General features: G+C 47.7%; 2 protein-coding genes across 4 annotated transcripts; one reads left to right on the top strand and one right to left on the bottom strand.

Annotated features, from left to right (window-relative positions):
* Positions 1-15,445: 15,445 nt before the first annotated feature.
* On the top strand, positions 15,446-25,087 carry PROK1 (prokineticin 1). Its single transcript, XM_037885241.2, has 3 exons — positions 15,446-15,517; positions 18,578-18,703; positions 23,950-25,087. The coding sequence occupies exons 1-3, from the start codon at positions 15,446-15,448 to the stop codon at positions 24,067-24,069; spliced, it is 318 nt and encodes a 105-aa protein (XP_037741169.1). The 3' UTR covers positions 24,070-25,087.
* Positions 25,088-36,134: 11,047 nt separating this feature from the next.
* On the bottom strand, positions 36,135-59,773 carry LOC102931246 (adhesion G protein-coupled receptor E1). Of its 3 annotated transcripts, XM_027826007.3 has the most exons (17): positions 59,701-59,772; positions 58,211-58,243; positions 57,501-57,530; positions 55,143-55,310; positions 54,828-54,904; positions 54,191-54,298; positions 52,634-52,811; positions 52,101-52,220; positions 50,069-50,265; positions 47,889-48,059; positions 44,047-44,244; positions 42,654-42,889; positions 42,334-42,400; positions 41,313-41,404; positions 39,932-40,100; positions 39,261-39,462; positions 36,135-38,588 (listed from the first exon to the last, which is right to left on the bottom strand). In XM_027826007.3, exons 1-16 carry the CDS (start codon positions 59,729-59,731, stop codon positions 39,274-39,276), a joined length of 2,064 nt encoding a protein of 687 aa, XP_027681808.1. In that variant the 5' UTR covers positions 59,732-59,772; the 3' UTR covers positions 36,135-38,588; positions 39,261-39,273. The 3 variants fall into 3 exon arrangements, with proteins under 3 accessions (XP_027681808.1, XP_027681809.1, XP_043389656.1); XM_027826008.3 differs by lacking the exon at positions 39,261-39,462 and having other exon boundaries at positions 59,701-59,773; XM_043533721.1 differs by lacking the exons at positions 57,501-57,530; positions 58,211-58,243; positions 59,701-59,772 and adding an exon at positions 55,558-55,910.
* Positions 59,774-71,064: the final 11,291 nt, after the last annotated feature.

Raw genomic sequence — 71,064 nt, 5'->3', positions numbered from 1 at the left:
CAGCTGGAGAACAAGGAGGAGAGGCACTTGACGTGTGCTCTGAATCATCATTGTTCATCCCGTGGCACCAGCCTCTCCTTGATTTAAGAAGTCACAACTGGAGACCCAAACCTCTGTTCTTGTTTCTCAGCTATCAGTGATGTGTAGTCCAGGTAAATGTCAATAGCTGGAGCACCTGGGCTTGCAATGCAGGTTAATCTTGTTGTTGAAATAATAGCGTGGTGATGTAGGTTCAATTCCTTGCTCTGCCACAAACTCCCTGTGTGACCTTGTGCAAGTCACTGAATCAATCTGTGCTTCAGCTCCCCCTTTGTGAAATGCCATATCCCATAACAATGTCAAGCTCATATATCCTACTCTTTCGCCACAGAACTGAAAGCACTTTATAAGTCTCATTATCCCTATTTTACAGCTGGGAAAACTGAGACACAGAAAGAGTAAGTGAGTTGCCCAAAGGTCACACAGCTGGCCGGTGGCAGAGCTAGGAGTAGAACACAGGCTTCCTGACTCCCAGGCCAGCATGTGAAATATTGGACCACACAAGACACTGTCCATTTTCTCTATTTAAATCGTATGCTCTCCAGGTCGGGGCTCGTCTCCTAGTGTGTCTATACAGCGCCTAGCACAATAGGGCCTGGATTTCAGTTGGGGTCTCTGGTTGCAGCTACAACGTGCATCATAAAATTGTAATAACGGGCCATATCCTTAGCTGGTGTAAACAGGCAGAGATCCACAGAAGTCAATGAAGCTGTACCAATTTACACCAGCAGAGGATCTGGCCCCATAAGAGAACCTAAAGAAAGTGGACACTTGTGGGGATGTATATCAACGGGGTAGAGAGACCAGGACAGGGTATGGCTGGTTTCACAGCATTTCCTATTTCCATCTGCATCTCCTGATGCTGTGACAACTTGCAGACAACTCTCTGGAAGAAGTAGAGGGGAGTCTGTGCCCTCAGATGAAAAGGTGAACGAAACCGCCATGCCCAGTAAAGGCTAATAATCTCTAATGAAAGAACATGAGAGCAGCAGCGGCTGTGAAAATTGGCCTTAAATGGTGGCAAGTTATTTTGATTTGTGAGTTCCTCTGCACAGGTGACTTATCTCTGCAAGAAGCCCAACCTGGAGACGCTGCTCCCTCATTTATTGCATTGTTAAGTGGGGCCATCTTTCTCATTTGTTTATGCAGCAAGCCCAGAGGTGCTGGGGCTATGAACCGCCAAGCCTAGAGGCACCGGGGCTTAGCCCTGGCAAGCCCTGGCACAAATGAAGCACTGCCCCCAGCTCAAAGGCAGGAGTGGAGACTCCTTGCGGGTCTCTCTACACCTCGGAGGTTGCATGGAGCCTGGCAGGTGGGAGTGATGGGACGTCGTCACCCCAGTTGGAAAGCTTGTAGTAAAACCAGCCTCTTCAGTCCTCCCTTGGAGCAGCTGCAGGAAGATCAGGAGCGCGGGGAGGGGGACTCTCCCCACATGGGATAATGCTAACGTCTTTCCTCCCCAGCCTCGTCTGTGCTGGCTGAAGCCTTAGGTCTTCTGGGAAGCTGAGCGTAAGGTAGAGCAGACCTGAGGCTGCGTGATTTACGCTGAAGGACTTGAGCGGTCCCTTGAACAGCTCTAGAATGAAGAAAAAGTCTACAAGCTACCTCAACTGCCCCATCTCCATCCTGGGGCCGAACAGGGGACCTGAAAAGGAGGCCCATTGTTCTCAGCAAGCAGGGAAGGGGGTCTGTCTTGGGGTGACCATGATTAGTAATAGTATTTATTATCTGTGGTGCAGTAGCACCGAGCAGCCCCACCCATGGATCAGGGCCCCATTATGCAAGGCGCTGTACGAACAAAACAAAAAGTCAGTCCCTGCCCCAAAAAGCCTACAATCTAAGTGAGTCCTAAGCATCTCAGATCCAACTATTTCCTGGAGCTTCGAGTTCTGAGGATTTTAGCCCATCATGAAATATGCACTCTGACAATTGCTAAGCATGAAATGTTTTACCTCTACGAGGGATCAGGCTCCCCTCTGCCCACCAGCAACCTCTCAAAAAGCCTTACTGTAAGAAAGTAAGAGTCTGATTTATGGAGAGTACTAGGGAGAGCCTCAGAGATACAAAATAAGGCGTTTGCTGCAGTCATTTCAATAGATCTTGGCTTGTCGGAGGAGAAAATTAAAATGTTATTGATAGGGGAAGTTAAGGAATTTTTTAAAATGGTTTTGAGAAATGCCACCCGTCAGCAGAGCTGGTGCAGCTTTCGCGCTGCTTTCCAACAGCGGACGTCGCAGAACTGACTCACTTTGTCTCATGCCGTCTCTAGGGCAAGAGATGCCTGCAAAAGGCTTGGAAAGTCCTGAGCCAGAGGAAGGGGAGTCAGGACTCCTGGGTTCTGTTTCCAGCTCTGGCACTGATTTGCTTAGGTGATCTTGGGCAAGTCACTTAAACCTCTCTGGGTGGGTCTGTGTAGTGGCTGGGAGACGTGATGCCGCGCTCGGGTAGAGGAACACGCTCGAGATAGCACCGCGAAATGGCAGCGTGGCCGCCACAGCCTAAGCTACAGCTTGGGCTAGCCAGCTGAGTACAACCCCCTGGGTACGTACCGGACGGCTAGCCGGAACTGCGGCCTGGGCTACCATGGCCATGTTGCTATTTTTAGGCACTAGCTGGAGCAGAGCTAGCCCGTGTAGGTCTACTGGCCCTGGGAATTACACCTCCCGCCAGCTATGCGGACTTACCCTTTGTGACTCAATTCCTTATGATTAAACTTACCTCCCTCTTTGGGGCTTTCCGGTTTAAGTGCTGAGGGACCAGAGCCTCAGCTGGTGTCAACAGTGTAGGTCCATTGACTTCAGTGACGCTGCCAATATGTCCTTGATTTTCATGGCGCAATGCTGCTTTGAACCAGCTGAGAGTAAGGACTTTAATGTGACAGATGCTCATTACATCACCAGAAGGCACTCGGATACCCCGGTAATGGATGCTGCCTAAGAAATGGAATAGACTGGAACTGAATGTGGGTAAAGCACTTTGAGATCCTCAGAAAGAAGGCTCTGTGGCAATCTTCCCCTTGACTTCATTGGGAGTCAAACCAAGTGCTTAACCAATGCAAAAGAGGAGGAGGAGGAGCAGGGGAGATGCACATTTGTGTCTAATTTAATCATGTTTCCTTTCACATTGTCCACGTTTACTGTTTCAATCCAACAGCCTCCCAGGTTCCAGTGTTGCCACTTCTCATTTTATTGCAAGTCTCACAATGTTTGATTGTTTTTCTTTAAATCACCAGCTCCTGGAGCCCTGTGATTACATGAGAATCTCAGCTTCCCATTTGGGGTTGTTAGGTTTTTTTAAATGAATGTTCCTCGCTCTTCTTGTTGCGGAGGAAAAAGCTGGAAAAACATGATTCCTAAAGGCCCCAAACACAAGAAGGCAAATAAAAAGAACCCAATGTTACTTTTAAAGACTCTCATGATTTTTTGTGTGGGAGGGGGGTGGGTCTTGACTCATGAGTTTTGAATGTTTAGGGTTGGCAAGCCCTCTTCTTCTCTCTAACAGTTGTCGCTAGCTGGACCCAAGTGAGTATTTATACCAATGGAAAAGAGAGGGCCTGAACCTAATCTTACTGACACGGATTTGAAATGACCCATATCCATGGACCTCAGTGGGGTTACTCCTGATTTACACCAGGGGGAGCACAAGAAGCAGCAGGTCTGGGCTCTCCTTCACTCTGAGCATCCCTCCCCACCAGCTGAGAAAAGGCAATGCCTGACAGTCAGCCTTCGGGGGAATGTCACCCCAGCTGGTCTCATATTTAGATGATGATGTGTTGAAATAGGTCACTGCATGAGCCAGGGAAAACATGAATGTGACACTCAATGTAGAAGTGACAATCAGTGCAGCATGAGAGAGAGCCATGCTGCAAAGGGGAAGGGGCTGGGTGGGAAGAGGGTAACACCGTAGAGCATGACCCAAAGTCCATGGGATTTCCCTGCCGCTCTAGAGGCACCTGGGAGGCCATGTTTCCATGAGCGCACAAGACTGGCTTCTCCAGTGATATGTTGCCTTGGAAGCTTCCTGGCTTCAAAGCTGCTGAGTTTTCTGAGCAACTTGTCCCCTCATGTAGGTTTTCCATAGGAGGCTGCACCTAGATCTGCTCTAGGAATTAGTTTGGGCGAAGTTCAACGGCCTGTGTTATATGGGTCAGCCTAGAGAGTCACCAAGGTCCTTTCTGGCCTTGGAATCTAGGACCAGAAAATAGCTGAAGGAAACAAGAAGAACAAAAAAAAGACTGAAAAACCTCAATTGCATGATTCGGTTCAGGGCCCAGGTCTTCTCTGCCCCACAGGAATCCTTGAGGGGAGAAATCGGAGCGATTGATTCCAGGTCATTCCCTGGGCCAGGCCATTACTGCCTTGTTTTCTTTGTGGTTGGAAGTAATCAGTTGGGGTCCACATGAGTTAGACCTTCTTGAAGCACTAGGACGAGTTAGAACAGCTGCCGCTTCAAAGGAAGGACTGAACTCCAGTGCAGAAAACTGCTAGGGTATTTTTAGACCACAGACTAATTAAATATATAGACAATTCAGCATCTCGCTGATAGTCTCACAGAAAGGAGTTCTGCTCCCAGTGGAAAAATCCAGCCGAAACATAGAGAGTGAGCTGCAGTGATATTCGGTTTCACTTGCTTTGTCCATCCATCTGACTCTTAATTCCAGCAGCCTCGGCCAAGTTCCTCCATCAGTATCAACTGAATTATCCTGGGGAAGACTTGGGCTCAATAATTCAGATTCACTGGTCCACTCCACCTGCTTTGTGCTACTCCAACCAGGCCAAGCAGCCATAAACCTGGCTGAACTGGACAGTTAAACTGGGATTACAGCAGTTTTGCAGCCAGAGCATACTGGTGAATCTGGCCCCATCATTTTAATCTCCGTCGCAGAAAATAGCCTGACACATCAGGGCTAATTGTCAGCTTTTTGGGGCAAGAGGGCTGTCTTTCCAGCACCTAGCACAATGGGACCTGCGTGGGCATCTAGGCCCTATTGCAATACGAACAATAAATATTAATGACAATGGGAGGCGGGTCCAAGTGAGGAGTGCAGGCAAGGGGTTAAAAGGAGAAAGATGCTGTTGCATTAGAAAGGCCTTTACACAGTGAGGAGAGAGTGGAGTGGAGCGGAGATTGCAAAGGATTGTGGGTCCTCGGCTAGATTCCTGTCTCACACTGCTGTAAATTAGGAGTCATTCTGTTGAACTCCGTAGGGTTGTTCTGGATTTACACCAATGTAAATGAGACCGGAATTTGCAGATGATACAAAACTACTCAAGACAGTTAAATCCAAAGCAGACTGCGAAGAGCTACAAAGGGATCTCACAAAACTGGGTGACTGGGCAACAAAATGGCAGATGAAATTCAGTGTTGATAAATGCAAAGCAATGCACATTGGAAAACATAATCCCAAGTATACCTATAAAATGATGGGGTCTAAATTAGCTGTTACCATTCAAGAAAGAGATCTCGGCGTCATTGTGGGTAGTTCTCTGAAAACATCCACTCAGTGTGCAGCGGCTGTCAAAAAAGCGACCAGAATGTTGGGAATCGTCAAGAAAGGGATAGATAATAAGACAGAAAATATCATGTTGCCTCTATATAAATCCATGGTATGCCCACATCTTTAATATTGTATGCAGATGTGGTCACCCCATCTCAAAAAAGATATATTAGATTTGGAAAAGGATCAGAAAAGGGCAACAAAAATTATTGGGGGTGTGGAACAGCTTCCAAATGAGGAGAGATTAATAAGACTGGGACTTTTCATCTTGGAAAAGAGATGACTAAGGGGCAATGTTCCCTCTAATTTTTGACAGGACGTGTGTGCAAAAAATTTCTTCTGTGCAAATTGTTGTGATTCTGTGAAAATTTTTTGTGCGCGCAATGTTTTGCCGTGTGTGCGGGGCTTAGGATCTGTGTGCGCATGCACACAGGCACAGCTTAGAGGGAACGGTGCATATGATAGAGGTCTATAAAATCATGACTGGTGTGGAGAAAATAAATAAGAAGTGTTATTTACTCCCTTTCATAACACGAGAGCTAGGGGTCACCAAATGAAATTACTAGGTAGCAGGTTTAAAGCAAATAAAAGGGAGTGTTTCGTCACACAATGCACAGTCAACCTGTGGAACTCCTTGCCAGAGGATGTTGTGGAGGCCAAGACCATAACAGAGTTCAAAAAAAGAACTAGATAAGTTCATGGAGGATAGGTCCATCAATGGCTATTAGCCAGGATGGGCAGGGATGGTGTCCCTCACCCCTGTTTGATGATTGCCTGTTCTGTTCATTCCCTCTGAAGCAGCTGGCATTGGCTACTGTTGGAAGAGAGGATACTGGGCTAGATGGACCCTTGGTCTGACCCACTATGGCCGTTCTCATGAATTTGCCCCTTCTGTCTTAATCATTGAGTTAATTAAGTAACACCAGGCCTAATAATGCAGCAGAGCAACAGAAAGCTTTAAAGGTACGCAGAGTTCCTGTGTGAATGGGATTCTATACACATGGGTGCTCGCTTTCAGGTGTGAGCCTGTTAAGCCTACGGTCAATATATCCCGCATCCACCGAACGGACACAGGCTGTTCAAGCCCCGGATGGTCATTTTCTAGATGTTTGTGCAGCACCCCGTGGTTCCAGCCAGACTGGCCTCTAGATCCTACCTCAATATAAATATTTAATAATTGAGGGCTTTAAAAACCTCTTGAGGTTGCGATTCCCACTTAGCAATGGAGAAGGAGGTGTCCAGCAAACAGTTCATGTTGATGGGGTGCTACCGTCAACCCCTGTTTTGCATCGTCGACCTTCCTTTTCTCCATTCCCCGCCCCCACCCCCGTGCTCCGATTCCCAGCTTAGCTCTGCACAGCACAATGGCAGGAACTCTCTCTGAACTGCATGGCGTCTCCTGTTCTACTTAGGGCCTGATCCAAAGCCTATTGGAGTTCATGGAAAGGCTCCCAAGGACTTCAGCGAGCTTTAGAACCGGACATTAGAGCTCTGGCCGTTTCGACCTTTCACAGAAACCCTCCTGCTGCTCTTTATAGGTACACGACCCTGAATGTGTTAACATGTCTCCTGTGCTCGCCCGTTTTAGCTGCTATCGCTCAGCAAAAGCAAAAACAATTCCTGAGTAGCTCTGGAGGAACAGAGCGCGAGATGGAAGGACGGGCCAATCAACTAGAGATGGAGAGCGGCTCAGGGGAAGCCCATTTGGTTGCGAAGCAATTGCAGGGATGTCCCCGCACCAGAATGTTAGATAAACACTGAGTGGTGAGCAGTCGTCTCCTCTGCTTCATGTTTTAGGAGGCCTGGAGTTAGCTGCGAGGTGACGATCCCAACACCAAAGCCTTTGGAGATGCTCTCTCAACAGGGCAGGTAAGAGCCCCACCCACAGGTCAGCTGGTCTCGACATGGAACGTGGGGAGAAAGCCACGGGGAACCCCATTAGCAGAGCGGAAGGATGATCTCGTGGCTAGGAAGGACAGACGGTCCAGTGGATAGAGCACTGGTCTGGGATGTGGGAGATCTGGGTCCGGTTTGTTTCGTCTCAGACTCTCTGTGGGTACGTCTACACCAAGGCAGGGAGGTGTAATTCCCAGCTTGGGGTAGTAAACATGAGCTATCCCAGGAACATTAGCAGTGTGGCCGCAGAGGCATGGGCTAGCCACCCAAGTACAATGTGTCTGAGATAGCAGGTAAGGAGGTGGGTCCTGATGAATTCTCTCCTCTTCCCCTGCCCAAGAATCAGCACCCCGCAATGGGCTTGGCAGATAGCTTATGCTGCCACCCCAGCTGTGGTTTGCCCCGCTCTTGAGAGGCATCCCTGGGGGAGCTGTTGGCTGGAGGAACCCCTGTGCTGTCCAAGGGCTTGCAGGGCAATGCAGAGAATAGGGAACTAGGCGTATAGACTTGTCTCCAGGTGAATTCTGCTGCCTGGCAGGCAGATCCTCAGCTCATATAAATCAGCGTAACTCCCTTGAAGCCACTAGAGAGATATTGACAGGTACCAGCTGAGGATCTCAGCCTCAGAGCCAGGATTTTACCCAGGGGGCAGGCGTGGAAGCGTTTTGCTGTCTGTAAAGTGCCAGGCAAATTTACAGCTCTCTATAATAATAATAATAATAATAATAATATTGGGCTTGCTCAGGGACCGGACAAGCTTGCTGACTCCACTAGTGGCCAGAGGCAGGCGAGCTCATGGGTGAGTAAATGTCACCATAAAGCAAATGCTATGGAACCGAATAGAGACAGGCTGGTAGCTGATTAATAGCCAGCCGCAGCCCCACAAGCCCCTGGGGAGCGATGCAGATGCCTATCGGGTTTAATCGCACAGCTAGTCTGAGGTTAATGCACCAACGGCCACAAGCCACTCTTTCTAGCAAACTGGAACCATGGCCTCCCCCCGTTAACTTGCTAGGCAGGAGCCTCGTCGACAGCCAGTTCATTTGTGGGTTATCGAAGTGACTGCTGAGTTATTGTGTGGGATGGGGCTGTGATTAATATGGGCAGGCCCCTACGTGTGTGCTAAGCAGTAAGGCTGGGATTTTCAAAGCACACTGTGAGAGCCAGGCACCCAACTCCCACTGATTTTTCAGGGAGAACTGGGTGCCTAATTCTCTTAGGCACTTTTGAAACTAGCAGACTCAGGGCCTACAGTGGGTGCTAAAAATCTGGAAGGAAAGGACCAGTGTGTATGTGTTGCGGGGGTGGGGGTGAGGACCAACTGTACCCTGAGTTTGCAAAAAGAGATACATTCTCCACAGTGCAGAGGGGCCAGAAAGGGGCCTCAGCATCACTTACGTCCTATTTTGGAAGCTTAACTGGAGTTTAGCTGATGCCTGGGCTTTGCGCTTTGGCCTTCTGCACAGGGGGTAATTCTGCCTAGTGGAAGCAAAGAGCAGGCTTATGTCACATGCTCAGTGGTAAGTGATCCCTCTGCCCAGCCTGCTAGAGCCTCTCTTGTACCTGTCTGTTTGAATCAAACAGGACCGGACCCAATCATTCTCTACATGAGGAAAGGAACACAGCTGATGCATAAATAGACTTTCCCCTAGGTGCAGCAATTCCATGTATAGCAGCAGACCTCTGTAAGACTTAGGGGGAGATTCACTCAGGGGCCAGCACACTTAAGTCCCACCTCATGCCAGTTTTGAAGCCTGGCATTGGTCCACAGCCCAGGAATTAATTCCACCCTAGATCTCCAGTGCTCCACAGCCCCCTCTGTTTATACCATTTTGCTCTTCCAATTTCCCCATTTGCTTTTTGAAAGGGACACTGTCAACATAAAAATCCTCTATATTAAAAATCCCCTTTCTGCATTACTTGGATTAATTCAAAACAGGAGAGATGCACTTTTTTCTTTCTGCTGTTCATGTACTTTATTTGTAATTCACGCAGCTTAGATGGTGATTTAGATTAAAGCCGGTCAGTTTCGCTTTAGAATCACAGAAGCAGAGGGTTAGAAGGTACTACAAGGGTCACCTAGTCTAGGATTTGGCTCTGGGTGCCTTCGGGAAGCACATCCACTCCCCTTTTCCTGCCCAGGTGCTCAGGGTGCTGAAACAAAGGTACCTTCTTCCTAAAGCCCTGGGCTAAGAGAGCAAAGAGCGTGAGGGAGGCACTGACACAGAACAAAGGAGAAGGAGAAGGAAATAACGGACCAGTGATGATGATCATGCTAAATAAACACGCATGGAGAAGAACTTGTCCATGTGAGGAGGGAGGGACTGAAATTGGGGATTGGTCCTGCTTTGAGCAGAGGGTTGGACCAGATGACCTGCTGAGGGCCCTTCCAACCCTGATCTTCTATGATTCTATGAGATGGCCATCATGGGAGAGCAAGGTCCACAGCCTTGGGGGTCACTGCGGCAGTGGGCTGATGATCCACCAACCTAAGATGCTCCCTAACGGGCAGGTGGCATCAATGCAAGGCTTAGGGAGGAGGTATCAGTGCGGAGTCTGCTCACTCCTGCCCGTGTGAAGCAGGAGTAATTCCAGTGAGGTCTGTAAAGAGCAGCAAAAAAGGAAGGAATTTGCAGGGCACAATGCTAACAAAGGATGGGTTCGCTCAGACCCCTGGACAATGCTACATTTTCCTGAGCACCATCTACAGTTAACTAACTGCTTACCGGTCTACGGACCTAGCACTCTCATAACAAAAGGACTGGATTGGCTCCAATACAAAAACCAACACGAGTAAGGTCAGAATCAGGTACCTTAAATATAGCAAGGAGGACCAATCCTCTTAGGGATTTATATCCATAGGGCCAATTTACTGACTCATATCTGGTGTGTCAGGGTATACCACGGTAATGCAATAGTCAGTGCCTTAGCCAGGATACAGCTTAGTTCTGCTTTGCCTGGACTGGACCAAACTGTATGCTATAAACCATGTTCCAACCCTGTCAAGCCCATGAGCCAGATTGTGCTCTCTGTGTAGGTCTGCCCGTGTGGATATACTCGAGCTACTTGTGTGGACGTACTGGCTGTTGCTTCAATATAAACCCAGTGTTACCCCAATGGAGAACTTGACCCATAGATTACAAGTAGCCTTTCAAGGTCACCCACCCCAGGGTTCTACATCAAGCAGGATCGGCCTTTCCCCTACCCATTGTGCTCGACTCCCCTCATTAGGCAAATTGTCCTGCTCTGTGATGATCATCCTTCCCCTTAACGTTGTCCCCTCCCCTGCCAATATCCCAGCTGAATATTACTGCTGTTAATTGAAGCCCATCTCTCCTTCTCATTGCATTAGTGTCTGGTGTCATTTTCCCCCTCTTACATATTACCATGGATACTGTGGAGCACCAACAGCTGCTCATTAATTAAAGCTGTAACTTTGAGTTTCCATCCTGCCTTCTAGAGCTTTTCCCTCATGGTCCCCAAACAATCCTTGTGAGTCTTCTCTGGCCCAGCTCACCAGAGCCTGGGGGACCAGGGGCAAAGGATGAACCCCACCATTGTGAGAGGAACATTACAGAGAAATGAGATGAGCAGCCCCAAATAGCTCAGAGACCCCAGAATGTGCATGGGATAGGAACTGGGCACATTGCTTTTTAAAAAGCCTACATTTGCGGGCTAAGTCTGTTGGTATTAGTTGTATTCCAGTAGCCCCTAGAGTCCTCAATGGAGATCGGGGCTAGATTTGGGGATGGGGAAGGTTTTCCAATCCTACAAGAGCTGGAGATTTCAAAATCCACTCCCACCCCAAGTCGGGACAAAACCTAAAGTCATTTGACCAAAAATGTCAAATCTTGAAATATTTTGTGAACTGATCATCAGAAACTAAACTGCATTCGGGCCATATGAAAGGTGTTTCAGTAATTTAAAAAAGATGTGTTTTGATTTTGACTTTTTAAAAACTTTATTTTTTCAAAGTCTGAATTAACTAAAATTTCTAAATGAACAGTCACTTCAGACTGTACAATGAAACTCTTCATTTAGAAAATGTTTTGAAGTTGAGAGAGTCGTCCAAACTGACCGTACCCAGTGAACAGTTTTGGTTTTGATGAATCAGCACCTGCCGTGGGAGGGGGCAACCAAACATGGTCAGAAAATTCCCAAGTAGCTGTAATCAGGGCCTCACTGTGCTAGGCACTTTACATACACCTACTTAGAGTCCCTTTCCCCAAAAAGCTTACAATCGGGGACCATTTGTTCTGTGTTTGTACAGCACCTTGCACAATGGGTTCCATGGCTCCTGGGTGCTATGGTAATAAAAACCATTAATACAATTAAGGAAATACAGACTCAAGTATTGTCATTCCCATTTTAGAGATGAATAACTGAGGCTCAGAGAGGTGAAATGATATGCCCAGGGTCACAGGAATTCAGTGGCAAAACCAGAAATTTAACCCAGATCCCCTGCAGCTCAGGCCAGTGCCTTAACCACAGAGGCACCCTTCCTCTCAGAGAAGACTGTCACCCACTGAAGCCTGCCCCAGTGTTTCCTAGAGCAAGCAAACACATGTCCCCCATCTCAATTGGGAGGACTTCTGTCTATAGCAGGCACAGAGAAACAAGGCACTTGAGGGCTCGTTAACAAGCGGTGATCCATTTTAGGAGACAATTTAATGCTGCAAGAGTGAGCTGCGCAGAGAATTAGCTAGCACAGATGTCACCCAAGCCGCCTTTGCTAACGCAAATGGAGGTAATTCTTGATATCCTTACGGGACCGAAACATCCTGCAGCGATGCTGGCCTGCCTCTGACCCTGCTAATGCGTCAGGCTACGAGATGAGCTATGGAAATGTTCTAACATCCAGGGGACAAATATGCCCATCTGAGCCTTGACCGGCACTTCGGAACGTTTCCCCTCTTCTCAGGAGGAGACCCCTCTCCTGCAAGTTATTCTGCTCATCGGGGTTAATAGGGCTCCATGCATTGCAGGGATCTTCCTACCCAGCAGAACGCCTTGCAGGATTGGAACCACAGTTTGTCAATTGTTCAGTCCACCAGGTTTTTGGACTGTTCCTTCAGAACCTTTTATTGGCTGCTTTAACCTTTTCTCGGAGAAAATGATGCAAAAAAGGAAAAAAAAACACTTGGACAAAAGTGGGACGAGAGGTGATGGGGAGGGGATAGCATGCAGCATCTGGGAATGGGGAGAATGGTAGAAGGGAAGCCAGGAAAATGAAAGGGGAAGAGAACGGTTTGCCATGCCCGCAGAGCAAGGCTCAGGTGTAGCAGTTCTTGCTCATGCCGTTATGTGGGTTTTATAAGGGTTAAGGAATAAAAACGCAGCTACTAATAGGCTTAGGATGCCACTTGGAGGGATTCGATTTTTACTGGTAAATGTGGCTCAGGTATCGATTTCACTGTATGCACAAATATTTCTATCCATGCGAACTGAAATTTACAGTTAGACAAAGAAAGAGAGAAAGGGCTGAGAACGGATTCAAGTTTCATTTAGGGTTGTTTACTTGGTGTATTTTGACCAGTGATGACGACCGCATGCGTGCTAAGGGTTAAAAAGCTGTAACTTTTCGAATCACAATGTCTACGGTCATTAAATAATTGTCCGCCCCCCTCTTATTGCCTGACACCCCCATAATTTCCTGCTACTGTGAACACTTAAACTGAGAAAATTTGGGAGGGGAGGAATGCTTAAAAATTAACATTATCTGTTGAAATTATAAACCCCCCCACCAGAAATAGAATTCTGCCAAGCCTACTTATGAAGACAACCTGGGGATAGGACCCGATACAGACAAACGTGGTCTTCTCCAGGCTCCTGCTCCAAAGCCCACTGAAGTCACTAGGAAGACTCACTGACTCCAGTGAACATTGAACCCAGGCCTCCATCTGGCTTCTAGGTTCCTCTCATAAGGACAGAAAAGCCCTTGCAGACAGGGATTTTCAAAAGGGAACCTAAGGGAGTTAGGTGCCTAACTCCCAATGGGATTCAGGCACCTTGGAAAACCCCCAAACGTCAGCCTCAGTCATACTTACCTCTTAACTAAAGCTTTTGTAGCTGTCAACCTCAAAGCATTGAGCAAAGGAAGGGCAGTATAATTATCCCGGTCTTCTTATTGTTTTCATCACAGTGGTGCCTAGAGGCCAAATCTGAGATCAGGGCCCTTTCGTGCTGGATGCTGCACTACACATCACAGTCTGTGATACACAGAGTCAGGCTATGTGTAGAGAACCCTGTAGGGCCCCCCTAGCACGGGTATAAAGAACAGTGTAGACAGGGAGGCACTGCTTAGGTGAGGACAGACCCCTCAACACTGGGAGCATCTGCCCTGCCCAGCTCTCTACACACTCAGGAAGTGCCACCCATGTCTACGCTGTTATTTAAATGGTGTAGCTCCCGCTGCCTCCCCCCGCCTAAGTCTTTCACGGCCGCGTGTTGCTACACAGCACAGTGTGGACGCAGGCTGCTTTACACTGCTGTGTGTTGCCATACACTCCCGCCGTGCTGCCACGACCTGAGAGACAGAGCCGCAGCCCAAAGAACTTACAGTCTAAGTAGACAAGACAGGCAAAGGGGGTAGAGGTAGAGCTGTCAAATTCTCTCCAGGGGGTTCCCTAGGGAGGTGGGGGAATCTCCTTCTTTAGAGGTTTTTAAGGTCAGGCTTGACAAAGCCCTGGCTGGGATGATTTAGTTGGGGATTGGTCCTGCTTTGAGCAGGGGGTTGGACTAGATGACCTCCTGAGGGCCCTTCCAACCCTGATATGCTATGAAAATGCCGGGTTGTTGAAAGCGAAGCTTTCCATTGCAATGCGTCAATTTCAATATCACTTCATTTCCCGCGGGCAGGCGGTGGGGAGAAAAGTGAAAGTGTTTAGAGAAGGATGAAACATTCTGTTTACCACCTCAGAATGGGATGTTTTGATTTTTTTTTTTTTAAAATGACTTTACATTTTGAAGTTATATTATTTTTAACCTATCAAACAAAACTGAAAAGTCAAAATCAGAATGAAACCTTTTGGTTGTGTAGGAAATAAAAACATTTTGATGGACCTGAAATAGTTCTTTGAAATAATTTCATTTCGTGGGCAATTTTGGTTTTGTTCCAGTTTGGAATGAAAACAAATTTTGAAATTTCCCACAGAACAGAAATTCTGAATTTCGACCAGCATTACAGGGAAGGGAAACTGAGGCACAGCGTGGTGAAGAGACTTGGCTAGGGTCATACAGCAGGTCAGTGGCAGAGTCACGAATAGAATAGAAGTCTTCTGAAACCCAGCTGGGTTCTCTGTCCATTGGACCATGATGTGAAATACCAATATGACTTTTCACAGGTTATAATTCTCTTGACTATAAATCCATTTATCTATTTAAACAAGTGTGTTCATATTGTTTCCTGGACTTAAAATGTTTTGGAAGATATTTCAAATATAAGCAGACAGAATATTTTCAAACCTACATTAGGATATTTACATACTATATTCAGACGTAATATAGTCACACAATTCTCCCCCCTCTCCCCCACAACACACTTATCACGGATACCAACACGTTGCACACTCTGCACTAGCATGGGGGGGGGGGGAATCAGCCTAATTTTGTCTTTGTTTTTGCAAAAAGTTGCAAATCCTTAATTTTATTCTAACACAAATTTATAGTGGCTATAGAAGGACAGTTTAAAACAAATCCATACGTTTCTAAATCATTTAAAAACTGCATAATTTGTAAGGGTAGAATGATTGTCTTCTCATTCTAGTTTATTAAATTTTTTTTCCCCACACATCAGCAGAGTTGGGTCTCATCTGCCTATTCTGAGATCATCAGAAAAAACATCAGTGAAGGAGACTGAAGGGGCTGAGATGTTATATACAGAGCCAGGCGAGGGAGGGTGCTCTCAGATCTCATCAGGAGGAGAGCAAGGAGAAAGGGGACAAGGACTTCAGACATCGCACTGTTATTCTGGCACGACAGAGAGAGAAGAGTTTCCTTATTTTCCTAGTCACCATGAAAACGGTCATCCAAATCTTGTGCTTCTTCCTTTTAATAACTTTTTACAAATGTGCAGTCATCACTGGGGTAAGTCTGACTTTCTTGCCTATCTAATGTGACATCTGAACATGTCAGAGATCTTGTATTCCTTCCAAGATGCGGGTGCTACAAGATTCCCTAAGATTGGAGAAGATCATTGCATCTTCTAGCAGTGAAAATATTTATTTTCTGAAATTCAGAAAAGAATTTCCTCCTGAACGCTCAAATAAGAATACATACAGCAAAAATTTATACTGTGCTTATATCTTCAAAGCGTGTCTTTATATTAGTTATAATGAAATATCATTGTGTGTGTATTAACAGCTCACATTTTGGTCCCAACATATCAGTGATAAAAAATAAGCAATCCTAAACCCAAGAGAAATGCTTGCACGGTTTTAATTTTCTGTTTCTGATGGAAACTTAGTTTGAACTAAATCAACATTCCTCCAGCAGCACTTGATGCCCAGTGAATCTGAAAGTGACACTGGCTATAAACAAAAGTGAAACAGACTTGATTCCCCCACCCCTACATTTCAGCAGAAAGTTCTAGAAAAAAACAGAAATAGAATAAATACGGAAAAATGCGTTATGATTTTTACATTTGTTTGGTTTCTGTAGAGGTTTATTAGTAACACAAATAATGGTTTTACTTGTACATGATTTTTTGAGCTGTGATCACTCGTATCTAATTACATTATTTCCAAAGTGAGACAAGGCTAGCTGAATGATAAGAAGTACTGGATTTTTGTATGAGTTAAACTAAATGCTAAATTCTTACTCACTGATCATCTTTTGTACTCTATCAGCTATGAGCCCATAGAGAGAAATGTATGCAGACAAAAAGCAGGCGGGGGAATCATAAGCGCTTGTTCATAACACTATAGTGCCATAAACTGGTATTTGAGTCAAAGAGGGGAGGAGAGAAATGTTAAAAAGTTTTCAAGCTGAGAAAAATGTCAAGTTCTAAGAAACACAACACAAAGGTCAGGACATGTTAATAGACACCCCCAAACTGGCCCATGAGCATTTTGGGGGCTTTGATCCTAGGAGGTACTGAGCATCCCAAACCGTCACTGACTTCACTAGATGTGAGAGGAGCACAGCACCTTCAGACAGAGGCCCTGATCTTCAGCTGGCATAAGCAGTCCTAGCGCCACTGAAGTCAGTGTTGCCTATCTGCCCCAGCATCCTAATTAATGTCAGTCTCATTAATTTATACCCAGAGAAAAAAATCCAAATTTAAAGAGAAAAGGAGAGAGGCCAAGAGTCCAAGCAATATATGCTAATGTATTTAAATGGTGTTAATTTGCGTTGGAGTGTATAAATTCTGCTTTTGTGAGAGCATATTATTAAACTGCTCTTGGGTTAGAGTGAACTCTGAGCTGTTGGAGGGGCCAGGCTGAAGTCAAAGCACAGAGGAATAGTGAAATTCCTGAGCATCACTCCAAAGCCCCTTATGTTACTTTACATTTCAAAGTCCTGGCTTCCCTTGTTTTCCATTTCAGAGACATGAATTCAGAAAAGGATTAAAATACGAAAAAGCAGATTCACTCTCTCATGAAAGAAAGCAAATCCTAGAATATCCCTTTCTTCTCCCTGCAAATAAATTTGTAGTGGAGACTTCTTATGCCCAAAGAATTGTTTAAAGAAGAGAGCTTCATTTCAAAAAAGGAATGTACAATTTGTTTCCCTCCCTAACAAAATTAAATTCACACCTGCCTTTCTGTGCAATTTCAGCCTGATCCTGGTCCCACAGCTGGGAGTTTTACCATTGACTTAAACAGGATCAGCATCAGGCTCTCCTTCTAAAAGGTTTAAAGTTTTTACACTTTACTGATCAAATCTAGCTTGTTTTAAAAATTGAAACTTTTATAGTTCCTCTCTCTCAATACACACATGTAAATACTGCAGAAGAGATTGCAATTCTATCCCACTGGTTTCCGTTATGAGCTCCAATATTCTTCCTTTATAAAAAAATCTAGTGGCTATTCTTAGTCTGATAAAGCCACACAGAACAAAGGCCTTTTTCACTTCGTTTCATCCATTCCCAAATGGTACTCTAAAAAATGAAAAGTTAGCCCTAGAATTATGACACTCCACCACCAAGTAAACTGTAAAGATTCTTCAGAGCAGCAAAAAAAACTCCCACTGATTTCAGTAGGACCACTTGTGAAATAAAGGACCAGGCAGTGAGGGAGGGGATCTGATTCTAGCCATACATGTAATTTCAGCAGCTGAGAAGCTAAAACCTGCCGCCCTGTCTCAGGCAAATCTCCCATTGACTGGTATCAGCTTGCTCGGTATTAGCCAAATGTCTCAAACATGGAGCATTTTGGAGCAAGTGGAGCATTTTGTCACGCTGCACTGATTTTGGATACAGGAAACAAATGCTAGGTAGGGATCCACTTGTGTCTTTGATTTGAAAAGTGCCCCTACTTTCCAAAGTCCAAATCTGTGCAGATTGTCAAAAGAAAATAACTTGCTTTAGCTCCAAGCGTTTCCTAGAATATTTGGGCCTAGAACCATGATCTTCTGGTACACGTTACCGGTTCAAAGCTTTCAGTTTTTGGCTCCCAGATTCTAGAGAATGAAAGATTTGGGGTCAGATCCTCAGCTGGTGTAAATCAGCATGGCTGTTAGTTTCAGTGGGAGCAACACTGATTTCCGCCAGGGTCCTGATCCCTGACTGTAATGCAAACAAATAAGTGACTATTTTATTATGTAGCCATTGGTTTAATGCTGAACTCAGCATGGCTGGCTTCCCTAGCTCACCTCATGCATCACCTGTCAGCCTCAGGAGCACAAAGACCTTTCCTCCCTGTTGGCATCTGAGTCCTGAAGATGTCAGAAGAGCTTGTGTAAAGCCCTTCTAGCCAGAATCGGATTCTCACTCTCACCACAAGCCCTCATCAACTTAACCTGAGATATGTGGCTTTTAAAGAGCCTCTTGTTCCGATTAAGAATAGATGCCGGTCTTTGAAGCACTTGCCAGCCCAGCTTGACTTATTTACCTGTCGCCCTGGAGCAGGGATTTTCCCCTGCACACAGTAAAGCTGATCTGAATGCACCTCCGGCTAATTGGCGCTTGTTTTGCCTCCCCGTTAGGCTTGCGAGAGGGATCTGCAGTGTGGAGCCGGGACATGCTGTGCCATCAGCCTGTGGCTTCGAGGACTCAGGATGTGCACTCCGCTGGGACAGGAAGGAGATGAATGCCACCCGTTCAGTCACAAGGTATGGCCTTAACCCTTTCACAGCCTCGTCTAAGCAATGGCCCGGGGGCTGATCTTTTTCAATACTGCTGCAGCTATATTTTCTAGAGCAACTCTTTGTTGGGAGGGATGAGTTCAAAGGTAGTATTTTTTTTTTTAAATGGCACATTACATTAGTCTAGGCAGTGCTATAACCCTGCTAACCAGATCCTGTAAGGTATGTTCATGGCATACACAGAGAATTCTCTTGCGGGAAGGTTGCAACGTAACATTACCTTATTTCTCAGAATTCAGATTGATAAACATAGAAGAACCCAGAACAGAGAGAGAGAAAACAGGCTGCTCCCTAAAACAGAGGCACAACTCATCCCATCCTATTCTAGACTGGCTCTCTGCAGACTTCCAATTGCAGACTTCCCTACAGACCCCCCCAGCCTACTAGCAAGACAAGGAAACCCCTTAGGATTTAAAGTGACAGCTTGTAATGTTTACAGTTTAATATATCACACTGTAATCTGAAGGACTTTCAGGGATCAGGGTGCAAAATGCCATCCATCTGTGGATGTATACTCCAGTGGGGCAGGCACTGGTCTGGGACTCAAGCACTCTGGGCTCTGCTCTCAAACGGAGAGAATCCCTGCATGACATGTGGTGCCTAATCTGTGCCTCAGTTTCCCCCTATCTGCACCAGCACACAGAGGCTTATCCAAACATGCAGAGCTGAAAAGAGAATCCAGGAGTCCTAACACCCAGCTTCCCCTACCATGACCACGCACGCTTCCAGCCAGATCCTCAAACAGCACTCTACTAACACCAACCTGTCAAAGCTTCTACAGGTCACTGCTGGCCTATGGCCAGAGCTGTACAAGCCTGTTTAACAGCTCAAGTCGTGCTGAGCACGTGGCTCCAGGGGGCTCAATCTGTGCTTTCAGTTTATTTAAAGAAAGGTGCTTTTGTCACTTGAGATTTAATTCTAAATACTCAACAAAGCAAACCAGAAGCCAGGATAACGTCCGTGAACCTTCAGAACTCCGTGGCTTTGTCCAGCACGCAACACGAAAGCCTTAGCATTACCCCAAAGTGGGAGTACCTAGCACCAGTCGCTAAGGCCTTTGAGGGACTCTGCTAATAACTCCTCAGACATTGATCTCGTAGGAGGGAGACTCAGTAAATAATGCAGGGCTTTCTGCCTGGGATCAGCCTGCAGGAGATGGGGAAAGATTCAGAAGGGATCAGACTTTATTAAAATCACCGCCAAGGGGAAATAAAGATACATTCTCGAGGCTTAAATTTCATAAGGGATTGTTTTGAAAAGACAGGGAGATAAATGTCTGTCACCTCACCTTCCCATTTAATACCAGAAAGGAGGGAGAGAAGATGGGGGATGAGAAGGACAAATGGAGGAGAGGTGAAGGAGGAAGTTGAAGACATTGGGGAATCCAGGCCCTTTCCACCCTGGCTGTTCTAATGGTGAATCTCATGGTGTCCCCTAATTTTCAGCAAAAACAGGTAACAGCTAAACGATATCTGCTCATAGCCAAGGGATAGTTTATCCCAATAATTTGCTCTGCTCAGCTCCTTTCATTATTGAGGACCTCCATGTGCTGTATAAGTCTCCCTCTGAGGGAGGCATTATCCTCGTGTTAAAGCTAGGGGAAAACAAGGCACAGAGGTCTAGATTCTGCAACCTTTATTCAATGAGACCACTCCTGTAATGGCTGCATAATCAGAGGCTCCAGGCCAGTATTGCCAAGGGCACAGCTGGGGCCAGTGTGATGAGCTGTTGTAGAAGTCTGTCCATTTATTCTACCGCCCAAATGGATGCCATGTTCTTTTGAATGTCTAGCCCTAAGTGGCTAGCCCAGGATCAGAGAGATGAGATGGGCAAGGTGATAGCTTTTATTGGACCAACTTCTGGGGCGAGGTGGGGTGGAAACAAGTTTAGCAACTGTGGCTCAAAAGCGTGTCTCTCTCACCAATTAGAGATATTAGCTCACCCATCTGATCTCTCTGAAGTCCTGAGACCAACACAGCTACAATCCTGCATAGCCTAGACTCATGCAGCCACTGCTGGAGTTAGGAATAGAATCAAGGGGTGAAATCCCAACACCCCCAACAGCAAAACCCCAGTTCACTTAAACGGGGCCAGGATTTCACACTGAATTTGCAACCCCCCCAGCCACTACTCTCTAGTGTGTGCTACATCCACCAGGAGATGGAGCAAGGACTCAGCAGTTCACGTGGCAGGCGAAGGGTTAGAAGCAAATTTGAACCACCCTGGGGAAAGCAGAGAGCTTGCCCGAGATTATATGTTACAGAAAGAGACAAGGGGTTCCCAGGGCTCTCTAAATACATCAGAGGATAAACATCCGGGAGGGAGAAGAACCGTTGAGGCTAACGGACACCGTTGGTACAAGAACAACGGAGGATAAGCTGGCCAGGAATAAACGGAGGCTGGAAATTAGAAGCAGGTTTCTAACCAGCAGAGGTTCTGGAACAGCCTCGCAGTAAAAGTAGTGGGGGGGGTCAAACAACCTAAGTGATTTGAAGGTGGAGTTTGGTCAGTAGATGAATGGGATTCTGATAGGGTTGCCTGTGACAGCAGGGACAGGATTTCATAACGCGGCAGGCATATGTCCCTATGGATTCTCTAGTGTCTAGAGGCAAGGAGACAATCAGTATTCCCTTCACCCCCAGAGAGCCGGTGCAATTAGTCCCCCATTCACAAACACCCACACAACAGCACGTCTTACTCCAAACTTCTCCTCCCACTCCACTTCACAGGACCTGATCTTGCTCTCACGCATGTCGATCAATCAGGACCTGCTCCAGCGGAATTGGAGAGGTGAGAGGAGAATCAGGAGCACGGTGCATCACAGTTGAGTTAACGCTCATGGGGGTGGGGGGGGAGGGATAGCTGAGTGGTTTGAGCATTGGCCTGCTAAGCCCAGGGTTGTGAATTCAATCCTTGAGGGGGCCATTTAGGGATCTGGGGCAAAAATTGGGGATTGGTCCTGCTTTGAGCAGGGGGTGGGACTAGATGACCTCCTGAGGTCCCTTCCACCCCTGATATTCTATGATTCTAGGATACTCATTGCGGGCGGGTCCCAATGCAGGCAGAATGGCCGACTTTAATGGAACTTCCCCAGCTCACACCAGCGGAGGGTCTGGCTCTCCGGTCCCTGTGACAACAGGGAGGAAGTTGAAGCTAGACAATTCAGGCTGGAAATAAGGCATTCATTTTTAACAGGGGAGGGTCATTAACCACCGAAACCATCTACCGAGGGTCACAAGGGGTTCTCCATCACGGACCATTCTTAAATCACGATGGGTGTTTTCCTACCAGATCTGCTCTAGGAATTATTGGGATGCAGTTCTCTGGCTGAGGTGAGACAGGGGATCAGACTAGAATCTTGCCCTGGGAATCTCTAAATCTATGAAAAGTGAACTAAGGCAGCCGATGAAGTGAGCGGTAGCTCACGAAAGCTTATGCTCAGATCAATGTGTTAGTCTCTAAAGGTGCCCCAAGTCCTCCTGTTCTTTTTGCAGATACAGACTAACACGGCTGCTACTCTGAAACCTAAGAGCAGAATGAGACAGAAACAGGAGGGGGGGCCTGCTGCAGACCCCGGCACCTCTGAAAGTCAAGCTGTTCTTAGGTCACTGCCCACTGGGATTGTCAAAGGAGCCAAAGTGACTTTCAAGGGAAATTGGGTGCCTTAGCCCCTCCACCCCCACTTTAAAGGCCTAACTTCACGCACCCCAGTGTAAAAATGCTGGTTCCTAGTTTCAAGGGAAAGAAGCAGCATTGTCCAATAGTGAAAGCAGTGGGCTCTGACGCAGGACCCTTGGGTTCTGTTCCCAGCTCAGAACTCGACCTGCAATGTACTGCAAGGCATCGACTGTGGCTCCACTGGTCTACAGAGCACGGGGAGCGTGCACTGCTCTGTTCAGAGCACGTACAGCGACAAGGCCCCTATCCCTAAGGTGTGACAGCCTAACAGATGCATGCGAGATGTGAGAGGACAGCCCTAGTGGCAGACAGCGGGGAAGTGCTGGGCAGGGGATCATGCTGGGAGGCCTGTGAATCTAGCATGTTTTAAGGGAGGATCCGAAGGAGAACCGTATTTATCCACCTGTACCATCAAGACACCTGACAGCACACGACCCCTCAATAGCCGCCTGATGAGGCTCACGCTAGTTCCTCACCTGCCCTGACCCAGCTAATGGGAGTTGCACCTGCGGGCGGGGCAGCACATGCACCCCCCGGCCATCCCTCAGGCTAGGAGCCGGACACGGCGGCTGCTTCCCGACCTGGGACCCATGCGGTGTGGCGTGGCGGCTAACAGGGAGCTGCCAGCCCTGCTGTGTAACACGGCGGCACTACCAACCGGACAGTCAACAGCCCAGGCCGCAGTGCTGACCGAAACCGCCAGGATCCCTCTTTGACTGGGTGTTCCAGTCCAAAACCGGACACCTGATCACCCTACTCCCTGGAGTTGCCAGGCTAAATCCACTCATGACTGTAAGGAGTTCTGAGTTGAAAGCCTCAGCTGGCTGTGGTCCAAATGAGCTCCAAGAGGATACCCGAGTCAGGACCAAGCACCCAATCCTGCAACCCTTTACTCTTGCTAGGAATTGCATGGTCAGCAAGGGGACCCGTGCTGCCCATCAGAGCTACAGGATTAGGCCTTGGTTTGCAGTGTTGCCCACTTTGACCATTTTATTGTCAATCTGGTCGCAGCGGGTGTTTTCTCACAAGGCCCCAGCTCTTGGAGTCATGCCATTATGGGAGAACCTCAACTTCCATTTCAAAATTAGGCAGTTGCTAACCCCCATGGTTAGAGAGAAAAGCTGATTAAACAAGACCTGGGTGTCCCCGAAAGCTCAGACACGAGGAGGTTAATTAAATAAGCCAATACTTTTTAAAAAGGCCTGTGATTTGTCAAGTCAAGTCCCTGAGTTTTGGGGGCTTGAGTCCTGAGTTTTGAGCACTTGGCGTTGACAATACTGCGCCTGACTAGTCCTATTGAAGCCGGTGGGGATTACTCACACAGCCAAAGTTATCCATTAGCTTAAGTGCTTTGCTGGATTGGGGCCAGAGTAAAGAACTTCAGGATTTGGCCCATTGTCACTGGACATGAAACCCCTACAGGAAGACAGGGAGGAGTCTGTTTCACCCAGCCAAGGATTTTCCTAGCATTGCTCTGTGGTTGAAGTTCTGACATTCTTTGTGGTGTCTTTTGTCTCTTCCATTTTCTGCTGAAGGTCCCTTTCCTTGGAAAACGCCAACACCACACCTGCCCGTGTTTGCCAAACTTTATATGCTCCAGGTTCATTGATGGCAGATTCCGGTGTTCAGTAGACTTCAAGAACATAGACTTTTAGCAAACAGGATGGAGCTTCAGAGGCCTTCCCAGCTGGAGGACCGGGCAGCACTGCTCTCTGAAATGAGCACCACCCAACGCCTTTTTTAATTTCCCTTCACCACCACCAAGTATTCTACAGTGAGTGTAAAGACAAAATACAGGTAGAGGGAGATTTTCAAAGGCACAAATAACATTGAGCACTGATTAAGCACAGCCTGCAGTAGATCTCAAAATGCATTACTAAAGAGGTTAGGATCATTATCCCCATTTTATAGATGAGAAAACTGAGGCACAAGTAGGCAAAGTGACTTACCCATGGTCACTCAGCAGACCAGTGGCAGAGACAGGAATAGCACCTTGGTCTTCTGGGTCCACATCCAGTGCTTTGTTCACTAGCCTGTGTGCACTCACCTAACTCCCATTGACTTTCAATGAGTTGGGTGCCTAACTGCCCTTTGAAAATCTCCAACATCTTCTGAAAATGTCACTTTACATGTAAAAAAAAAGTGGGGGATGCTGTCAACAATACTTCAGACCCAACATTTATTTTATATAACGGAACGAAGGGGTTTTACTACAGAGAAAGGTTTTCAGGATTAAAAAACCATCACTCATATGGTTAAGTGCTTACTCACCCAAATAACCCCTGTGCTGTTATTCTTAGTAAGGCATGGAGCTTATGCTTAACAGTTATGGGATGCTTGAATAAAAAGAATATAAGACCAGAGGCAGGCTGCAGCTTATGGCATCCACTGTCTGATCTGCTCCATGCTGTCTACACCAGAGCTCCACCTTGCAAAAGGAGGAGGAACTTTGGCCTCTGTAGTCAAACCCCACATCCCTGCACACCAACAGCAGCTGCTCCATGCAGTCCTGTTGTATCCAGTGGGTCTACTCTGGGAGTAAGTACTGATCAGGGTGAGTACAGGCTTTACAATCAGACTAGTGCAGGGGAATAGGAACTGAAAATAAACAGCAGGTGAAATTAACCAGCCGAGTTTCATTAACCAACCACAGTGAAATGCTAAGCTGAAGAACTGCTCTGTGGAGCTCAAAAACTTGTCTGTCGCCAAGCAGAAGTTGGTCCAATAAAAGCTATTACCGTGTGTGTGTGTGTGTCAGTCAGATCCTGGGACCCACACAGCTACTACAATATTGCAAACTAAATAGTGTACATTCTCCCCCCCTCCCCCCGCCCCATTTCATTTTTGAAAGTCTCAGCTGGTCAGAGAAACTTTCATAGAACCATATTTTGAGAGAACATACAGGTCCATCAAATCAAAATGCTTTGCGAAATTTGGTTGTTTGCAGTGGAATTTCCTTTTAGAAGAGAATCGGTAAAAAGCTCCAACAATATCAAAATGGGATTGACATTTTCAGAATAAAACCTTTTGATTTGTTTTGCGGTGACTTGTCATTAAATTTTATTAAATTAAAATATAATAAAGAATCAAAATTAAACAACTGTCAATTTATTGTTTAAAATCAACCTGAAATGATTGCGTCATTTGCAGAGAATTTCAAAATGGTGGGTTTTTACTCTGATTTAGAACAAAGCTAAACGTTGAAGTCTCAAAATCCTGCACAAAACAGAACTTCCATCCTCTGCACAGCTGTTAATCCAAGCTGTAATGATTAACAGTTAGGTTTTTAAGGATAGGACCAGATGCTAGCATCCATACACATGTTGTGTAGTAGCATACTCCACAAGCAGTCCTATTTGTTCTTAATGGGATTGTTTGCAGAATCAGCTACTACTCAACATGGGTAAGAGTGGAGAGACAGACTTTAAGGCCAGAATGGACAATCGTGATCGTCTAGTCTGACCTCCTGCACATTGCAGGCCACAGAACCTCACCCACCACTGCTGCCAGAGACCCCTATCCTCTGGCTGAGTTACTGAAGTCCTCAAATCGTGGTTTAAAGACTCCAAGTTACAGAGAATCCACCATTGACACTAGTTTAAACCAGCCCAACCCATTTTTTATACTGTGTGTCTCTTTAATTATTGAACGGTTTGATTTCCCTTTAGGTGCTCACCCAGATACAAGCCTTTATCGTAATGTTTCAATTAAGTCTAGCATTTATTCACTAGGAGCTTGAACCAAAGTCCATTCAGGTCAGTTGCAGTATCTCCATTGACTTCAGTAGGTTTTGAATCAGTCCTTAGGGAAAGTATGTAATACTAAAAGGAAAGGTTTAGTTATTCACACCCTACTCAGCATCTGTCTAAGCTTCAGATATCCTATTATTACAATATCACAGGCTGGTCTTCACATTTAGGTCTGTCAAGCTCACTCCAGAAGTATACTAAATACAATTAAATATTGTTCACTAATATATGTGATACGTTACCTTCAGGAAATTTCATCAGTTCAGAGGCCTGTATGCACTTGCCCTTTTTAAAGGCCTGTTTAAGATCCTTCTGTGTCATTTGACCTTGATTTCTGGTTTAATTTTAGCAGCTATTGCAAAATGGAGGTTTGTTTCCAAGAAGATAGAAGCAATGCAAAAAACTTTTTTGGAATGGATTCAAAAACCCTGTTCACTGGGAAAATAACATTCTGCTTGTAATATTATGTACATGGGAAACTTGTGTGTTTGACTGTATTATGATAAACATACAATGGTAAAACTGTTTTGAGGTCTCAATTTTTATGCCATCTAGTTCAGCACTAGACCATTCATTTGTATTACGGTAGCACCCACAGGGCTGCAACTGCTGTTAGGACCCTGTTATTCTTTACAACTATAGAATAAAAAAGACAGTCCTTGCTCAGAGTTTACAATCTAACTAGACAAGGCAGGCAAAGGGTGAGAGAAAGGCTGTATCTGTCTCTTTCCACTTAATTTTATCTGGAACATCAGATGAGATATTGAGTTTGCAGAGTCTTATTGACTAGGATACATCATCTTTAGTGTTATAATAGGTGAGTGGGCTGATGTGATACTTATCTGGCAGTTTTCTGGGGACATGCCATGTGGATCCTAGTTCATTATTGGAACCAAATAAAATAAGCGTTAGTGGAACGATTCTCTGTATGTACTAAAGAGCTAAAGGGCTTTGCTTGAGCTAAAGGAGCAAGACCATTAGATTGTAGCAGAAGTAGGTTGTTACCCTATGATGGGCCAGCTGCTAGAGCAGAACATGACAACACATACAATGCTAGTGAGTTTCTCATTTTGTTTTGCACACCAAGATACACTTTCAGAGCCAGATTCTCTGCTGGTGTAAATGGAAGCAACTCCATTGAATTCATGGGACTTCTATCCACTTACCCCTGTAGAATTTTGCATTCAGTCAGAATGACTGTTTTAAAACTAAAGAAAACAGCAACAAGAATGAACAGAAGTAAAGTTTGGGGTGGGAGTGAGAGAGAGAGAGAGCACAGTGCATGAGCCCCCCCTCTAACAAGCTGCAGTAATGCTGAGAACAAAATGGCCACTATCGCAGCACATAGGTGGAGTTCTTTGACATTTTAAAAAGTGCACTGTGCAGAAAAAAAGAGCAATACAGTTTCACAATGACATACACCCCCATAAGGGATTATGGTCTTTAAAGTCACTGTGACGGGTTAGGACTCACCACCACTGGCGCCTCCCACTGGTTGCTCCAGAAATTAGCTCTGTCCAGCCACGGAGCACCTTTTTTGCATGGTGCCTTGCCCTTCGTCTGCTCTGCTGCTTCAGGGATCCTTGTTGCTCCCCGCTCAGCAGCATCCTCTTCAGGACACTGCCCTCCGGCAGTACCCACTGCTCCAGCCTCACCCCCTTCCGGGGTCTGGTGTTATCGGCAGTACCCGATCTGCACCTTGTTGGAGTGGCTTGCTGCAGCCTCTGAGTCTAGCCCCTTATCACCGGGCCAGCCACAGCCTAGATGGGGCCATGCTCCTCTTCAGCCTGGTGTAGCACAAGGGGAAGGGGGGGCACCCGGGCCCACCCGCTACTCTAGGTCCCAACCCAGGGACCCTCTAGCAGCAGCCTCTCTGCCCTCCTTCTCTCTCCTTTCCTGCTATTGTCCCTGGGCCACTTCCCCTTCAGCCCTATGCACCTGCCTGGCCTAGGCCGGCAGCCTGGGTTTTCCTTGGCCGGAGCTCCCCAGCTCCTTCTGCCCTTCCCCAGCACTACTCTGTCCAAGGTGCTACCTTTCCATAAAGGAGCCTGTCCTCCTCCCTTGCCAGTCAGGGAGAGACTGCCTACTCCCTCCCTGGGCAGCCTTTATATATGGCTGAGCCTGGCTCTGATTGGCTGTCTCTCACTCAGCCTCTGATTGGCTCCTTAGCAGGCCTTCTCTGATTGGCCGCCCATGTGCACCGCCTCCCTGGCCTGCTGAAACCCCATCTAGTAAAGGAGTGGGGCAGCCACCCCACTACAGTTACCCTAAGGGCTTAAATGAGACTAGGATCGTACCTAGGTCTCATGCCATCCCTCTGCACTGGGGTGAATTTCACTAGACATGAGGACTGGTTGTAAAACTGAGGGGTTTTTTTTCCCCTGCCAGAAATTTCAAACAATACATTTGTTCAGGTTTTATTATTTTGTTTCTCCCCCATCCCCACACACGCTTGTCACAGGACGTTTGAGAAGTTTGGTTTTTGTTTCTTTTCAATTCTAATAGAAATTGTTGTTTCATTTCCGTTCTGGAAAAATATCAAGCCGAAAAGTGCACCTCAACCCTGAAAACATGGTTGCAGTTAAACATTTCCCATTGAAAAAAAATAAAATGTAGCCTGGAAGTGACATTTTCCTGTAAAACCCTGTTTTTCGGTCAAAATGTGGACAGCTCTACTCGACATGCATAGCAGACATACCCGTCATCCTGAGTCACTTATCTTACTCCAGACGTTTTCCTTTATCGAACACATGCTTGTTTCTGTTGCCACCTCGTGGAGGGAGCATTTTATTCTTCAACCGTATTGAAGCGAAGACCTTGGAGAAGGTGGAATTATCCAGAAAGCTAATCTATGCATAGGTGCTGGATCTAGGGGGGTGCCACACCCCTTGGCTTCAAGTGGTTTCCATCATATACAGGGTTTATGGTTTGGGTCAATGGCTCTCAGCCCCCCCCCCCCCCCCCCATAAAAACTGTTCTGGCACCCCTGAATCTATGGCATTTTTATGAGCATCTCTGTATTATGAAAACTGACTAGAGTAGCAATGTTATAGCATTTAGACACCCAACATAGAGGAGACTGAATTACACAAACCCTTAAATAGATGGACACATGAATATGCTGGTCGCAGATTTACATTAGGACTGGAAAGGACCCAGAATATGGCATTTTCTAGACCATCTCCAATAGGTACCCATCAAGCAGAAACTTAGAGGTCACTAGCAATTTTGGTTCCACCATCTTTTTCAGAAAGGTGCGCTACTAAACATTGTATTCAGAGAAACTGATTGTAATGACAATACAGAAGATAAGGCGCTTACTAACAATAGTGTTATATACACCCACCTATAGGCCAGAATCCTTGGCATAATTCAATCCTAAGCCTTTAAAACATGTAAGACAGCAGATGCTGTCTGTTTCACACACAGGAGATGTAGGTTGAGTAACTATAACTGCTAACTAGTTACATTTAATGACATACTCTTCCTAAGTTGTGAAGTAACTTCCTCTTTTACCTTTGTCTTCAATTTTACAAGCTTTAAACTTATCATTTGTAACAGAGATACTGCATCAAATAGTATGGCTTGATCTACTGCAGGGGTTCTCAAACTGGGGGTCGGGATCCCTCAGGGGGGTCATGAGGTTATTACATGGGTGGTGGTGAGCTGTCAGCCTCCACCCCAGACCCTGCTTTGCCTCCAGCATTTATAATGGTGTTAAATATATTTAAAAGGTGTTTTTAATTTATAAGGGGGGGGGTCACACTCAGAGGCTTGCTATGTGCAAAACGTGCAAAGATCATCTAAAGAGAGCAGGAGATAAAATTGTCTTGCCCTTCATTTCCTTTACTTTTATTAAAAAATGCCCCAAACATTTCATTGGGCCTACTTTTTTTTAAAATAAACTTTTCTGATTAGCTGAAAATTCCAAACCGTTTTGGTTCCCCAAACAGATTCCCATCCCACCCCACCCCCGTTTTTCAGGGCTGCCAATGAATCAAAAAATCAGTTATTTGCCCAGCTCTAGTCAGGACCCAAACCTGGACAGTTTTGAAGATAAAAATCAACACCATGAAATGCACCCAGAAATGAATGTAAAGCCGGGGGGAGAATTAGTGTAATATGCTCCCCACACAGTGGTCCGCTGAATGGGGAGAGACATGTTCTGCAGTAGCTGTAGCCTCTGGATGGTCTTCAGAAGTAAGTGCTATAAATAAACAAGAACCTAATAAATAAGTGCTTCTGAATTCTACGGTGATGGTCCCAAACACTGCAGCTTCTGACAGGGTAAGGACACGTAGGACACAAAGTAGTAACCCTGTCTGGGGCTCGGACAGTGGATAATTATGGCAAGGCCTGGATCAGAGAGAAATATTGAACCAAACACAGATGGAAAGAGGTGCTTTATCACCCCCAAGTGATGCTACCTGAGACTGCAGGAGGAATCAGGGATCCAGACCCATCTACAGCCTGTGGTGAAGAGGGGGAGAGGTAAGTCCCCAGCTGTACCATCTCTCTAGATGTTTCAGCTGATCTATCAGCATCATCTTCATTTTGTTCAGCCTTAGATTTAGCCAGATTTCTATCCGCCATTCCCCCAAGCTCACCCAGGCCCTGGGATACCTGGGAAATCACACTATCTTCACAACATGAGGGGGACACGTAGAACCTGGTTGGCGCTCCGAAGAGAAAACCCAAGGGATGGATGAGCAATTACACACATCCATCCTTTGTGTGAAAAAAGAACACACAACGAAGCAAGCACCCATGTTCTCCTGCCAGGGAAATCAATAGAACCTCATCATCAAGGGTATCAAAGGCTGTTATCTAGAGGTTAATTGCATGTTTATTGACATGCCAAGCTCAGTTCTTCTGCACTTGTGTGTCACTTGCTATTTAATATTCTCTTTCTGTCGTTGCAAACCCGGGTTGCTTCTGATATACCAGAAAAGTTTTCCCTCTTTGAAAGTCATCAAATGCATGCCTGGGATTGAAGCGGAAAGCTCCGCATCTCATTATAAATTGATGTTCTAGTTATTAATATTTGATAAAAAAACTGTGCATGTAATATCTATATAAAAAAATCCAGCCTCAAACCACCAAGTAAATTAGCCGCCGCATTTTATCATGAGTGCATTTGCTTCACTTCATGCACTGCAAGAATTGATGAACTCAGAAACAGTAAAAACCAGTTAGCAAAAGAGAAATCCACCTGGTCTTGCTTTAGTTCATTCTGGGCCCAAACCTGGTTGAACTTGGTGGAGGGCTGACAGGATCAGGCCCTCAGACTCAGGTTGTATCTACTCTGCAGTCAGAAGCGAGACTGTAAAACTCGCCTGTGTTAAATAGTCCTGTGAGGCTCATAAACCTTCCCAAGCTTCATAATGGCCACATCTCCCCACTAGAGAAGCTACATTCAATCCCTGAACAATATATAAACTTTGCATTTATAATTCAGTGGACTCCAAAACTATTTAAACCTCAATTCAGTAACATCTCCCAAAGATATTGCAGGAAATTGCCATATCTGTCACAATGAATCTGTTACAGGCCTAGCTGCAGAATCTTGCTTCTTTAATTCAAGCTGTAGCCGCTAATGCTTTTAGCTCTGGAGGTGCCAGGTTCAATCCCAGCTGCGTTGGCCAAGGTGGCAGCCATCAGATAAATGGGGGACTGTCTGGGCTTTGAGTCACTGTGCATCTCAGATGAGCTTCCTTTAGTAGCCTTATTAAATTACTGCATGTGTGAATGTCCCATGGCAGAACCTGCCCCACAAAATGCATACAATATTGAGGTAAGGTCCAAACCCTGAGCCACTTGCTCAGACCTTTAGATTACTCACTCCTGGAACGAGAGTACAAAAACCACAAGGCTAGGGGCCTAGCCTCTATTCACGAGTTCCACTCTAGCCCCTGTTTACTCCAGAGAATGATTTTCAAACCTGGCGTGATTGACCCATTGCTTAAGCATCCCCCATTGACGTCAGTGGAGTGACACCCGGTTTTATAATAGTCCGCGCCTATGGAAAGGATCTCAGGGCTGGTCTGCATGGTAATGTTATACCGGTAGAAGCTAAAATGCAAATTTAAAGTGATGCAGTAATATCAGTGTAACCTTCTGTGTACACACACTTATTCCAGGATGTGTCTTTTTTCAGTTTAGTTTGTTAGTTGGTTCCGTTTATACCAGAATCAGATAGGGGATTATGCCAACATAATTATACCAGTATAATTCTACTGGTAAAACTCTCCCATGTAGACAAGGCCTCATTCTCTCTCAAATTCTATAAGCTTTACAACAGTCTCTATAGAGCCCTGTTACTTATCGTCATTCAAGTCACTGGGTAGGACACACACGGCCAGATTCTCAACTTGTGTAAGTTGTTGTAACTCAGTTAAAGTCAATGGAGCTAGGACCAGCTGGGGATCTGGCAGTGGCACCTGTTCCAAAGCCACTGAAAGACTCTCATTCGCTTCAACGGGCTTTGGATCAGATTTGTATTGGTGCCTTTAGACAGGTCCAGCTCCTGAAGTCCGTGCTGGGTCAGATCTCTCAGTGCAGTCAGTGGGAGGCGGCATGAGTAAGGGCAGAACATACAGTGAGCGAAAGGCTCAGGATCTGAGCCCGAGAACATGTGTTTGTGTTCCATTATCAGGGTTTAATTCTTAGGAAAAACTTCTAAAGCACCACCTGCATCGTTAAGATTTGAATCATTTCAAACTCAAGCACACCCTTTATTTTGGCAATTGCTCAGCATCACAGCGAATGGCCTGGCGATTGCCGGCTGCCAGGCGATTGCAGATAAGGGCACTTTCCTCTGGGCTGTGCCAACACCTGCCATCAGCAGCATACAGAATGCCACAGGGGCCATGCCGGGCCAGATCCCTTCTTAAAAGCTTTGTCACAGCATCTATGTACTGCCCTGCGAAGGGGCAGGGTCCCTTCCCCATTCTCAGCAGGGCATGCCGACCCTGACTAAGCCTAGGCCTTGACTCCCTGCTAACTCCAAACCAGTAATGCAGCTTATACGTTAGCCCAAGCTTGGTTATTCCTAGCGTTTCCCTGCCAGACCGCCTCTGTCCTAGCTCCCTGGTTCCTGCTGGTCCGAAGAGCCACTTCCACTCCCCTTTGTAGCCTGACTGGAGTGAATGGGGCCTGCCTGCCAGTGTGACTCAGCAGTAATTACCCTACATTTAAACACAGGGTTTTAGTGTCTGAGTTTAGCCGCTCAGCAGAAGAGTCCAGCATTTCTAAACTGGGCTGTCATGGGGCTCACTCACCGCTAGGGCACCTCCTCCTGCCTGCTCTGGGGATTGGCTCCATCCAGGTCTGATGCCCCATTCCTTTGTTTGCTCTGGCCACAGTTGCACGCACTCTCTAGGAATCAGCAAGCTCCCTCTTTCCTTCTTCATGGCTTGGCCCTCCAGACAGTCACGGCATGTTTTCCCCTGTTGTGGGTAGCAAAGTCTCTCCTGGAAATCCTCTAACCTAAGACTATGCCACTTTCCCCATGGCAGGTAGGGGAACACAGGCCTGCCCGCTGCCCCAGGCTCCAGCACAAGGATTCTCTATTCAGCAAGCAGAGTCTGCTTCTCCCAGACCTCATCACGCCTTCCCTGCTCGGTGTTCTGGCCAGACTCAAACTCCCAGAGATTAACTACAGGCTACTTCTCCTACAGCCCTTTCTGGGCTCAGCTTTCTAGCTTTGTCCCAGGCAGCCTATAGCTGCTCAGCTGAACTTCATCTGCCCTTAGGCCTGCTAGCCTAATTCTCCCCCGGGTGCAGGCTACTAAGTTAATTAGCCCCTTCCAAGCTACCTTAACCCCTTCAGGTGAAGTGTGGCATGAACACTCCATCACAAGGGTAAGTCTACACTGCAATACAAAACCATTGCACCAAATCTCAGAGCCTGGGCAGCTGCCTCGGGCTTGTGGAGTTCAGCCTGTGGGGCTAAAAACTGCAGTGTAGACATTCAGGCTCGGGCCGGAGCCCAGGCTCTGAGACCCTCCCCTCTGGCGGGATCTCAGAGCCCAGGCTTCATCTCGAGTCCAAATGTCTATACTGCAATTTTATGGCCCTGCAGCCCAAGCCCTTCAAGCCCAAGTCAGCTGCCTCAGGCCAGCCGCAGCGGTGCCGCGCGGGTCTTTTATCACTGTGTAGATTTAGAGGCTGCCAGCCTGGGAGCGTCTATGAGCCCTGTTCCTTTTGTTCTCAGAGCTCCTGCTGTCTGTTACTCCTCCTGTGCTCCCTTATTGGGTTCTCTTGCTTTCATTCTTCTTGTTCCTGTCTGTCATCTTAAACAGCAATTGCCTCTGAAGTATTTTATAGCCCTTTGCAAATAAGTCTCTGTGCATGGAAAACCAGTAACACCCCATTCTGTTCCACCAGGGACATCACTAGAGTTACACCAGTACAACTAGGGGAGGAATTTGGCCCCAGACCATATTTTAACACTACATGATCTGAGTTCACTATTGGGCTTTTTGCGGCAGGGGGTTGGCTGAGGACCAGAAGGTCTGGGTATATTTGGCCAAACCGGACAGTCTCTATGCAAAAGAATAAATGGACACAAATCTGACATCAGGAATCATAACATTCAAAAACCAGTAGGAGAACACTTCAATCTCTCTGGTCACTCAATAACAGACCTCAAAGTGGCAATTCTTCAACAAAAAAACTTCAAAAACAAACTCCAACGTGAAGCTACAGAACTGGAATTAATTTGCAAACTGGATACCATCAGAATAGAGACTGGGAGTGGTTGGGTCATTACAAAACCTAAACTTAATTTCCCCAATACCTATTTCTTCCCTACTGTTACTCACACCTTCTTGTCAACTGTCTGGAATGGGCCACTATCTTACCACTTCAAAAGTTATTTTTTCCTCCTGCTGTTAATTGATTTATCTCGTTAGATTGACCTCACACTTGATAAAGCAACCCCCCATCCTTTCATGTATTTATACCTGCTCCTGTATTTTCACTCCATGAATCTGATGAAGTGGGTTCTAGCCCACGAAAGCTTATGCCCAAATAAATTTGTTAGTCTCTAAGGTGCCACAAGGACTCCTCGTTGTTTTGGGGTATATTTTGTTATCTCCATTATATCTGTGGTTGTGTAGCTATTTATGGGATGATTATCAGGATAAGGTAACCTGAAGAGCAGGCTCCAGTGGGCTGGCATCAGTCTCCAGGAACTCGAGCAAATGGCTCAGAACAGGACTCACTGGCGGTCTCTGACAAGATCAGCATGTTACAGGTTCGAGCAGCATCAACAACATCGTCTGCAGGCTGAAAGGCACCGCAGAGCTGCATCATCAAACGTCCCAGATACGGACTTCCCAAGCCCTCTGCCTATCAGGGTTCGGGCTTCAGTGTCATATGTGTAGCCATAGATGAGAACTGTGACAATATTGTTATCAGCGATGGACTACCAACCACCAGGATGGGGTGCTGACGATCATCTGGATTGTTTATTCTTGTAACAGGCCATCAGCGCATGGGACGGGTTCGTTTGTTCAAACAAATCATGAAGATTTCAGGCTAAAGCCAAACCCTGTGAAGCTTGCCCACCTTCATCTTTTATGCTCAGCACGGTGGGCTCATTGTTTCTTTCATAAGAGGATTCCCTTCTTGTCCCCTCTAGTATGACATTACCTGCAGCAACCTGATCATGCCTGATGTTGTCTTTGTCATCAATGGGATGCAGTTTCCTCTGATTCCTTCAGCCTATGCAAACCAGGTAGGAGAGGGAACCTTTTCCCCAAGCAGTGCAAGAGCACAGAGGGGCACTGTGCACATGGGAACCACGGTGACATTGACAAGCAGTGCGATCAATGGCAGTACGATTGTATTTTAACGACTAGTAAGGTTGCAGTAACCTGTGATGATGTCTCTGAGGACACTCTGTCTGGGCTGTAGTTGGTAACATTGTTATATTAAACAATAAATAAAGCATCCGTAGTTTAGAATTTGTTAAAGACACATTGGTTTATACGCAAAGTAAGCAATAGAACAGCCCAAAGTTCAAACTGTTTATACAGCCAGAGGCTGATACCCTCACACTGAGTAGCACCTTACTTTCCAAGCAGATGCACTGAAGTCCATGGGCTGGATCCTCAGCAGTTGTCCATCACCAACGCGCCATGGAAGTCAAGGGAGTGATGCCACCTTTCATCACCTGAGAATCTGGCCATATCTTACGTGCTATTATCCACATTTTGCACACGGGGAACTGAGGCACAGAACGGCTAAAGCCCAGATTGTTAAAGGTATTCAGGCATTGTTCTTTTCAGCATTGCTACACCTAACTCATTTTCAAAAGTGACTTAGGAATTAAGTTAGGGGCTTAATTCCCTTTAAAAATCTGGCCCTAAGTGACACAGAAAATCGATGTAGAGACAGGCCCTGAACCCAGCTCCCCCAAGTCATACATCAGGGCCCTAACCACTGGACCACACTTCCTTAGCAAGATGACTGCTGAAGTAAGGCAGGGCCTGCAGATTGTTATTTAAAGTGTGTAGAGGAATTGGTTCCCCGCCCCTTAGTCCCTGATGCTTCTCTTCCCTTCTCGGGTGCCTCTCCCACCAGCAGCTTGACGCCCTCCAACTGGGGAGCTCCTACATCTACCCCCCTCCAAATTTGAGTGGTGTTGCAACTTGGCCTGCAGGGTCACATCACCGATCAGGTTTGGCCTTGCCAAAGGGTGGTCAGACCATGGCCCGGTTGGCCCTCCCAAGCTCCGTGGCCTATGAAGTAAGCTGCTATTCATCATCATAATCAGACCCATAATGGCCCATATTCCATATAGAAGAACTACACCAAGAGAACATTAAGGCTGCTCAGCTAAGCACTCTGAAGTCAGGGAACGGCAAAGTTAAGATTGGACACACAACCTTAATTCTGACACCTTCTGTAGAAACATTACCTGTATAAGACAATCTTTAATCACATGATCACAAACTGTTTCTCAAATAGTATAAATAGCGTATTATACCATATTTTTTGCTCAAACTTTACAGAATCATTTACCGGACCTGGAAAATTTCAGCCCCAAAAGTAAAAGTTTCAGAAAAGGAAACGTTTAAAGTTATGAATGAACACTTGAAAACAGGGGCTTGGAATGGACACACTTGGGCAACCTTAGCCTTATTCATGGCTCCATCTCCAGCTATAATACAAAAAGAAACCCACTGACAGTACAATCTGTGGGTGGACTCCCGCCCCACTCAAGCCAATGGGGGTTTTGCCATTGACGTCAATGAAGCCAGTATCCCACCTTATGTATCTATCACCAACCACCATAGTATCTGGGTCCTAGATTCATGCATGACTAGTACAAACGAATCTGTATTGCAATGAGAATGATACAGGATTCCATAAAGCAAAGGACAAAAGATGGGCTAAGATGAACCCCTGGATCTCTCACACCCTTCCAAATGCCAAGATGTTGAAAAAGCCAGATCTGGATCCAAATTTTGGGCCTTGAGGCCAGACTGTAGATCCTAGTTTAGAATCAGTTTCAGGCAGAGGTGAAAGTAAGCCGGTGCGGTCAGGTACGGCGTACCAGTGAGAGTCGATGCACAGCCAACCGTACCAGCAGGAGGCAGCTTCCCCAGGTCGACAATTTAAAAGGGCCCTGGGCTCTCAGCAGCGGCTGGAGCCCCTGGCCCTTTAAATTTCTGCCAGAGCCCTGCTGCCGGAGCCCTGGGGTAGCGGTGGCGGCCGGGAGTCCCGGGGCTCCGGCAGCGATTTAAAGGGCCCAGGGCTCTGGCTGCGGTAGCAACGGCCGGGAACCCCAGGCCCTTTAAATCACCGCTGGAGCCCTGTGGTAGTGGCGGTGGCAGCTGGGAGCCCCAGTGCTCCAGCGGTGATTTAAAGGGCCCAGGGATTTAAAGGCCCCGCCCCTTCTGCCCGAGGCCACGCCCCTTCCGCCCGAGGTGCCCCCCACATACACCTTGCTCAGGACCCCGGCCCCGCGTTCCGGTAAGTCCCTTACGTTATTTTCACCCTTGGTTTCAGGATAAGGTTCAAACAAGGCACACACTGGGCCACTGGGTGAATTGGTTGGATAAAGATCCAACCTGAGCCTTCCTTAAGCCAAACCTGAACGAAACCGCTTTTTACCCAGGGGGAAGGGCTTGGAGATCAGGATTTCGTAGCTCTGGTCTTCTGAAGTATCATAGTTTTGCCTGGTGGCTCAGAATCCACCACTTGAAGGCTTTGTAGCTCGTGGGCTTGAGAATGGAGACATTCTTTAGTGACACAGCAGAAGCGTTTAATGAGACTCTGCCAACCCCTTTCCTCTGTGTCTGGGACCAGGGGAGGAGAACAGCGCTGAAAACCAATAAAGAGAGGCCAGGCAAAGGAGATCAATCCCACGTCACTTTCTGCTGGTGGGATGGGACAGCGTTTTGCTGAGGATCCTGGAACAGAAAGAAAAGGAAGCAAAGTATGAATCAGCACTGGAGATAGATGCCTGGAGTGCAGGGCCAGCCTTACACACCAGCAGCACAATGTGGACATCAGGGTGGGCGAATCTGGCTATAAAATGATAACGCTCTGTGGGTATCCTCTGCCATTAAAAAGCCCCTGTGGCATTCAGACCCCCAATAAAGCCACTACTGAAATTATCTGCTGGCTAGAGATGGTTGGACATTTTTAAATTAGCAAAAATTTGTCAACATTTTTTCCTGGCAAAAATTTGGCCCTTTTTTATTTTTGCAAAAATGTGGCATAATATTTTTGACAAAAATTTGGCACCCTTTATTTTTGCTGGAGAGGCGGAGTGGCAAAAATTTGGCACCAAAAATGCATCAAAAACACTTTGCCGACATTTGTGACTGGTTTTTTTTTTTTATACATATACCAACTTCCTGAGTGGTCGCAATGCTTCGAAAATTCAAAATGGTGGTGACAACTTTTCTTGAAAATGTTTGCAAAATGTCATTCTGCATTTTTCTCCCGATGGCCTAACCCATTCGGTTTTTACCACAAAGGGGGCAAAACCTAGGGCTCAGCTGTACCAGTGTGAACCCTGTCCTCCACAAGGAGACTTGCTACGTGGACTGGGTGAGCTTTGGCATTGCTTGCAGTACCTTATCGATGGCGCTAATTGAAGTGAGAGAAAGGGACAGAGGCGGGAGGGTCGAGGTTAGTACATTGCTGCTCATATACATTTCGATTCTCTCTGACCGGGGCCTTGCTGGAGGGGAAAGCAGACATAGTAATACTGGAAGACGAAGGTTCTTCCTTCGAGCGTCGAAGCCTCGTAAATAATTTCCAATACTCCTCTCTCACCTGAGGGTTGAAAATCCCCCGTCACTTACGGGATCTGAGCAGGGATGTAAACAGAAGTCCCTGATCACATCTTGACATGCTAAATCCCACAGACACACACCAATCCATCCCAGCATGCTAGCCAAATCCCAGTGCAGGTAATTCCATTCCGCGGGCCAGGTCCTCAGCTGATGTTTGACTCCAAAGGCGATATCTCAAATATCCCCATGGAGGATCCAGCCCAGCTGTTCCGGCGCTAAAGGGTTGTACTGTGTTGTTGTATGCTGCTAAACAGCTACTGTGCTTTGCCCCAGAGGTGGCTGCATTTCAGCACCCTACTGCTGCCTCACAGCACCCTACTGCTCTCCCTTCCCCTCCCCTTTTCCACTCCCTTCATTTCTCTCCTCCCCCCACTCCTTTGCCACCCCCAGTAAAAGCTCAGACCCAGCCCACACCTGCTGCCCGTAGGCTGGGGGCATGCAGGCTTCACCTTTCTATTGAGTAGGCAGTGCACCACAAAGATGAAGGTTCCCAGCATGCTGTTGGTGATGGTGAACAGGTACCCCATCACTGTGGCCAGCGGGCCGAACTGGAAGGTGCCCAGCCCCCACGTGAGGCCCAGGACTAAGAGATGAGCCAGGGCTTTAAAAGTCAGTGACCTGAAACGGGGAGAAAACAACCATGTGACAGCCACTGGGATATTGGCACTGGGAGGGAGAGCATCAGACATGAAAGCAGAACCTCCCCCTGAGTTTCCATTCCAGATCCCTTGAAAAGGCATCGCCCACGCTCAGTGAAGAGCAAGAAAGAGGAACACCCGGTCGAAAGGGGATCCTGGCAGGTCCGGTCAGCACCGCTAGCTGGGCCGTTACTGTCCAGCCGGCAGCATCACACAGCTCCTGGGAAGCAGCCGGTATGTCCGCCCTCCAGCTCCTATGCAGAGGGGTAGCTAGGGGGGCTCCGCGTGCTGCCCCCGTCCCAAGCGCCACCCTCCCATTGGCCGGGAACTGGAGCCTCCTGGCTATGGCTCCGCTTGGGAGCCGGAGGGGGGACATGCTGCTGCTTCCGGGAGCTGCTTGAGGTAAGTGCTGCCCAGTGCCTGCACCCCTGACCTCCTCCCAGGCCCCAACCCCCTGCCCCAGCCCCAGCCCTGATCCCCCTCCCACCCTCCGAACCCCTCAATCCCAGCCCAGACCACCCTCCTGCACCCCAAACCCCTCCTCCCCAGCCCCACCCCAGAGCCTGCATCCCCAGCCGGAGCCTTCACCCCCCCAACCCCCTGCCCCAGCCCAGAGCCCCTTCCCACTCTCCGAACCCCTCAGCCCAAGCCTGGAGCCCCCTCCTGAACACCAAACCCCTCAGACCTGGCCCCACCCCAGAGCCCTCACCCCCTCTTGCATCCCAACCCACTGCCTCAGCCTGGAGCCCTCCCACACTCTGAACTCCCCATTTCTGGCCACACCCTGGAGCTCGCACCCTCAGCCGGAGCCCTCACCCCTTCACACACCCCAACCCCTGAGCCAGCCTGGTGAAAATGAACAAGTGAGTGAGGGTGGGGAGAGCGAGCGACAGAGGGAGGGGGGATGGAGTGAGAGGGGGCGGGGCCTCGGATAAGGGGTGGGGCATGGGCGGGGTATAGAAGGAGGGCGGGACAGGGGCGCGGCAAGGGTGTTCAGTTTTGTGTGAGTAGAAAGTTGGCAACCTTCCTCCATGCCTCAGTTTCCCTATGTGGGAATAGGTTCATAGTATTTCCTCCACCGCCCAGAGGTGCTGTGAGGCTAAAACTGTTAGTGAGGTATTCAGCCACTGTCGTGACAGGGACCACGTAATAACCAAGAGAGAGATTATCCATTTCCCCCTAGGAATCTTGCCTGGTGTTCCTCAGAGTAGACAGTTCTGCATTGAGGGAGGAAAGATGCTCTCGCAAAAGCTTCAGAGTAAGGCAGAAAAATACAAAATTTATCTGTAAAGAAAAAAACCAAAGGAGTCCCTCGTACATTTCATCTCAACCTCAGGGTCCAGAGCCCCACCTAGTGTAAATCAGCCTAGCGCCTGACCGGACTGTAACCAAGTTCCACCAGTTGAGGATCTGGCCCTTGGGATGGGAGATTAAATTGGACCCTGGGGCTAGAATTACTTTTGGCCGGTAGTTCGAGATGGCCTAGTGTCCCAGAGAAATGCCTCACGGCTGACCTGCAGCCCCAGCACTTTGTTGCTCTAGTCCCCAGGCCTTGTGCAGGTCGATGATATACGGGGGGAGCCTACACGGGCCAGGAAATGTTCTGGACTGTGAGAATATTGAACATCAATGAATGCCAAAAATACCCGGTGGTGCCTGATTGCCCTCTCACTCAGCCTGGTGTAAACCAGGAGTAACTCCATTGGGCCTGTTTCCCCTCTCCCTCACGCCAGTGTAAATCAGGAGGAACTCCACTGAAGACAACGGAGGGAGACCAGGTGTGAGGAGAATCAGGCCCACTCTGTTGCTCAGACGGCTCTGAACAATGTTGTTCTTTATGTTCTAGATGGCCCATTCCCCCAACTCCCCCACACCATAGGCTACAGCTCTCCTTAGGAGGTTTATCTGTCTGGGGTGTCTCTCACTGCTAGCCTCACTGAGGACGTGTAGGGGCCAGAGCTCTGGGATTACACTAGCTGCTCCTCGGGGGCTGCCGTTCCCAAAATGGGGTAGCCATGCATTCATTTTGCAAAATCTCCTTGGTCAGGTTGGGTTGTATGCCTTCAGGCTCCAGACCCAGGGCGCCTCAGACCCGCCTCCTCCTAGTGACTCTGGTCTGGGCCCCATCTCTTTGGCGTTCCCATCTATAAGAGATTCCACCACAGCCCTCTGGTTCTGCTGCTCTGGGAAACCCGAGACCCTGCTGTACCCACCACAACCACGGCGCAGACAGGCCCAAGGAAATTCCATCTAAAACCATTATCAGGATTGAGCCAGCAGCTACGAAGAAAGAGAGAAAGGCCATCAGCAGAACCCTGGCAAGACCTGTACGGCCTGCATTTGCTACCTCGGCACCACTGCCATGTGAGCTGGTGGCACCGGCATTGCTGATCTAAGGTGGGGGTCTTTATACAGTCAGTGTGAATGGAATTCACCCCAGTGCCTGGAGGATGCACACGTGCTCCTAGGCACAAGGCTCTGGCACAGGTTCTCCATACTGAGACAAAGCTCCCCCTTGCCACGCAGGACTTACTGATAAGGAGTTCCGTAGCTGTTGGGAGCGCTGGCTGCAGACGTGATCACAATCACGGCGGGGAGTCCGTAGCCAAAGGGGTACATGCATTTCCGTGTGCATCTGCCCGTGCCTGAGTAATTTTTTACCTTCAGATTCCTGACAATGAGGTACAGACTCACTGCTTCTAGCAACATCCAGGCAAAGCAAGCCAGGAAGAGGTAATGCAGCAAGCCGGCGGTGATGGAACACATAAGCTGGAGGAGGAATGGAATGTCAGTCCAGGTTTAGTTGGAGAAATGAGCTCTCTTCCTGCCTTGGGAGGGTGCACCTAGATTGTGGGCAGGCAAACGCTTAGGGTGGGAAACTGAAACTGACCCTAAGTCTGTTGAACACCTGGCGTGAGCACTGCCCCAGCTCAATGCTGCATTGTAGGTACAGGCAGTGGAAATCCAGGGATCTTGTCTCAGCAGGGTCAGAGCAGGCTTTGGCTTTGTTTCATACCTGCTGAGATTTGCACTGGGATGGAATCAGTTCCAGCCTGCTCCAAATATCAGCCCAGATTCACTGAACTCAGCCCAGTTATGGGGTTGAAAGGAAGCCTCTAACCTGGGGCAACTGGGTGAGGGTTAGATTATTGAGGTTTTACCCAGCTCTAGTTACAGACCCCAGCAAAGGTTGCAGTTACAATGGGTCACAGAATCATAGAATCATAGGAGTAGAAGGGACCGCAAGTGTCATCTAGTCTAACCCCCTGCTGAGATGCAGGATTTGTTGGGTCTAAAATTATCCCTGGGTGGTGCAATCTCTACTGCAGTCCGTTGACTATGATTCTCCCCTCACTCACCCGAAAGCTCATGCTCAAATAAACTGGTTAGTCTCTAAGGTGCCACAAGTACTCCTTTTCTTTTTACGAATACAGACTAACACGGCTGTTACTCTGAAACCTGTCACCCTGGTGTAAATCAGGAGTAACTCCACTGAAATAGGTTTCAGTGGTAGCTGTGTTAGTCTGTATCAGCAAAAAAAAAAACAAAAAAAAAAAAACGAGGAGTCCTTGTGGCACCTTAGAGACTAACAAATTTATTTGGGCATAAGATTTTGTGGGCTAGAACCCACTTCATCAGATGCATGAAGTAAAAGATATAGGAGCAGGTATAAATACATGAAAGGATGTGGGTTGTTTTACCAAGTGTTAGGTCAGTCTAACGAGATAAATCAATTAACAGCAGGATACCAAGATGCCACAAGAACTCCTCGTTTTTTTCCCCACTGAAATAGCGGAGTGTAAGTGCAAGCAGAATCTGGCCCAGTTGGGAGTCAACCCAACATATGTGAGATCCCAATGCAGGTAGGTGAAGAAACCACAACTGGAGCTGTGAACGGTGCCTGGAGAATTCTGCGCCTACTGTACCTTGTTGTAAGTCTTGTCTATTCCCACTATGAAGAGGAGATCGGCCAGGAAGAGGCACATGCTGAGCTGCAGGTGGAGGAAGGTGCTGCTGGTGTTACGGATGGGGTGGCAGAAGAGGAAGGTGACGATAGCCAGGATGAGACAGATCAGGGAGATGATGAGCCCAGTTTGGCTGATAACAAAGAGGGCAAAATCCACCTGTGACACAGAATAGCTGAAGTCAGGGCCATGGGTTGCTCCCCACTCACCTAAGCAAGGCCTTTGGTGCTTCTAGTCTATCTGGGAACTCATAGAATCACAGAATATCAGGGGTGGAAGGGACCTCAGGAGGTCATCTAGTCCAACCCCCTGCTCAAAGCAGGACCAATCCCCAATTTTTGCCCCAGATCCCAAATGGCCCCCTCAAGGATTGAACTTACAACCCTGGGCTTAGCAGGCCAATCCTCAAACCACTGAGTTATTCCTCCCCCGCTTCTTACTGCATCATGCTGGTTTTGCGTGCATGAGCAACGTAGCCATCTCACCTTCTCGTGGCTGCCCAAAGTGTGCGTAAGGGGCCTGGTATAATGGTGGCCACAGACGTTTTCCTTTAGCTAAAGTGGCAGAGGCCTGGGCTTTTGGAGCTGAAGTTCTAGTGGCTTGATTTTTAGAGATACACTCTACCCAAGAGGCAGCTGCATTTCAGAGGTGAGAGAAGCAATTCCTCTACACATGCTGCATAAGACACGTGAGAATTGCTGTAAACTGCCCCAACCCTACTTCTGCTGTATTAGCATGACAGCCATGATCTAAATTCAGTGGATTCTCATGGGACACTGACTGTCTTGGGGGATTAGCATGACATTTTATTAAACGGGCGGCCCAGGACTAGAGAAGCAAGAACTAGACCGTACACTGGATTGACTCATTTTACAGCAGTTTGCGAAGGCCCCTGGGGAGAGAAAGTCATTAGTTCAGTTTATCCAGTGAGTTAATTGCACTTCATTTATAGGCCTGGATCCTCAGTGGGTGTAAATGGGCATAACTCTGCTGACTTCACTGAGTTCAATGGAGCTATGTTGATTACACCAGCTGAGGGTCTGGCCCATAGGTTGTTTTTTGTTGTTGTTGTTGTTGTTTTTGGGTTTTTTTAGATATAATGAGAGAATGGCAAGAGATTTTTCTAGATTATTATATGCAGTATTTTCTCTGCCATCATGATGAGCATAGCCCTCCCCTCCTGTGCCATGTTAACTAGGGTGACCAGATAGCAAGTGTGAAAAATCGGGACAGGGGGTGGAGGGTAATAGGCACCTATATAAGAAAAAGCTCCAAATATTGGGACTGTCCCTATAAAATTGGAACATCTGGTTACCCTAATGTTAACTGCCTTCAAAGGAAGGGAATTGTTTCTCTCCTCCCGAGCTTTGCTTGTCTCATTTGCTTGCTTTGAATTTGCCAAAGCAACAGCGCCCCCTAGAGGAAAGACACACAACATCTTATAAGCAGGCCTATACTTCCAATATGTCTAGTTGTCAGTATTCAAAATTATACCCCTCATGGAAAGTAGAGGTTGATGATCTATGGATAGTTATCACAATGGTCTTTAACCAGCAGTCTGATCACTGGCTCACCAATTAAATCCCTCTGGAGTAAATCTAAGGAGCAAAGTTGTGCCTAATTGATAGATTGGGCATGGGCTGGAGAAAGCTACAGGGCTAATCAAGCCATTAGCCCAGAAAATAGAAACGTGGGTGATGGTGGGGGTGCCACATGACATGATATGACATGACACCAAATCCTACGCTTTGAGAGTCGGAGCCAGAACAGATCTCAAAAAGGGGAAATACCTTTGTTCCCCTGCCCTTAGCTGAGTGAGCTAAGGCCCTGTCACAAACCCCAGTACTAAAAAACAGAATTTCAGGTTCATGGCAACATGGAGTTCAGTTTTTAACTACATCCTATACGAAGACAATTGCTCGTGTTTTTAGATTTAGATTTTAGATTTTTAGATAGGGGGAAGGATAGCTCAGTGGTTTGAGCATTGGCCTGCTAAACCCAGGGTTGTGAGTTCAATCCTTGAGGGGGCCATTTAGGGATCTGGGGCAGAAATTGGGGATTGGTCCTGCTTTGAGCAGAGGGTGGGACTAGAGGACCTCCTAAGGTCCCTTCCAACCCTGATATTCTATGATTCAAGGTATATAGGATTAAAGGTGCCCAGAATGGGTCTTGTCACTTGTGATCACCTTGACTACAGTGTGGGTCTCTGTAGAAATAGCACTATGTTTAGCATCTCTGTGACCCTATTAAATGTGCCGCTCAGCGGATGGGTCAAAAGAAATATTTGTCTAACTCCCAGTCGTGCAAACTCAGCTTGGGGTCAGAGCATATGGCGCGGTTCCTTCTGGAGTGTGCATCACTCACAACAAAGATTCTGCAACTGGAATCTAGTGACCAGTTCTGCTAATTCTGCACGAGTCACACGCAAATCTAGCAGTGCTGGCTCAGTAGGGCTAACAGTAAAACAATCTAATTTTAGTCAGCAAAGAGGAAGACGCAGCAGCAAAGAGGAATTTCTATTACAACAGCACCCAGAAGCCCCTTCTAAGATCAGGGCCCATTGGGAGGGGTGCTGTACAGACACATGGTAAGAGACAGTCCTTCCTCCCAGTCCTCTGTCTGAGCTAGAGGACAACCCTGCTTTGTGAGTCAGTGGTACTAGGGGTGGGTGACCAGTCTGGGTTGTAAATATCGAATTCTGTCAGTCCTAAGGCTCTACAGAAAGGGTCCAAGATCTCCAAGACAGCAGGAAACCTGCAGTGATGTTTGCACGGCAATGCTACGTGTGCTGGGTGCAATGGAGATTGGATTTGACAGGAATGAATGTCGGTTTGGATTTCTGCCCCGAGGCCTGATCCTGCTGTCCCTGGGGAGAAGATAAGACGTCAGTTGAGATGGGCTGGAGCTGTTGTTGCTTCTGCTGCTGTTAAAGTCTGATCCTGTTTATGTAGCAGAGACAGCTATGAACAATGGAGGGACGGCCCAAGGCACATGGCAGGTCAGAGCTGAGCCATGTGGGCTGAGGAGTTGCACTGGCTACAGATGCAGGGTCTAGGAGATTGGTTTTGCAGCCTGTGTGCATAGGCGCTGACATCCCCTCTTTTTCGTGGGTGTTCGACCCACCCCTTTGCCCCCTGTCCTGCCCCCACTCCACCCCTTCTATGAGGCCCCACCTCTTCCCCCCCTTCCCCGCCCCCATTCCAACCCCTTCCCCAAATCCCTGCCCTGGCCCTGCCTCTTCCCCGCCTCCTTCCCTGAGCGTGCCATGTTCTCGCTTCTCTCCCACCTCCTGAAGCGTGCTAACGCTGCCAAACAGCTGTTTGGCGGCAGCTGGGCGGGAAATGCTGGGAGGTAGGCAGAGGAGCGGGGACACGGCGCGCTCTGGGGGGCAGGAGGAGGTGGGGAAGGGCGGGAGGGGAGCTTGGCTGCCAGTGGGTGCAGAGCGCCCACTAATTTTTCCCTGTGGGTGCTCCAGCCCCGGAGAGGCAGCAGAGAGACAGAACTTCTTGGGCACAGAGCTCGCTGGAGTGGCAGGCGTGGAGATTTATGAGCCAGAAAACTGCCTGTTCTTTGTATGTCTTGTGTTCAGGAAAACAGGACTTTTTGTACATCTTTTGTACATAAACAAGATTACACTGAAGTACAGACCTGAGCAGTAGCATCAATTTCTCCACCCTGCAAGGCCCTGAGTATTGGCCAACTGTTTGGGCCAAGGGGACATCGTTATACCCAGTGGGGAGCCCAGCATCCCATGCACTGACCCTTCCAGAGACATCTGATTTTAAGCCCAAAGTCCCAAATACCTGAACGACACCAGGCGCCATCAGCACCGCAAAGCTGGCCAGGTAGCGACAGCTGCACCGAGTGTGAGTGACATTGGAGTGAAGGTGTTTGCAGCCTTGGGGGGACCAGACACCATCCTGGCCTGCAGAGTTCCAGTGGACACAGATGGCCCGATCCAACAGAGTCTTGTCCTGCAAGGATTTGCAATCACAGACAGAAAGGGGGTTCAGACCATATTAAGCAACAGCAGGGTCTTTAACAGCAAATCAACACAGGGATGAGTTCGGAGCGCTTGGATTCCCTCCAGGAAGTGGTGATTAGGGTCAAGCAGGAGTTTCTCTCTCCCCACCGTGCTCTGCATGGCACAAACAACTAGACTCATCAGGAAGGATGCTGTGTTTGTTGGACACATGGGCTGAACTGCTACAGCCAGTCATGTGTCCCTGGGATCCTTTGATGTGTTTGGTCTTTCCTAGATCTCAGGGGATGAGAGCCCATGGGACAAGTCTTCAGCTAATTTCAGGCATCAGAAATAATGGACTGGCATAAAGTACCTTTATTGAGACCCACATCTCGACACTCTACTACAGCAATGGTGCAAAACACAGAGTGATTGTTATTATTAATCATAAATATTTGTATAGCACCATCAATAATTACTTTTATCCAAGGACCTTAAATGAAGGTCAGTTGGATTAACCTGATTTTACAGATGGGGAAACTGGGGAACAGAGCAGTTAAGTAATTTGTCCAAGTTCACCCAGCAAATCCACAGAAGACCCTGGAGTAGAATCCGCATCCTTGGAGCGCCAGTCTGAAATCTTACTTTTGATATTCCCTACTGTCTGGGAGATACATACAGGGTCCCTGCCCCAAAGAGCTTAAAACCTAAGAAGAGACAAAATGAGGGGTATGGACAAACACCAGGGGGAGGAGAGGTGGTGGGAAGACAAGGTTCATTCATCCAATGGCATCAGCTGAGCTACACCAGGGCGATTTTGAGCCTCAGTATTCAGCTCCAAGGGGTTAGAAATATTCGTTGCAAGAAATGGGCCCACAGCACAGCTTTCGGGAACGGATCCTAAAACTTGGGGTATTTGGTCCAGGCTTTGGGTTTGGCCCCTCCTCTAGAATTGGGATTGTTCAATGATGGATCACGACCAAGCAAAATTAAATGAACACAACCCAACGGGGGCTCCCCCCACACCCAGAAAACCCACCACAAAGAGAATGAAAACATCCACCTGCTCATAGGTTCCTGGGAATGGGGAGGTCAGGGACGGGGAGACAGACTGAGAGGCTGGAGAGGGAGAGAGGGCTTGGTGTGCTGATCATATCCCAGTCCATGTCAGGCCAGCAGCCACCCAGGAAACAGGAGCCAGGCAGCAGCCTCAATGGGCCGGTGATACAGTACAGTGGGTGAGGCAGTGACCTCACAGAAGTCTAGGGCAGCACCATGGGATACAGGGATGCATCTGGTGGTGTCCTTCCCCCAGCTCCTGGCGCACTATTGGGATCCCAGGTGCTTCCATGCCAAGCAGAGGGTATCCTAGGACCCGACTTGCCAATGGGATCCTATGACTTGCCCTGCCAAATACATTCCATGACCTGCAGTGCCACGCCAGTGGGATCCCATGGCCGGCCCTCCCTGCCATTTCCGGGGGGGAGACGTGGTGAACACATCATCCCATGATACTTCTCCAATATCCTCCCCCCTCTCTGAGCCTTTCACCACCACAGGGCATGAGGCCAGGAAGACAGAGATTCTTGTCTTAACCTATCACCTGGGGTTGCCACCTGTCCAGGTTTCCCCAGGATCGCCCCCCTTTTGAGGCGGCTGCCCTGTGAGAGCTGGAAGGGCGCTCAGGGCACATGGCCAGCTGCCCAGTGGTAGGGGCACAGCATCGTCCCACGTGTCCTGGTTTTTCGTACCTGAGAGGTGGCAAACCTATTACCACCACTCTGACTGAACTCCTGCAGCATGCACCTAAAGCTGGGCCCAAGTCATGGAGTTCCGATCTAGACGCGAATCCAGATCCAAAACTCCCTGAGGCTTCTCAGAGACCCAGGGTCGTGGTTTGCGCCTTTATGGACTGCCATACTCTGCGGGGAACCATAACAGACGAGATGGGTTGATAACGGACTCTCCTTTCCCCCAGCTCATGCTGTTACATATTGAGGACACACGTTGTCGACCCACCTCAAGGTGCTGGAAGGTGAGGTTGATGGGACTGGAAATCTTCTTCTTCCAGGTGCTGGTGGAGGCACTCACCACTCTGGAGTTCACGCGAACGTGTTCTGGTCTTGCCTTGCTCCCTGGATTTTCATCCTGCAAAAATCTCCCTCCCAGTAGGGACTCCAGCCCCGTGTAGGAGATAAAAGCGACAGCAGCAAAACCTGCAAGCGGGTGAGGGTGAGGGTGAGGGTGGAGGGGCTGAAACAGCTTAGGGGCAGATGGTAGGGCTAGTTGGGGAATTTTGTTTTCCTCCTGCAAAAAAATTGTGATGAACATGACCCTTCCCCCCCCACCACCCTACCACCCGTTTCCTTCAATTTTTTGTATTTTTGTCAAAAAAAGATAAATTTTTCCAACAACTGAAATTTTTTGCTCAACATGCCATTTTATCAAAAAAGCCATTTTCTGCAGGACAAAAAAAAAGTTTCCACCAGCTCCAGAGAATGGCTGAACCAACGGGTAAAAATGATTTCCCGGACATGTTGCTTAAGGTAAGATAGCACAGAGTCCAGCTCTGCAAGGTGCCTTCAAATTCCACTAACTTCAGGGGGACACTCAGCACCAACAGCTTGTGGCTATCCTAAACCTCTGAGTTACAGAAGCCAGGAGGGGAAGACAGGGGTTGATTTCTCCAAATTGCCCTGTTTGTTACACTCCCCCTGAAGCTCTGGCACCGGCCACTGATGGAACATTGGTCTGACGCAGTACGGCCGTTCTTGTGTGAACCGGACTGGGGTCAAATAGCATCCGATTGGACAATATTCCCAGACTGTGAGGCCAGAAGGGACCATTAGATCTTCTAGTCTGACCTGGCCTGAGAATTTCACCCTGTTATTCCTCTACTGAGCTCAATCACTTGAGTTTGGCTAAAACATCTCTTCCAGAAACGCAACCATCTGGATCTATCAAGAGATGAGAAATCCACCACTTCCCTCGGCAGTTTGTGCCCATGGCTAATTGTCCTCTGTTAAAAATCTGTGCTTTGTTTCTAATTTGAATGCGTCCGGCTTTAACTTCCAGCTGTTTGTTCTTGCCAGGCCTTTCTCTGCTAGGTTTAATGGTTTAAAAGCCTTTCCACTGTCCCTACTTGGGCAAACTTGCCCTGACCTCGGTGTCTGAGGAAGTGCTTGATCCAATAAGAACAGGAAGGAAGGACTTTTTAAGACATGCAAGACGTGGGCCTGACCCTGAGGAATCAGTGAGAGTTGAGGGTACTGAGCAGAATCAGGGCCCTTTGTCAGTGCATTAACACCAGCGGGGGAGCCAAGAAATCAATGAGATGCTCATTTAGAAAACTGGCCTATGAGGAAGAATTGTGAATATTTAGTTCAGAGAGGAGAAGGCTGAGTAGGGACCTGATAACAGTCTTTCAATACATACAAGATTGCTATACAGAGGATGGTGATCAATTATTCTCCATGGCCACTGAGGGCAGGACAGGAAGGATTCAGCTTTTGCAGCCAGGGAGCTTCAGGTCAGAAATTAGGAAAATCTGTTTAACTCTAAGGATGGCTCAGCACTGGAACAGGTGACCTAGGGAGGTTGTGGAATCCCCGTCATTGGGGGGTTTTAAGAACAGGTTGGACAAACACCTGTCAGGGCTGGTCTAGGTATATTTCATCCAGCCTTAGTGTGGAGGGATGGACTAAGTGACCTCTTGAGGTCGCTTCCAGCTCTACATTTCTCTGCTTCGGTGATTCCATTACTAAGGGACTTACACAGTATGGCTGGTCCCCACACTACGGGCTGCATTCTGCCCCTTTACTCATATGGGATCAAACTCACTGTTGTCAACCCATTGAAGACAATGAATAGTAAATTGCTCCACAAAGAGTCCTGTAGACTTCATGGCGCCATTCACAGAGTAAGGGCCAACTTGCCATGAGCAAGTTACTAATCCACGAGGGTGCCAGTTTTATATATGAGCCCTGAACTACAAGGCACCGGAGAGGAAAGTAGTTATGATCAGTGGGTTGCAGGAATGTCTCCATGGTACCTTCCATGTCAGCATCAGTGACAGCAGTGCAGTGAATATCCATTCTGTCTTCGTGAGCACTGAACCCAAGTACCTTGCTCTGCAGACTACAGTTCTCATCGGTGAGCTTCGTCTGAATCGCTGAAAGGTGCCAAGAGAAAGGGGCTTGGGTAACTGAGTATTTCTCATGCACATGTATTAGGTGTATTACAGTAGCATGCAGAGGCCCCCAGTTAGGGATCAGGGCCCCACTCTGCTGGGTGTTGCACAGACAGGTAGGAGGAGACAGTCCCTGCCCCACTGCTCTTACAATCAAAGTAACTTCAACAGCAATATCTCTGTTCATGGATCAGCCCCCAAGGGATTCTGTCAAAAAGCTGGTTCCAGCCTCTAAATCCACACCTGGATCAAGGGCTGAATGTAGACCCTCTTTCTAAGACAGACTTAATCATAACCCTGTACTGAATACTCCAAAAACCTGGGGGTAAGTGGTTAAAAACCCGGCGCCCGACACCTATGTGAATTTCATGGCTCGGGCCCAGTCTACTTCTTACCCATTAGCTTGGTGGTCGCAGTCTGGGTTTGGTTCTCCGGAGAGGCGAGGGCAGCTGTCACTGCGGCCGACCCCACACTCTGCAGAAGCAGCGTTGCCGCAGAAGCGACTTCTTCCATGCTTTCGATGCTCCATAGGGAGCTGTCCACAAGGACATGTTCGAAGGATGCCGCTGTCTCCTAGAGAGGGTCAGAGCCTGCATCATGACCGTTTGGAAAGTCTCCGGCTTTCCCCTGCATTCCAACGGGGGCTATGTTCCCTCTGTCCCGCTCCACGCACTTAAGTGTGGAACTCCTGGTGGGAAACGGGTTGCAGCCCACTGATTTCTGTGGCCTTTGGGGTCGGGCCCTAGGAGACGACTCCAATACTTATGGAGATACCAAAACGGTGAAGGATAGTCCTAAAATCTGTGTGGAAAATCTATGCAGGCGGATAGGCAGACAGAGAGACTGACAGGGATTATCCTGTCGAGCGATTGCCACCCCTGTGCAGAAGACCAGAACAAGGCCTGTTTCAGTCTCCTTTAAACCCTACAGGATGTAAGTGACACATACACCTTTTGCTGGCCCGCTGCTTAGTGATACATTTGATGTCAATGGGAGTTAGGCAGGGCTGTCCTTAGGCATATGCAGCAAACGCGGCTGCCTAGGGCACCCAAAAATTTGGGGCACCACTGGGACCATAGGCGCCGACTTCTCATCTTGCTGCGGGGGGGGCTCAACCCCTGCACTCTGCTCCAGGCCCTGCCCCCACTCCACCCCTCCCTCAAGCCCCCGCCCCCGCCCCACCTCATCCCACCCCTGCTCCACCTCTTCCCCGCCTCCTCCCCTGAGCGTGCCCTGTCCCCACTCCTCCCCCTCCCTCCCGGAACTCGAACGCCGAGAATCAGCTGTTCGCGGCGCTCTGGAAGCACTGGGAGGGAGGGGGAAGAGTTGGTAACTGCACTGGTGGGTGCTCTGCACCCACTAAATTTTCCCTGTGGGTGCTCCAGCCCTGGAGCACCCACCCACAGAGTCCGCCCCTATGACCAGGACAGCAGGTAAGCGCGGGTCGGCTCCCACACACCCAGGGCACGCTGCAGTCTCCTTACGAGGCTGAAGGCAGGGGCCGTATTCATTTTGTGTTGCTAAGAGTAAGGCGGGCATCGGTGCACCAGTTTAATAATACTGCGGCGGGCCCCATAAATCCTAAGGGTGGCTCTGGAGTTAGGCATGCAATACCTTTCAGGCTCCGGGCGGTTGTTCCTAAAGTGAACAGGAGTATTTGTGGTACCTTAGAGACTAACAAATTTATTTGAGCATAAGGTTTCGTGGAGCCCACGAAAGCTTAGGCCCAAATAAATTTGTTAGTCTCTAAGGTGCCACAAGTCCTCCTTGTTCTTTTTGCGGATACAGACTAACCCGGCTGCCACTCTGAAACCTGTTCCTAACGTGAAGTGTTACAAGAGGATTCTAAACAGGCTCAGACAGTGTCAGTCAGGGAGCTACACCAGTCCTGGCAGAGACCGGGGTGTCCCAGTGTTAAAGGTGGGTCTCTCTAACAATGGAACATTTCTGACCTCTAGGGAAGTGGTCAAGCTGACATTCTCGCAGGCAGGTGTCAGGAGGCTGAGGGTGGAATTGACCAGCGAACAGAACGAGCTGTTTTTCCTGTTATCCCAATTAATCTAGGAAACCACAAGAGATAAGACACATGTCATTAGGGTTCGTCCAGTGAGCAAAGGCCAGTCATGCACAGTGTCCCAAAACATAAGCTCGTGTAAATCGATACAGCTGCATGAAAGTCAATAGAGCTACATTGATTTACATCAGCAGGAGGCACAAATACCGTTCATGGAAGAACTGCATTGCTCATACGTTCTACCCCAGCCCTTCTATCTCATCTCAGCAGGGCAGGAAACCCCTGGGAATTATCATCAGTGCTCTTCATTGACACTTAGAATAGGGGATAACAATCCCTAGCTCTTATAGAGCACTTTTCATCAATAGCTCTCAAAGGAGGTCAGCATCATTAGTCTATTTTGCAGAGGGGGAAACTGAGGCATGGGAGGCGAAGTGACTTGTCCAAGGTCAGCCAGTAGGCCAGTGTCAGAGCCAGAAACAGAGACTCAGCTCTTCTGAGTCCCACGCTGGCGTCTTGTCCATGTGTGTGTCCTCCAGTGCTATTTTCACATCCACGAAACCATGCTAACTTACCTGCTGTGATCCATTCAAACACATCTTCACGTAGTCATTTTCTCTCATGAAACCTGATCGGCAGTGAAGGGGGATTTCTGTGAAAGGGAAGAACAGGGTGAGACCATTTGTCCTCCTCACGCTGTGCAGGACAAATGCAGCTTGATTTTTGGTTTTGTTCACAGCTAACACCCTGGAGCCAAATGTAGGGTCCCCGTGGCCTTAAGTGACACATGGACCTGTGCTGGCCCTCTGTACAGAGGTGAATTCCACCCTGTATGGGGACCCTTGGATGAAAGATGCTGAAGAAAGACACAGTGCTAGTGTGACACTTACCCTCACAGCCGGACTCACTGGTAGCAAGGAAAGGCTCTTTTCCAGAGATGAACCTGAACCCGTCTTCACATATGCAGTGAGAGATGTTACAGGAAACCGCATTGGGGCCACAGTCATAGTCGCTGCCACTCCCGCTTTCTACATCTTCAGAATCATCAACAGAAAGAGCTGGAACAATAAAAAGCCGCCCATTTCAGTACAAGAGTGTCAGGGTCTGCCGGCCCTGTCTCTCGGGCACCAGATCAGACTCCGATGGGGCGGCATTGGTGGAGAAGTGGGCAGTGGCAGGGAATCACCCTCAGCACCGGTGATCGGGGACTGCTGGAGCTCATGACATGTGCATCCCAACCGGCTATGTAGCACTAACTAGGACAATTAGAGACTCTTTCCAATGGGCTTTGGATCAGGCCCTCACCGAGTTAAACAGAGGGAGATTAAAAGAGGCAGAGCATGGTGGAAAGGCGTGCGTTCAGCTGGGAGGTAGAACGAGCTGGAGTCCGTGAGGTGGCGAGTTTCCGGGGGGCTTTCAAATGGCAGGAGCTGAGGGGAAGAAAGTTCTTGCAGAGTGTTAGTAGCCTGGCTGTGGAGCAAGCCAAAGAAGAGGCCAGCAGGAGATGAACAGGAATGAGGAGGGGCTGGAGGAAGATGAGATCTGTGGGGCAGGCTGGGGGAACTTCAGAGAAGGTCTAAAACACAAGGAGCTGTGGAAGTCCCCCGGTGCAGAGGAGCTGCGAGACTATCTGCCCTTTCACCTGCAGTGCAGGGGAAAGGGAGAGGACATAGGCAGCGTTCTCCTGGCCCTTACACCACTGGAGCAAGATTCCTTGCAGAGCTTGGGTGGGCGGAGGGCAATTTTGAGCTGGATCTTGAAAGGAACGGAGAGCCAGTAGGGACGAGCAAGGATGAGGGCAACGTGATCGCAGTTCACTGTGCTGCACTGTGTTCTGCTCACGCCTGGAGCTGGGCACGGAGCAGAGGAGGAAGTTGCAAAGGAAGGGGCGTGAAGGCCCGGCTGAAGGTTGCAGCCGAGCTGGACTTGAGGTGGGTGGAGCTCGGGGGTGCGGTTGCATTGCGGGCAGGACATGTGCACACACAGATGACGTGAGGGTAGGAGAGTCCAGAGTTAAGGATGATGGCTGGGACACAAGTGGTGGAAGATACTTATGATTAGGGGGAAAGATGTGGGGGAAACAGCCAATCACCATCCCCTTAAAAGCCCTGGGGAGGAGTTACCTGATCTTGGTCAGGCTACCAAGCCATCAGAGGACGATGTAGGTAAGTGGGGGTGGGATCACTAACCCTAAGCAAACACCCCAAAATCATGAGATTAACTGAAAAATGAGAAGATTTTTCAAACTAACAAATGTTGGGTTATTTTTATTTGCCTGCTGGCACTGGGTCACAATTATTGGGAGTGGACCGCATCCACCCTGACTGAATTGGCCTGCAATGTTGGTTCTCCACTTGTAAGGTAACTCCCTTCTCTTCATGTGCCAATATATATTTATGCCTGTATCTGTAATTTTCACTACAAGGCATGTTTTCTAATCCTTCAATCATTCTTGTGGCTCCGTTCTCCTGAGAATATGCATTTCCATCAAAATCAAAATGCTTTGTGAAATTGGGTCAATTGTTCCAGAATTTTGTTTTGGAAGAAAACTAGAAAAAAAAAATTCTGACAATGTCAAAACATTGGATATTTTCAGAACAAAACATTTTGATTTTTCATTTTGAAATTACTTTTCATGTCAATTTTTAAAAACGTGTTATGTATTATTATATATGGTTTCGGGCATGACCTGAGACCAGGGTTCAAATCTCTGCTCTGCCACTGAATTTCCTGTGTGACCTTTGGCAACTCACTTAGCCTCTCTGTGCCTCAGTTCCTCATTTGTACGAGACTACAGTTGAGGTGGCTGGCAGTCTGGGTACCAAAGAAACAATCAGAAGTCAGCCCTACCGAAGCTTGGCATTGGAAACAGGAGAAGGTGATATATGCATTAGCTTCTAATACAATACACAATTTTCAAAAGTCAAAATGGAAACAAAACATTTTTGGTGGACCCAAAATGATTTTTTTCTGGAATTTCCTATGTGGAGAGTTTCAAAATGATCAGTTGTTGTTCTGATTCGGAACTGAGCCAGAGTTTGAAGTCTCGAAAGCCTTTGCCAAATGGAATTCTTGGGCTCTACACACAGGGACTGCCTACCAAATCTCCAAATATCACTTCAGTGCTAGGAATTGCTTCTTTGCCTTGTGCTGGCCCCTTTGTAATACCACCAGCTGTTTGCCTAGGCCCCTTTCCCTTCTTATTAAAATGTAATAAGGAACTGGAGGGAATTAAAATTCATACTCACAGTAGAAAGTCACATGATAACAGCTGAAGGCTGTGGAAAGAAAAAGAAGGCAAATAATCTGAGAGTGCATTAAGGTAAATGCCCTGGGAGAGCGGCTAAGAAAAATCCCAGTACACGTTAAGATGCTGCATATATGAAATGTGCGACATGCGCATGTTGCAAGTATATGAAACCATCCAGGAGAACGACATGAAAGGGACAATTGATTCAACTCCCACTGGATTTAATGGGGCTCTTTCTCATTGATTATCATGCAAGTTGGGTCAGGCTCCACCCATTGACTTTAAACTGATTAACAGCAGCTGAGGATCAGGCCCTTAGTAAAAAGGGCTTTACAAAACTAAGGACCTAAAGCTGCTGCCCTGTGTACTGTATGCGGCCTGATGCAAAGCTAACTGAGGTCAATGGAAAAACTTCCATGGGTTTGGCACTAAGCCCACACGTTAGTCCTACATGGAGTGCTGTTAACTTCAGCTGGTTCCTGACTGAATAAATGTTTGCCAGATTGGGCCCTGGAGTGGTTTTTATTTATGCTGTGCCCATTGTGGTGGTATCTGGTCACACAGCAGAGATTAAATGCCAAAATAATTGCTTCCCACCACAAGTACAGACCAATAGGCACAGGCTAAATTCCGATCAGCCTCCCCCATTAGATGGGAAAAATAACTCAGGCAATGCACCCAAAGTCAGAAAGTTAAAAATAATCCCACCTGCTTCGTCGCAGAAAAGAAGGAATCCGAGACCTGCAGTTAAATAATAATCGGATGTTAAAAGGGTTGTGTCTGAGGGCAGAGGTTGTGAGGGCTTCCCCCTTGTTAACCCCACCCAGAGCAATTGATGAGGCTAGGCCTTATGTACTAACCAACAGGACTCTTTGTTCTTTAAAGGAAGGTAACGTGATTTGAAATGACTGGAAGTCTCACTATCTTCCAACTTTAGCAGGCAAGGGACTCTGCTCTAGACAGCTCCAGGACCACTGGGCTTTGTACTCTACCCAGGGTCTCTGTCCTGTACACTATTCCCCATTCATTTCAAATCTGACCTTGCTTTTCAAACCCACTTGCACCATCCAATTTTCATGTCTCTTTCTCTTTACTCCCCTCTGCTTTGCTCCGTCTTCTCCTCTACTGCCAGCCTCCCCGCACTCCCTTTGAACAATCGACTGGTGAAAGAGTCTTCTCTTCTGCAACCTCTGAGGCCTGGAACTGCCTCCCTGCCTCATTCTGCCGCATGAGTTCTCCATCTGTGTTCAAACCTCACCTGAAAATGCACCTTTTCTCCCTGGCATTTACCATCCCCTTTAGTGTGTCCCCCTCTCTGCTGTTTTTTATTACACCACATCATTTTATTCTGTGCAGCATTTAAGTAAACAGTGTGTAGGAAAAGAGCTGCACAAAAGCTGTGTGGTGTGTTGAAATTAATGGTCCCAGAAAAGCTCGGCTGGGCTCCTGTCTCTAGCTGCGATTCCAGAGGCACTCTGGAGCTGCTCATTTAGGGGGGGAAGGAGCTGGTATTGTAGTGGAATGCCAGTCAAGCATGAGCAGGACATCAGTTAAATCAGCGGGATATTCACTAACACAACAAGAGGTGTAAGTTACACAAGCTGTTACAAGGGTGTAATTGGGTCCAGTATAAACTGGGGTAATTTACAAGCTGAGGGGGCTGGAAGACAAGGCTACTATGAAACAGATGTTAGTTGCATTGCTTAATGAACTACTGAAAGGTGCTCAGATACTATGGAGACGAGCACATTATAATAACCTTATAGACTAGAAAAACACATATAAAATACATGTTCTAAATGACCCCCTCTTAGAATCTCTTGAATGCATTTATAACCACTTGATAGATGGACTGATAGAGGGACAAAAGACGTGTCTCATATGATGATGCTAGGTAGACAGGTAGGCAGATGGAAAAATAGAGGGATGGAAGACTAAGTCATTATAGACAGATTATATAGGGAGAAAGACAGATAGATGTCCCATATGATGACAGATAAATAGATTTTGGTCCAAGGAAGATTTTGACCCCAAAATCAGACTAATTTTATAATAATCCTAAAATAAAATAGTCGAGTGTGATTTTAAAAAAAAAAACAATTTTCACACAATAAAATTCCTGGAGAAAATGACCTTTAAATATTGTCCCACAGATCAGTGAAAATGGTCCCCTCTCTGGCCCTGCGTGTCGTACTCACCCCATAAAAAGCACTTGGGTCTGTTCCTCATGGTGTTGCTGGGATGTGTTAATATGTCATCAGTTCCAAAGCATGAAGGAACTTCAAACTGCTGGCACTGACTTATATAGGGTAGAAATTGCTTGTTTACTTCCGCAAATACTGGGGCCTTTTTGTAGAAACATTCATTATATGGACTCTGCCTGCTAATCTCTCTGTACAGCAGCTAGCCCTCTATCCATCTCATTGTACAGTCGATCAGTGGGTCTCAACCAGGCATACACGTACCCCAGGGGGTATGCAGAGGTCTTCCAGGGGGGCACATCAACTCATCTAGATATTTGCCTAGTTTTACAACAGGCTACATAAAAAGCACTAGTGAAGTCAGTACAAACTAACATTTCATAGAGACAATGACTTGTTTATACTGCCCGATATAAGAGACACTGAAATGTAAGCACAATATTTATATTCCAGTGGATTTATTTTATAATTATATGGTAAAAATGAGGAAGTCAGCCATTTCTCAGTACTAGTGTGCTGTGACCCTTTTGTATTTTGATGTCTGGTTTTATAAGCAAGTAGTTGTTAAGTGAGGTGAAACTTGGGGGTATGCAAGACAAATCAGCCTCCTAAAAGGGGTTCAGTAGTGTGGAAAGGTTGTAGGGGGTGAGGGATAGCTCTGTGGTTTGAGCCTTGGCCTGCTAAACCCAGCATTGTGTGTTCAATCCTTGAAGGGGTTATTTAGGGATCTGGGGCAAAAATTGGGGATTGGTCCCATTTTGAGCAGGGGATGGGACTAGATGACCTCCTGAGGTCCCTTCCAACCATGATATTCAATGGTAATAGAGTTTCTTCTCTCATGTCCACCAATAGGCTCCAGCTTTTTAAGAATTTCAAAAACTCATGGTTGTTCAGTGAACAAGTTTAAAGGAAATCTTTGACTGTTCGAAAGCCGAAGGAAACTGAAAATTGCAGCACGAAAGGAAATGAACAATTTGCTTTAATTTCGAATATTTTCACGGGGGGAAAAAATCATTGTAACTGAACTGTTTTCACAAGTTATTTTGATTTCGATGGAATGTATTTTTCCACGGAAAAGCATTTTGGTGGAATCAGGTCTAATAATGTGCATTTGTGTCCATAAAAACTATTGTAATGCAAAGGAGTACTTGTGGCACCTTAGAGACTAACCAGTTTATTTGAGCATGAGCTTTCGTGAGCTACAGCTCACTTCATCGGATGCATAGCATATCGTGGAAACTGCAGAAGGCTCAAAAGGGCAGGGTCAAGTTTACGTTAGCAGCCTTAATTTTGGCTTTCTAGAGTTCTAAGCACTTCACTTTGCGAGCTGTAGCTTCTTGGTACTGCTTTGGAGCCTGTAAAGAGGCCCTAACTGGACATCTTAGTATGCCTTTGGCATGGGGAGATCCATAGGATGTGTATAGCTGGAGTCATGTCCTCCCTGCCTGGCCTCCCCTCCCTCTGGCATAGGTGTATCAGAGGTGTGTCTGGAGGCAGAGATGTGGCCAGAGCCTGGCTGGATTCTGGTGGCCCCTAGATACTTTAAGAATCCCTGTGAGCCTATTAACGTGGGTGTAAGTTAGAGCAGGCCTGAGGCTGCTCTAACTTACCCTGGGGTTTAGAGCTGTCCCCAGGAATTCCAGGAATCAGGGGAGTGCCAAGATACCATACTGCCTCCCCAGTTTGGGTCCTGCACTGAGTGCACTTCATTCAGCCCTGAGCATGAAAGTCACTAAGTCTGAGGGCATAGGCGCCGACTCTGTGGGTGCTCCAGGGCTGAGCACCCACCGGCAGCCCCCTTTTCACCCCAGTACCTCCTGCCCATCGGTGGGCCCCACCAATCAGCACCTCCCCCTCCCTCCTCGTGCCTCCTGACCGCCGCAATCAGCTGTTTCACAGTGTGCAGGAGGCTCTGGGGTGAAGGGGGAGGAGCAAGGATGCAGCACGCTCAGGGGAAGGGGCAGAATGGGGTGGGAAGAGGAGGGAAAGAGACGGGATGGGGGCGGGGTGGGGACTTGGGTGGAGTGGGGGCGGGGCCTGGGGCAGAACCGGGGGTCAAGCACTCCCCAGCATATTGGAAAGTCAGCACCCGTATGTCTACACTGCACATGAATCCCAGGCTCTGACTCAGGTTTGAGCCCAAGCCCCCTTCGGTCCACACGCAAATTAGTCTGACTTGGGTCAGTAAGCTCTTAGGACACTGTTAGAGGGGTGGGTCAGAGCCTGAGTGCTACTGTGAGTTGTATCCAAGCCCCGTCATTTTGCAGTGTGGACGCAGGTCAAGCCACGGACCCGAGTCTGCGTGGTGCAGTAGGGATGTGGTACCCCGGCTCTGAAACCTGAGTCTAGTAATTGCAAGCCTAGTGTGGACACTCAACCATGGGCTTGAAAACACTGAATCCACAAGCCTGGGTCCCACAGACCCAGGTTTACAATGCGGTGTAGACAAACCCTGACACCATTAATATTGGTTTGGTGGAAGTGCCCAGAAAATGTGTGCGGGGAGAAAGTCTTAAAGGGTAGATGCCTTCAGCTTATCGCATGCTTCCTCCACAGATGGTGTCAGCACATTTCAGACCACAAACAAATGTGTTTTATGTGAAAAAGGAAAAGAAATTAGGGAAATTCCTGGTTTGGTTCATTTGGTCGTGAGGTGGTCACCTGGGAAGCCAGGACCTCGGCTATCCCTCCAGACACACAGTTCTGCCTTTAAGTGACAAGCCCAGACTTGTTGCTCCCTCATTTGTCAAGGAATCAACTCCATGAATTAATCAAATGCAGTGTTGGGCTTGTTCTAGGGGCCCCGTTCATTCTTGGAGACCAGCAGACTTCCTGTGCGATAAAGAGGAAGAGACCTTAGGCTGAAAACTAGCAACAAGCCTCTAACTATTAATAACCCAGCTATTTCTAGCCCTGGAACAGGAAAGCTCAGAAACAGAGAACGACAGCATAGCTCCAGAGTGCATGATGGATAGGCTTGGCTGGATTTGATTTTGCTATACATGATCTATAAATGTTGGCAGATATGATCAATATTTATTTTTAAGCCTTTGAAAGATTTTTACTGATTTCAACTTTCACAGTTGCACACAATTATGGGGGGTCAGACAACATCGACTGACATTAAATAGTTATTGAGATTCAACCTTTGTAACCATTAAGACACAAACTGTCAACATCACACGTCGAATATACAAAGTAAATATCCTGAAATCAAACTCTAATAAATTCTCGATCAGCATTTTTTTAAACTTTGCCAGCCTCTAAATTTAGATTATTATTGGTGGGATTTTTTGGGAGGGGGGAGGGGGGTCAGATTGTATGTGTATGGTGAAATAGACGTTTACTGACATTTACTGATAAAAATCTAGCCTTTCTAACCCTTATGTATGGGTAATACGCTATGGGCTGCTATGGGTTGGTGAGAAATATCAGGGATTAGCCCTATGCAGCTTTATGAGACACTTTCTCCCCATCCTTTGTTCTCTTCATTCTCCTTTTCTCTCTCTATCTACAACATCCCTTGATCCCAGCATGCTGTCTATCAATCACCAAAGTCCTGATACAGTTCTCATCAGCATAGTATCTGGGAACTCTTTCACTAATGGACCCCTTTCGTGGACCAGCAAAATAATTTTTCTCTTTCTCTAAAATGGTAAACAATAATTTACTGTGACCCTTGCCACTTGTGGATCCCAGCATTGTTGACTCTCATGCTTTTATAGTCTGATATTTGGTGTTTTCCTTAAAGTCCACCTCCAGGAGTCGTATGATTATGTAAAAAGAACAGGAGGACTTGTGGCACCTTAGAGACTCACAAATTTATTTGAGCATCAGCTTTCGTGAGCTACAGCTCACTTCATCGGATGCATTCAGTGGAAAATACAGTTGGGAGATTATGTGAGACCCACAGCTTTCATTTAATAAGAAAAAGTAAGTTTCTAGCTCTCATGGTTGTGTAGAAAAGCTTGAAACGTGACCCAAGTGTGACCTAAAGACTCTGAAACTAGTAGGCAAATTTATTAATTTAAAATGAAAGAAATCTCGTGATGTTTAAGTCAATCTCGTGATCTTTTCAGGCCAGCGTCATGATTTTTGAACACCTGGGGTTGACAGTACCGGGAACTCCCAAGATCTGAAAGTTAAGAGAATGCAGCCCTTGGCTTCTTCTGAAAGGGGGCAATCCCCTCCCATCACCTCCGCATACACACACAAATGGAGGAAGCTCCACAAACTGAAACTCTAATGGGGCCCTAAAAGGGATCTTGCCTGGTGCTCAAAAGAGGAAACCCCAGGGGAACTCCTCTCACAAGCTGAGCTGAAGCGACTGGAAAAAAGGGTGAAAGAGCCTTCGCTCATCTGTGAGAAAGGAACTTTTCTATCACTCTTGCTCAGTGGGGAAAGGTGGCCCTGCAGTCAAGGCAACATCTTAGGATGATGGAGATCTGGGGTTTACTCCAAGCTTTGGTACAGATCGGATGCATGTCATCAGCCAAGTCACGCCATCGCTCTCTGCCTCAGTTTCCTCATCTGTAAAATAAGCATGACCCTTCCCATCCTCACAGGAAGGGGCTGTGTGGCTCAATCTTTTCGGGCTTGGATTAAATTCAGATGGAAGGAGTTAGAGAAATTGAAAGTATTTCCATTTTGTTTCCCAGCTTCCCAAGGAGCATGGAAATCCAGGGCCCATTAGGTCCAAGATCTCACTTCCGAGGGTCAAATCTGGTCTATTGCAGCATTTCCTCATTTTTGGCCATCTCTGAGTCAGTGTATTTTGCCTGAGGGGAAGAAATTTAAGGAATTCACCATAACCATCCCCTTTATTACCCTCTTGGTTATGACTAATTTGGACAGATTATTTTAAACGCTAATTGCAATACCTGCGGGAGCATCTGGATCCAAAAAGGTCATAGCAAATGGCTTTCACCATGATACTTCCTCTTCTTTAGGATGGATCTAAACTGAGCCCAGGCACTCCCCTGCGGGAGCCAGCTAGGGCTCCGATCCTACCAGCGGGGGACTTTGCGTATTGAAGCCTGCCATCATGACTCCGATTGCAGGATCCAGACAGAGAGAGGGGTTCAAGCAGCAAAGGCGTCTGCATGGGCCTGACCAGATGTAAAGCTAGAGCCACCCCCGCAGAACGAATAGCGGGGACTGGATGCGTGATGCAGGTGGCAGCCAAAGGTTAACCAGAGCAGGGCAGTGGGCTGTGGATAAAGTCACTGCAGGCCTGTATCTTCAAAGGGTGTGAACTGGGTAGTGGATGATGTAAATAGGATGCACAGAGGACGCATGGTGCAAATGCTGAATGTGGTAAGATGCTTGCTGGAGCACTGTGCTGCAGGGGTTTTCATGGATCAGCAGATGCGTTAACAGGACAAGAAAGAAGGGAAGAGCAGCTGGGGGTGGCCAAGGGGACGTACAAAGGCTCTGTTTGAGTGGGGAAAGGAAGGCTCATGGGGAAAATTAACAGAGCTCTGCTCCAGCCCACGCTGGCCCCAGTGTACACCCTCTGCCTAGCATGCTGTATATTGCCTTCTCCTCCTGGGGTATGTTCTGTGGGACGCGTGGCCTTGGTAACCCCATCGGAAACAAGGAGTGTTAGGAAGTGGCAGGAGCTAAGGGAGGGAGCTGTCTGGGGAGGGACGGAGGTGGCCAAGTGTAAGGACTCCAAAGTGTGCGTGAAGGGAGATCAGTGACTGGGGTGCAAAGCGGGGGTCAGGGGAGGGGAAGAGGGTGGCAAAGCCCCTAATTTGTGGGCTAACCCACTCCCCCCCCCTTCCTAAGGGCTCTCCACGTCAGCCAGTGGGACTGAGCCTTTCCTCTGGGTCAAAGTCCACTCAGAAGGTGGGTTGTGCTGTATTTGTGCATGTACTGAGCTGCATTCCCAGCTCCCGTCACAGCGTTAGGGAAATCAGGGTGTGGAGACTAGCCCAAGCCGGAGCCCCGAGAACAAATGCCCAGAATGGGCTCGGATTCCTCATCTTGATTCTGTGAGTTAGGCCTTCAGCTCTAGGGGAACGAAATGTTAGCAAAGCACTCGCAAGGCCGATGTTTGTCTTGGAGCACCACCTAGGGGCCACCATGGGGAGACTGCAGCTGTGTTACAAAATAAACACTGAGGTCATGCTCATAAAATGACAGAAGAGTCACAGCTAGAGCTAGAAAATAACAATACCGATCTCGGCATCAGCAAATCCCAACGCACTGTACAAAGCAGGTCAGCATCATTATCCCCATTTTACAGACAGGGAAACTGAGGCACAGAGACGGGCAGTGACTTGTCCGAGGCCACCCAGTAGGCCTTTGGCCAAGCCAGGCCTTTCAAGTCCCACTCCAGTGCTCTAACCACTAGGCAAGACTCTTCTTGAAGAGAAAATCCATCTTCCCCTATAACCATCCATAAAGTCAGTTTACACAATGGGAGTGACCCTGGCCACACACACACACACACTCAGTTATTGACAAGTTGCATTAAATCCCCTTTCTTGGAACCCTCTGTGCAGGGACATAGAATCATAGAATACCAGGGTTAGAAGGGACCTCAGGAGGTCACCTAGTCCAAAGCAGGACCAATCCCCAACTTTTGCCCAGATCCCTAAATGGCCCTCTCAAGGATTGAGCTCACAACCCTGGGTATAGCAGGCCAATGCTCAAACCACTGAGCATTCTTCCCCAGCCTCCATCCGTCACCCCCAAGGCACACACAAGCAATGTTCAACGGGGACTTGAGCAACAGGGATGCCAGACAACTCACTCAGGGACAGCAATTACTCACTGCTACTATCTCAGAGAAGCAGAACAGCACAGGGACCAACTGGCCTGGTCAGCCAGGGATCACAGCACTGGGTAGTACGAGTGCGTGTCATCAATCCCCAGAATGTGGCATGCTCAAGGCACCCCTCCCCGCTTTCCTCTCCTTTTGTACTGAGGTGTGTCGTATGTGTTGCATGGACACTGATCATCACCTCCCCAGCACAAAGCATTGGGGATAGACCTCCGACCACCTTCTAGTTCCCCAGGCCTCAACACCAGAGCTACAAAGGAAGGGGATCTGGGAGCAGCTCTCAGCAGCAGAGTCACTGCATCCAAAATGTTCAAAAGTAACTTTGGGTGACTCGATTTTTTTGGAGCCCAACTTGAGACTCCTTAAAGGGGCTGGATTGCCAAAGGGCAGGTGCTCAGCACTTCCTGCATAATCCAGCCCCTTTAGTGAGTCTCCAGGTGAGCACGGAAAAAAAAATAGAGGCTCCCAAAATTACTAGTAGCTTTTGAAAAGCTTGGCCCATGTCCTCATTTCAGGCTTCCAGCTACTAGGAGGCCAGGGCAATACAAACCAATGAGGCAGGGCTGGCGCATGCCATGCAGGGGGCAGTGATGGATGTGCGCACACCAGTGTGCAAACACACACACAGGCACACTTCACGGGCTCTATGATACCCACATAGGCTGCACTTAAATAAGGCCTTTCAGGAACTCTTAAATTACTCTGTTTCTAACCTTGAGGCTTTAAAGGGCAAGAAAATGAGTCTGAGAAAGGGGTCGTTCAGGACGCATTATAATGCAGTTTAGTGAGAGTTTCTTGACATGCCACGCTGGGCAAATGGTGCTCTCACAACTTTTTATGATGAGTCTTGCAATATTTGGCATACTTCTTAATGCACCAGCTCCTGGAGTGAGGTGGTTCCAGGAAACTCTCAGCTGTCATTAAAAAAACAAGTTCATTTCTAGCCCTCCTGATTGCAGGGGAAAGCTTTGAACACATGTCCCAAGTGCACCCTAAAGCACAGAAACCAAAAGGTCCCCAGATGTGTTTTTTTTTTTAAAAATCTCATGATTTTTTCAGGAGCTTGAATGGTGATTTTTGAATGCTTTGAATTGCCATGCTGATAAGAGTAAAAAAAACCAGACAGTCAACTCATGTATGTCCCAACCAGACAGGAGGAGGCTACACATTGTGCATGGGGTCCAATCCCCTATGCCCGGTATTGTCCATTCCCGACCACGTAGCTATCAAAGCACTTTATAAAGGAGAGTCAGTATCATCATTCACATTTTACACATTGGGGAAACTGAGGCACAGAGAGGCGCGGTGACTGCATCAAGGCCACATAGAGTCAGGAACAGAATTCTAGAATCCCAACGCTCAGTCCCTTTGGTCTTCAAATGGTTGTTCCTTATTATGTGTGTTTGGTTTTGAGAAGATGTGTTTTTGACTGTGGCGGTAATTTGTGGGAATCAGTCACATGCTCTCCTATTTCAGATGCTGGAGTAGAAAGCACCTCTGTGTTCCGATCTCTCCTCCGTCACATTGGTGGAGCAGTCACTCCCAGATGGCTCCGAGATATGCTTTCCATCTCTCAGCTGCTACCTGCAGTTTGCAGTCACTGGGATTTGGCCATAGTTTTGCACATTTCACTGTAGCAAGGCTGTCAGCTAGTGCTGTTGAGAAGCTGTGTTAGCTGCTACTGGAGTCACTGATCCCCATTATGGACCATGGGCATTATCAAGCCTTGGTAACTCTGGTCCATAGGAGGTGACTGGGTTCAGGAGATAAATCCAGGTTCTTCCCAGCATGCCTTTGTGTCACCCGTTTATTACATCATGGGCTTCTTCTTCTTATGTCTTTCCATCACAATCATAGTTTTTTCCAGTGTTGGGTACATGATATGGCCCGGTCTGTAGCCCTGACAAGATATTCCGTGGTGCACAGTTCCTCCAGGAGCTGGCAGACCAGCAGATGTTGCATGGTTTGCATTTCACCATAATCACATGTGTTTGGACCACTGCAATAGCCTCATTTCTGCATGCAGACTCTTGACATGCCAGTTCTTGGCTGGAGGTGATTTAAACATCTCCAGGCCAAACAATCCTCCTCCAAGCCTACAGGAAGGTGTCTGGCAACGCTGATGCGGATTTTGACGTCCTCGTTGAGTATTTCGAGCTGAGCGCGCTCCATTTCCAGTCACGTAGCTGTTGGAGATCTTTTAAGCTCTCCCATTGCAGCTAGGAACACATACCGCATCCCAGGCTGACAACAAGTTCACCCAAACGACTCAGCCACGAATACTTACACGCAACAGAAACAAAGTCAAACAGGATCAGGTGTAAACCTAAACTGGTAGAGAATGCAGGACCAGCTCAGCTGGTGTGAACCAGTGTCCGTATTGAAATATGCAGGGCTGCACTAATTTACATCAGCTGGGGATCTGGCCCATTATTGATATAGAACAGTTCCCAGCCTGCTCTGCTTACTTCATAGGACAATACTAAGACTCCCCACTAGGTGCCAGCCAAAGCTGCGGGATTCACCCATGACAACCCCCCTTGTACACAGGAAGAGAAGGAGAGGGAACCTTGCCTGTCCTCAAATGCCCATTGATTTAGCTGGCGGTTAACACACCCTGCCAGGAGTGTTGGTTGCCCTGAGCTCTCTTTGTCCCTTAAATGCAGATTTTTATTAGTCTTTTGCAATCTCTCTGAAGGCAGCGGGATAAAATCCCCACTGCCGTTCTCAAATGCCCATTGGGAACCTGGCTGACGATGTAATTATGCAGCTTCATTAGCCAGCAGTGAATGTTTTCTGAAAGCTATACCATGCAAGGAAGGACAGGCAGGTGCTCTCAGGGAAGCGGGTGTGAGTGAGCCTCATGCTTTTCATCATGTACCTGCGGTATCTGGCATCACCGGGCACCTTATCCTGCATGATTGCTTCCAGGTTGCACAGCAGTTGCATAACTGCATCTTGGAAATAGGATGCTACAGAGGCAGGATGGTTACACAGGATCTCACATGCTCCCACCTTCATATGCCTCCGTGGCCAGATGGCCACTTTAATTCAGTGGCAGTGGCAGGTAAGCAGGTGATCACTGACTGACGGCCTTACTTTTAACCACAGGGCAAGTACTAGCAGTGCCAGAGCAGTATGAACACAGGGACTATCAAGATCAGACCGGTCCAGCTAGCCCATGAGGATCCTGTCTCCAATAGGAGCCAGCACCTGCTGCTTCAGAGGAAGGTTTCAGGAACCCTTCAATAGACAGTGATGGGTTAACTTGCCCCAGGGGAAGTTTCCTCCTGACCCCATTGGTTAGAGGTCAGCTCGTGCCCTGAAGCAAGAGGGTTTAAAGCCCTTCCAAACTTATTGTGTTTTTTAATCTTACCCTCCTAACTCTGAATATTCTTGTCCTCCACCTAAATATCCACATATAAGTATTAGCCATATAAGTATTCAGATCTAAATATCCAATCCTTTTCCAAGCCGGTGAAGCTCTTGGCAAAAGAGATTGCAAAAGAAAAAAATCCCCCTTCTTCTTGCCACATATATCTGATGCCATCGGCCTTGGGTGGGTGGGTGGATGGGGGGGTCTCTTTGCAGAAGTTTCCAGGGCTGCTGTCTCTTGCCTCCATCCTCAATAGGCTGTTTGGTTTTGCTGGCGTTGCTCGCTGAAGGATTGATGGTGTTTGCTCCAGGGCTTCATTCTTGGTCCCATGCCCCTTCTTATTTATGCTGTTTGCTTTGGAGGTCAGAATTTTTAGTTCATCCCGGCCAGCTATCCTACTCGGCAGATGATATCTCATCCATCTCCCTCTCTTACCCCACTGATTCTGCTAATGAGACTCTGAACTTTGCCCCATGTTTTCTTGAGTGAGATAACTGGCCACCTCTGGAGGAACTGTTAGGTTGCTCAGATAAGGGTCTCCACATCTGGTTTCTACACGGTTGTTACTGCTGCAGTTAAGGAGCGCACAGGTTGGAAGATATCTATCCTGGAGTGAATCAAACACCTTCTACTGCTTTACTATTCCAGGAGCCTTGCTATCAGTATTATTTGTATTGTGGTAGCATCTAGGAGTCCCTGTGGTGGACCAGGACCCCATTGTGCCGGGTGCTAGACAAACACCAAACATCCAGAAAGCACCTGCTCTAACTGCTTACAATCTAAATCTTCCCTCTGTTTTCTAAGGCCAACTGTGAGTCTTTAATGGTTTGGGGATTGTTATAATTCACTTTATGCAGCCATTTCATCTGAAATCAGCCAATAAACTGCAAACTCTATGCAATGTGCCTGCTAAATTGCTTGATTGAGACGAAACTGACCAACGTGTTTACCGCTTGCCTAGATTTGCTTGCCATTAGATAAAAGCATTTTCCTGTGTGGATTTGAAAAACGTTGAAAGACTTTTCAGGCTGCGGATGGCTGCTGGTTTAGGCACCAAAGGAACTGTCACCCTGAAAACTTAGGTCCTGAGTGCTTAAACTCACCTACAGGGTTCGGCAGCAGTTTTGCAGATCACAGTAGAGCCAGAACTGGGACTTGGACACCTAAGCACCTTTGTGGATCTGGGTCCACATGT

Source organism: Chelonia mydas, chromosome 21, assembly GCF_015237465.2.
Source record: "Chelonia mydas isolate rCheMyd1 chromosome 21, rCheMyd1.pri.v2, whole genome shotgun sequence".
Classification (NCBI taxonomy): domain Eukaryota; kingdom Metazoa; phylum Chordata; order Testudines; family Cheloniidae; genus Chelonia; species Chelonia mydas.
Note: the sequence above shows the minus strand (reverse complement) of the source record. Positions and strands in the feature narration are given on the sequence as shown.

Coding starts and splice junctions, on each gene's coding strand:
- PROK1 (XM_037885241.2), top strand. CDS start 15,446: ATGAAAACGGTCATCCAAATCTTGTGCTTCTTCCTTTTAATAACTTTT. Junction 15,518..18,577: donor AATGTGCAGTCATCACTGGG/GTAAGTCTGACT, acceptor CCTCCCCGTTAG/GCTTGCGAGAGGGATCTGCA. Junction 18,704..23,949: donor GCCACCCGTTCAGTCACAAG/GTATGGCCTTAA, acceptor TTTCTGCTGAAG/GTCCCTTTCCTTGGAAAACG.
- LOC102931246 (XM_027826007.3), bottom strand. CDS start 59,731: ATGAGGAACAGACCCAAGTGCTTTTTATGGG. Junction 58,244..59,700: donor ACCCAAGTGCTTTTTATGGG/GTGAGTACGACA, acceptor ATTTAACTGCAG/GTCTCGGATTCCTTCTTTTC. Junction 39,463..39,931: donor ACTGCCTACTCAATAGAAAG/GTGAAGCCTGCA, acceptor TTCAACCCTCAG/GTGAGAGAGGAGTATTGGAA.